General features: G+C 52.4%; 2 protein-coding genes across 2 annotated transcripts; one reads left to right on the forward strand and one right to left on the reverse strand.

Moving 5' to 3' along the window:
* Window positions 1-6,491: 6,491 nt before the first annotated feature.
* Window positions 6,492-32,403, reverse strand: LEXM (lymphocyte expansion molecule). Its single transcript, XM_039238849.1, has 10 exons — window positions 32,208-32,403; window positions 31,116-31,203; window positions 30,544-30,708; window positions 30,302-30,424; window positions 25,670-25,801; window positions 25,371-25,514; window positions 23,789-23,950; window positions 22,624-22,749; window positions 20,821-20,954; window positions 6,492-6,951 (listed from the first exon to the last, which is right to left on the reverse strand). The coding sequence occupies exons 1-10, from the start codon at window positions 32,255-32,257 to the stop codon at window positions 6,879-6,881; spliced, it is 1,197 nt and encodes a 398-aa protein (XP_039094780.1). The 5' UTR covers window positions 32,258-32,403; the 3' UTR covers window positions 6,492-6,878.
* A 4,918-nt stretch (window positions 32,404-37,321) lies between these two features.
* On the forward strand, window positions 37,322-54,262 carry TTC22 (tetratricopeptide repeat domain 22). Its single transcript, XM_039239197.1, has 7 exons — window positions 37,322-37,888; window positions 49,173-49,228; window positions 49,431-49,546; window positions 49,889-50,007; window positions 51,308-51,469; window positions 52,809-52,961; window positions 53,726-54,262. Exons 1-7 carry the CDS (start codon window positions 37,322-37,324, stop codon window positions 54,260-54,262), a joined length of 1,710 nt encoding a protein of 569 aa, XP_039095128.1.
* The last annotated feature ends 5,984 nt before the right edge of the window (window positions 54,263-60,246 follow it).

Raw genomic sequence — 60,246 nt, forward strand, 5'->3', positions numbered from 1 at the left:
TGAGTAACTACGTGGACCTGCCCACCCCATTACGGGGGCAAGAAATGAGAACTTTGTGGCGGAGTCACTACATACGTGGGACTGCTTGCTAGAGCTCTTTAGTTGCCCTAGTTGGTGAGCAGAGATGTAAGAGCTGTGTTTAGGACAGTAATGTTTTATGCAAACACATGGCTATACACGATGGACCTTTTCCTAAAATGTGTGTGGTATGAAGGTCCCATCCTGAGGTTTTTTTGGAAGAACGCTTTGGAAATTTCAGTTGTTCAGTCTCGCAAAGCTGGCTTTAGTGAATTCTCTTTAAGGGAGGAGAAGTCTTTAAGGCTCCTTAAAATAGAATTTGCATTTCACGCCTTAAATACCGCCCTACATTTGAACAGCACATGACACACAGTATTGTATTTAATCGTCTTGTGCCCAGAGCAGGCCTGTACACCTCCATTTTACAAGCCAGGAACGGGAAGCTCAAGACAGGTCAAGTGATTCGCCTGCAGGCCACAGGGAAGCTATTAACAAATTAAACAAGGATGCAGACCCTCATCTAATCTTACAGCCTGAAGTACAAGGGAAGAGTCTTAGCACCAGCTGAGGCAGCTCTCGAAGCAGTGAAATGAGCCCCCGTGGCTGGGCCGCACACGTATACGGGGCGGGAGGTCAGGGTTCACTGCTGGATCTGCTGAGAAGGGAGACGGGGGGCTCTCTGCCGCTTTCCAGGGCTAGTTCTTTCCACCAGGAGCCCCTCTTGCCTCCACAGACCCTCAGTCCACACCTGCAGCGTCCGTGCACTAACATTCATGCAATTGGTTTTCCAAACTTGGCTCCTATAAGAGATATCAGACTACGCAAATTAGACATAGACGTATTTTTAAATTTTTTATTTTTCTTGGGGCGCCTGGGTGGCTCACTGGGTTAAGCGTCTGACTTCGGCTCAGGTCATGAGCTCGCAGTTCACGGGTTTGAGCCCTGCGATGGGCTCCGTGCCGACAGCTCAGAGCCTGGAACCTGCTTTGGATTCTGTATCTCCCTCTCTCTCTATCCTCCCCTACTTGGTCGCGCTCTCGCTCTCTCACGCGCGCGCGCGTGCTCTCTCTCTCTCTGTCTCAAAAACTAACACTTAAAAAATCTTAAATATGTTTTCTAGTTCTATCTTGGTTATTAAATAGCCTACAGCTTTCAGCTGGCCTGGCTACTCTAATTACTGCCGGTGACTGATCTGGAAAGCTGTGCTGAGAAACACAGGTTTTGCTGAGGTCTAGGAAGAGGTATTTGATAGTGCTTGGGAGATTGAATGTGTCCCCCGCTCCCAATTTGCATGTTGAAGCCCTAATATAATGGTATTGGGAGGTGGAGCCTTCGAGAAGGATTGGGAGGGTGGAATCCCCCGTGATGGGGTTAGTGTCCTCTAGCCTCTGGGGTTAGTGATCTAGCCCTCTTTCTGACCGCTGCCCTCTGAGGATACAAGATGTCCATCTGCAAACCAGGAGGTGGGCTCTTAGCAGATATCGGATCTGCCAGCACCTTGATCTTTGACTTGTCAGCCTCCAGAACTGTGAGAAATAAATGTTGGCTGCTTAAGCCACCCATGCTGTGGTAAGTTGTTAGAGCAGCTTGAACAGCTGAAGACAGATGGTGCGAAGCCTGTTGACCCCAGGGTCCCGGAAATAGCTGAATCCTGCTCTGTCCATCACCTCTCCTCCCCACACGGTTCCCGAGGGAGCAGACCCAGGGGATGATTTTTGTAATGGGGCGCTGTGAGATAACAGGAAAAATACATACTGGTCTCTGTCCCTATTTCTTGGCACAGGGCTCCTAAAAATCCTTGTCATTTCCTAAGGGATAAAAGCACCAGGAACATCGTTTATTTTAGTATCTGCCCTTTGCTCCCAATTCCTGACCCTGAGCTCCCAAATCCCTTGGAATTTCCTGGGTGATTGGAGTGTCTTTTGCCCTCATGAGGCAACTCTGGGTGCGCTCCTGGTGGGCTCCCGGAGGGGGCTCTGAGGGTCAAGTTAGAGAAGGTGAAACTCCCTTTATTTAGGGCCAAGGGGCCGTGGCAGGGCGCCCCGCAGGAGCCAGGCTTGCTCAGGCTCCAGGTAGGCAGCGAGGAGCCCAAGATTACAAGGATTCAGGGTGTGAGTTGTGAACAGAAGGGGCTTCCCAGAGCCCCCTCTCACCTGGCCTGGCTGCTATGCCTGGGGTCATTGTGGACTCCCATAGTACTAGGCACTGTTTAGGCTCATGATGGTCAAAACCATCACTCTCTGGTATTGATGAGAAACTAACACAGCCAAGAGAAGTCTCATCCCATTAGCTATGTTAGCTAAAGCAAAAGTGCTGCGCAGCCTAGGTAAACTCGTTCCTTCTCTGAGCCTCAGTGTCCTCTTATAAAAAGCCAGCTGAGGGGCACCTGGGTGGCTCAGTCAATTGGGTGTCCAACTTCAGCTCAGGTCATGATCTCGCAGTCTGTGAGTTTGAACCCCGCGTCGGGCTCTGTGCTGACAGCTAGCTCAGAGCCTGGAGCCTGCTTCAGAGTCCGTGTCTCCCTCTCTCTCTGCCCCTCCCCCGCTTGTGCTCTCACTCTCAAAAATAAATAAACATAAATTTTTTTTAATTAAAAAAACAAAGCAGCTGTACTTGATCGGGCTGAGGTATTAGATAACCAGCTACCTAGTTGCAACAGGACTGCCTTTGGGAGATGCCATCGCTACATTATCAGTGGTCCAGGTTTTGCAAGGTAGTGCCTGAGGCATAGGTCTGGTGACCTGGCCAATGAAAGTCGGCTTTGGGGCGCCTGGGTGGCTCAGTCAGTTAAGCATCTGACTTGGGCTCAGGTCAAGATCTCAAGGTTTGTGAGTTTAAGCCCCGCGTCAGGCTCTATGCTGGCAGCTCAGAGCCTGGAGCCTGCTTCAGATTCTGTGTCTCCCTCTCTCTCTGACCCTCCCCTGCTCATACACTCTCTATCTCTCTCTCTCAAAAATAAATAAACATTTAAAAAAAATTTTTTTTTAAAGAAGAGAAAGACAGCTTTTGCCCTGCTCAGGGTTTCTCACAACTTGGCAGGACCTCATATTGGACTGGAAGAAACTGCTAGTCTCCAAAGCAACCCTGATGTGACATTTTTAATGTTTATGAGCCAGAGGACTCACCCCAGCCTCCCATGGCCTACTGCAAGGGATTGAACGAGGCAAACATCTTCCCTGAGGTGGAACTCTTTCCTCCAAAGCTTTTAGCCCAACATAAACAGAGTTTGTACTTTGGTTCAAACGGGGCAGGGCTAAGAGCCCAACCCCCACAGAGCCCTCCAGCCTTCCTTCCCCAGAGGTCGTTGGAGGCTTCAGCAAAACCTAGGTAACCAACCTCAGCTCTCCCAGTCTCTTACAGCTCCGCAGAGGCAAAAAGTCAAAGGTCACGGGAGCCAGATTTCAGCTCAACATCCAGAGGACACTTTTACAGCCCTGCCTGCCTGCCCTGGAAGGACTTGTCTCCGGGGTGTGTAAGAAGCTGGGTGGAGAGTTACTGTTGTGAAATGAAGCAGTAATGTCAAAGCGAGATGCCCAGCCCAGCGCTGTGGCAAGGTGACACAATGCAATGCTAGAAAAACATATTGGTGCTTGGGTTGGTCTGGGTCAGAAGCAGGTCTTGAGACCGGGATTTGAGTGTAAGCAGTTCATTTGGGAGGTGAAGAAAACACCAGTAGGTGGACAAAGAAGAGGTGCCAGCCAGTGAAAGGTGCATCGCCAACAGGTTACCGCTGTGGGCAACTGGAGATGAATCATGCTGGGAAAACTCTCACAGCCAGAATAAACCCTGCACCTCAGAGTTAGTTAGATCCCACAAGGGGGGTGAGGGAGCTGGGTGCTTGCCTTCCAATCCCATCAGTCAAATCTGAGGGGCAGCTCCCGAGGGGCATTAATTCCTGTGGCGCTTCCAGCCTTCCGTGGAAGGAAGCTTGTGATGGCGGCCAGAGAACCCATCACGCCATTATGGCTGGATGTCCCTTCTTAGCACATGCGACTTTTGTTAACACATAGAAGTTCATTGGTATTTCAAGGGAAAGTACTTCAAAGAACTGCCTGATTTAAAGTTGTTATGTCGGTTTCTCTTACAAAAAGGCAAGCATTCCAAAGTCGCTGAACTACTCTATGCTGACAGTGATTATCCGTAATATCACAGCTGACAAATAAACTTGAAAACAATGCACTTATTCTATAAGGTTAACCCATCTTTAAAAGAAAAGTGTAACTGCATATATTTTTAACTTTTTATTTTGAATTAATTGTAGACTTATGGAACAGTTGCAATGGTGGTTCAGAGTTCCCTTGTCCTCCTCCCCCAACTTCCTCTAGAAGTTACCATCTTCTACATCACCACAGAATGATCCAAACCAAGAAATTAACATCTACATCCTATTATTAACTAAGCCGCAGATGTTATTTGTATTTCACCCACTTTTACACTAATCTTCCTATCCTTTCCAGAATCCCTTCTAGGATTCTACATTGCATTGAGTTGTTACTTCTTATTTTCTTCCAAACTGTAATAATTTATTGAGGAGTAATTACATAGGATAAGCTGCACATACCTAAAGTGTACAATTTGGTTAGGCTTGATATTGTCTGGAGATACCACCATTGTTTGTTCATTCATCTGTTGATGAATGGACATGTAGGCTCTTTCCAGTTTGAGGCTCCCACAAATAAAGGTGGCTAGGAGCATTACAGTCTTTGTGTGGACTTAGGGTCTCATTTCTCTTGGGTAAACACCCAGGAAAGGAAAGACTGGACTATATAGTAGGTGAGGTGTATCGTTAGCTTCTTGCCAAATTGTCTTCCAAAATGGTTGTACCTCTTTACATTTACCACCAGCAGTATGAGAGTTCCAATTGCTCCACATCCTCACCAATACTGGGTATGGTCAGTCTTTCTTAATTTTACCTTGTTTCATAGGTGGGTAGTAGTATCTCATTGTGGCTTTAATTTGCATTTCCTTAATGACTAATATACATATTCCAAATATAAGTCCTTTATCAGAGCTATGATTTGCAAATATTTTCTCCCAGCCTATGATTTGTCTTTCCATTCTCTTAATAGTGTCTTTGAAAAACAATTTATTTTAATTAAGTCCCATTTCACAATTTAACAATTTGTTCATACCATACCAAAGTATGATCTATAGAATAACAAACAGTTAAATTTGCATCTAAGATATTTCTGCCTAACCCAAAGTCCAGATTTTCTTCCTGTACTTTCTTCTAGAAGTTTCATTAGTTTAGGCTTTACGTGTAGGGTTTTGATTCATTTTGAGTTAATTTTTGTATGTGATTTGAGTCATTGATCACAGTTCATTTTTTGCATATTGATAGTCAACAGTTCCAGCACCATCTGTTGAAATTCTTCTTTTTCCACTGAGTTGTCTTTGCACCTTTGTTGAAAATCAGTCATCCGTTGGTGTGTGGGTATGTTTCTACATTCTCTATTCTGTTCCTTTCATCTGTCTATCTTGATACCAACTTCACACAATGGAATAAGGTGTTTTTATTCTTCCAGATTTGTTCCACTTTTTCAAAGTTGTTTTGACTATTTTATGTCTTTTGCATTTCCATATGTCTTAGGATCAGTTTGTCAATTTAAAAACAATTACTGAGATTTTGATTGTTGCCTTGAATCGACAGATCAATCTGGGAGGAACTGATAGCCATTTTGAGCCTTTTACTCCATGAACATGGTATATCTCTTCTTTATTGAGGTCTTCTTTCATTTATCTTGGCAGTATTTTGTAGTTTTCAGTGTAAATATCTTCTATATCTTTTGTCAAATTTATACCTAGATATTTCATAGTTTTGAGACCATTATAAATGGCATTTTAGATTTTCAATTTTTGATGATCACTAATATATAGAAATACTTAGTTTTGATATATTGATCTTATTTCTGGAAAACTTGCAAAGCTAATGTATTAGATCTGGTCTGCACCTATTTTGGCTCATCAGCTTTTTTGAGGACCCATAGAAATTTTTTTCACATAGGCAACATGTCTGTGAATAAACACAGTTTTACTTCTAAAACAGTCATTTTGACATGAGTGAGAAAGTAACTGCTTTTTATAACGTACTCACACTCTGAAGAGTGAAATATTTTTTATCATTATTAGAGTTTTGTGGCTGAGGCTGTGGTGTCCCAGCCTCCTTTTTATCTAGGGACAACACGCTCCTGCCACCTTACACAATCCTCTACTGACAGAAAACACTGATGGAAGCAGATGAGGACATTGTGAACAGCCCCACAGACCCATTTTTGGGCTAGACTGGTGTGCCCACAGGGCTGAACTCTAGGGGTGAAACTGATTGTTCCCAATGGCTACACATTTCCTGGAGGCCAGCGGCCTCCTCATATATAGCATTAGGCCCTGCAGAGCTTCTAGAAGCATCCAGGGATGGAGATGGAGAGCACAAGAAGGGGGCCTACAGCTGTCTTATGACAAATGTGACACTTGCCCACCTCTTTTTGGATTTTAATAATCAGAGAGTCAAGCAATTTGAGTTTAGAAGAGGTTCCAAGAGTGTCAACCACATTCCACCCATTAGTCCATCTGCTACCTGGCTCCCATGTTCATGTCACTGGCTAGTTTGAATTCTCAGGATAACTGATCTTTCATAGCAACAGATATTTGGCCCCAGCTGTCCAGGGGACCACGTGACCTCCAGGTAGATGTCTCCAGCAAAAGCGTTCCCACCATATCCTTCCCCTCCAGGCATTCCCAGGTGTCCTTTCTCCAAGAACCACCCCCCCAACCCAGATTCCCACTCCTACACTCCCATCCCCAAATTTGTCTTCAGGTTTTTGGGTCCTCTGGTCATCACAGGCTGTCCTTCATATCCACCTTTAAGGAGTAGGATCTGAATTGTAATCCACCGTTGGAAGGCACCTCCCCTTAGTAAAAGGTGTGATCCTTTCCCTTTAAAAAGACAGAAAGAGAAAATGAAACTTGTTCTTTGGAAGGAAGTGAGCCCCCATCCTTGGGAGGGGCACCCGTGGGGATGAAAAGGTACCCGCTGGTTGTGCTTCCCAAGGGTTCCTGTATTGAGTAGGAGAGCAAAATTGATGACCCCCAGAAACAAAACAGCCTGGTTTTGTGAACCAGTTTGGATCATCAGAGCCCCCAAGTTGGTTTTTTAAGAACTCCAAATATGAAATCCTAGCGTTTGAAAGATCATCTAACCCACCCCTGAGAGGGAGAGAGAGACTGAGGGCCAGAGGGAGGAGAGAACTTGCCTGAGGTTACCCTGGTGGCCAGAGTCAGGGCCAGAATTCCAGCGCAGAGCCCCTGACTTCAGTCTAGTGACCCTTGCATTGTTCTGATTCTTTCCTCTGAAGGGAACCCCTGAAGACTCTCATTCATGGAACTCTAGTTCCACTCCCAGAGCCATTTGGAAGATGGCATTTCAATAAAAACACTTTGCTTTGTGTTTCAAACAGCATCTATCAGCCATTATGTTACACTTATGTGTTTATTCTCTGTCTTCCATACCAACATGTAAACTTCACAAGGGTGGGACTTTTATTTTTCTTTTTAAGTTTATTTATTTATTTTGAGGGAGAGCACACAAGCAGCAGAGTGAGGGAGAGAGAGAGAGAGAGAGAGAGAGAGAGAGAGAATCCCAAACAGGCTTCAGGCTATCAGCACAGAGCTCAATTTCATGAACCATGAGATCATGACCTGTGCTGAAATTAAGAGTTAGATGCTTAAATGACTGAGCCACTCAGGTGCCCCAGGACTTTGATTTCTTTATGGATATTTCCCCTATGCTTTGACTGTTACCTGGTGCTTGGTAGGTGCTGCACAAATATCTGTCAAAGGAAGGTGGGAGGGAGGGCTCAGCAGGGTAAAAGAGGTCTTTACTCTTCACTCCTCCCCATCCCACTGTCCCTGGCCTGGCTCAGAGCCTCAACTCTTCCCTGACCATTAAGATGGACTTATCTCCATCTCCTTCCCACTGCCCCACCCCACAATGCCACAGAACACATCTTTAAAACACAAAGCTACTTGGGCTCTCTCTCTCTCTCTCTCTCAAAAATAAATAAACAAACATTTAAAAAATCTTTTAAACACAAGAGTTACTTCCCATTAAAACCCTTCTGAGTGTCTGGGAGAAAATATCTGCAAAACACATATCTGAAAAAAGATGGAGGCTTAGAATACATAAAGAACTCTCGAAACTTAATAGAAGAAAACCGGCAACCCATTTTTTAAGGCGCCAAAGAAGAGATATGGAGGAGGCAGAAGCCAAGGAGGAGGCAAAGCCAAGTCCCACCCCAATATTACATCTTCCAAGAGGCCCTTTCCAAAGACCTCTGAGGAAAACTTACCGATTACCTGAATTACAGGTATTTGTCTGCAAAAAGGCCAGATGCCTACATTAAGACACCGCAATCCCATTGCACCAGTTGGTCTTGCTTCATCACCTGTCAGATCCTCTCCTGTGTCCTGCCCTCCAGCTACCCAGCCACCCCCAAACAGGCCAGGCTTGTCCACCCCTCCGTGCCCAGGCTGGCAACTGCTGGCAGCCTGGGACGCAATGCATCTCTGCACCACCTTCCCAGGGAAGACTCTGGCTCCTCCCTCTGCATACCATGGTCCCATAGCATCTTACTGAGCCCTCTGTCATGTACCTGATTCCAGGTCAACCCCTCTCCCTTGCCCCATTTGCCTGTGACTCTTCTGAGAAAAAAAACTGGCCCCTAGCAAAAAATGTGATTGGCTCTTCAATCTCTAGGTCTTCCCCACCTCCTGCCCTCATCCAAGGTCAATCTCTTTCTATGCTAGGGTGACCCCCCCCACCAGCCTGTACAAGGAGTGGGTTCCACCACCTCACAACTGAATCACCTGCTTCTACCTTGCCTGTCAGCTCAGAAATATGCTCCAGCCTCTATCCCTCCCCATCCCTACCTAGAATAAAGGCAGATCGAGGAAAAAGGAGGAAGAAAGGAAAATTTAAAATATGGCCTCCTCTCCCCACTGCCTGCCTTTGGAGCTGAAGGCCCTATCTTTCCCTGGTGCCATGTTGTCTCTATGGCAGTCACCAGACCTCCATGGTGCACAGTAAATGTGCAGTGGGGATGCGGAAAGAGGGGACTTCACACTGAGCCTCCTGAGTCCCCTCTTCCAGGCCAAACTCCCAAATCTCCCACCAAAGTGGCATATACAAAGGCCAAGGAGGTCAAAGAAAATGGATCAGGGGAGGGCAGGTGGAGTGAGGCCAGGGAGACAAGTCACAGTGAAGACTTCCTCTTCCTTAGCCTTCCCTCCTGGTCTCATCCACCAGGAGGTCATGGGGAAGGAGGGAGGAAAGCATTCTGGAAAGTCCTGAGGCCCTCTTGTCCTGATTCTCCTTCTCTGCTGCCCTGTGTCTGTAGAAAGAGGGAGTGCCTTCTGCGTGAAGCTGGGAGCCGTCTTGGGGCAGAACTGCTGCCGGGCTCTCTTCTGCAGTGTTCCAGCGGCCAAGATGTGCCTGGCACTTAGCAACTGCCCAGTGAATCTTTGAAGCCTGAATGCACGTACACCATTGACTGGCAGCGACTTTTCAGGAAACTGCTCTCTCTCCAGATTCCAGTTGTCTTAACTGGAAAACATCGAGAATAATATCTACCTTTTAAAGTCATTGTACAGGGGCCCCTGGGTGGCTCAGTCGGTTAAGCGTCCGACTTCGGGTCAGGGCATGATCTCTTGGTTTGTAAGTTCGAGCCCTGCGTTGGGCTCTGTGCTGACAGCTCAGAGCCTGGAGCCTTTTTTGGATTCTGTGTCTCCCTCTCTCTCTGCACCTCCCCTGCTCATGCTCTGTGTGTGTCTCTCTCTCAAATAAATAAGTAAATAAGCATTTAGAAGTTTTTAATTAAAAATAAATTTTAAAAAAGAATAAAATGCTATAAAAGGTAGTATGCATGCAGAAGTATTCAGGAGGAAGTGTACTGAGGTCTGCCATTTACCTGAAATGTATTCAATTATAAGATGATCAATAGATGGATAGAGGGGCAGATAGATAGAAAGAGGTGTTGTAAAGCAAGAAGAGTAAAGCATGAATGATACAGTCTAAGTGGTGGATACATGGGTGTACATGGTAAAAATCCTTTCAATTTTCTGTATATTTGAAATTTTTTATAATAAACAAATATCAGGCAAGCTTAAAAGGAAAAGTAAACCTCTACCAAATCAAACTGGAAGTTTCCATGTGTTCCTTCCATGGAGTCCTCCAGACCCACCTGCTTCACCGGGTACTGTACCACTGAGCACATATTCATCGAGCTCCTTCCATGCATGCCAGGGAGACACCAGAGCTCCAGAAACAAGAAGTGTGTCTACAGGGACCACAGCATGCGAATAAGTAATTAGCACAAGGAGGAAAGGGCCTCAACCCTGGGGGTCACAAGAGATTGAGAATAAAGAGACACTATCTGGAAAAATCGGGAAAGGCTTCCCATTTAAGCAGAGTTGTGGAGGGTAAATAGGAGTTTTCCAGACAGGAACTAGTGGAAGGCTGTTCCAGGAGCTGGTCACAGTGTGGCCACAGCATGGAGGGTGGGGCAAAGTATGGCCTGGCTGGAGCACAGCTCATGGCCACACAGCCAGAGGGTGGGCTAGATGTAACTAGACCTGGCTGCGGGGGGCCCGGCTGGCTCCGTCGGTACAGTGTGCGACTCTGAATCTCAGGGTGGTGAGCTGAAGCCCCACATTGGGTGTGGAGCCTAGGAAGGAAAGGAGGAAGGAAAGGAAGGGAAGGCAGGGAGGAAGGAAGGAAGGAAGGAAGGAAGGAAGGAAGGAAGGAAGGAAGGAAGGAAGGAAGGAAGGAAGGAAGGAAGGAAGGAAGGAAGGAAGGAAGAGGGGCACCTGGGTGGCTTGGTCAGTTGAGCGTCTGACTTTGATTTCAGCTCAGGTCATGATTCAAGGGTTGTGGGACTGAGCCCCCAGTTGGGGTCTGCACTGAGCATGCAGTGTGCTTAAGATTCTCTGTCTCTCTCCCCTGCTTTGTGCATTTGCTTTCTTTCTCTCTCTAAGAAGGAAGGAAGGGAGGGAGGGAAGGAACGAAGGAGAGAAGGAAGAAAGAAGGAAGGAAGGGAAGAAGGAAGGAGGGAAGGAAGAAAGGAACGTCAAAATCTGACATCTGTTTAAAAAAAAAAAAGACCTGATTGTAAGCACCAGAAAGGTGGCCAGAGGCAAGATATGATCCATTGGTCAGGTCAGTCAGGCGTACTTATGAAACACCTACTGCCTACGCAGATCTAAAGAATCAAAACCAAGTCTACCTTTCCCACAAGGGAGTTAAATCCCAGGCTGCCAGGCTGAAAGCCCAGAACCCTGTGGTTTGGTGGGAGGAAGCAGGTGAGCCTAGGGAGTGAAGGGTGAACTGAATTAGTTGTCATCCTAGAAACAGACTTCACAACTCTCCCACACTCCCCCTTCCTCACCTGGCCGGCCCGTGCTTTGAGGACCCACTGTGTTCTGCTCTCAACACCTGACCCAGGAGGAGAGGCTGAAGCAAATGGCCAGAGTCAGAGGGGAGCTTTCAGCCCTGCATTTACTTGGCGGTCACTTCCATGCCTCCAAGCCTCACGTACTCCTGTATAAGATGGGAAGATGGGAAGATGGCACCGGCCTTGATCTTTGCCTTCTATAGCAGGCACCGTCTGTGGACTTGTGGGCGTTTCCACCCCCAGGATCACAACCAGTGCTCTCCAGCCGCAGGCAAGGATTAAGAAGAGGCCATCAGCCCTGGGGCGGGGGCGGGGGTGAGGGGGGCGGGGGTGGGGGGGGAGCCAGTGAGAGTGTCCCCAGACGCCCAGTTTCCATCGTCTTCATTCATTCCTGACTTCTGCTTTATTTTTATGTGTCTTGATTTTTTTAAAAAAACCTCTAGGGTCAAATGATTGCTTCTTTGGGTTTCAATCTTTCTTGGTGAATATTAAAAACTGAAGTTATAAGTTTTACGCCCACTGATGTTTTTTAATTTTTGTTTATTTTGAGAGAGAGTAAGAGTGAGCAGGGGAGGCCCGGGGGGTGGGGGGAGGAGAGAGAGAGAGAGAGAGAGAGAGAGAGAGAATCCCAAGCAAGCTCTGCACTGTCAGCACGGGAGCCTGATGCAGGGCTTGAACCTATGAACCATGAGATCATGACCTGAGCTGAAATCAAGAGTCCGATGCTTCACCAACTGAGCCACCCAGGTGCCCCACTCCAACTGATGTTTTGACAACATCACATAGATTTTGATATAGAGTTTCTATTGTAAATAATTTGTAAAGAGTGTGTAATTTTCAACGTGACTTCCTCTTAAACCCAGGAGCTATTTAGAAGTGTGCTGCTTAAGTCCAAGTACTTGGTTTTGGGGACTATTATTGTTAATGTTTTGTTTCATCGCACTATGTTTAGAAAAAGTGACCTCAAATTTTCTATGTAGGATGTTTTAAATTTAGACTTTTTTAAAATTGTTTTTGGGTTTTTTTTGGGGGGGTTTGTTTTTTTTGAGAGAGAGACAGACAGAGAGAGAGACAGAGAGAGACAGCGTGAGCAGGGGAGGGTCAGAGAGAGAGGGAGACACAGAATCTGAAACAGGCTCCAGGCTCTGAGCTGGCTGTCAGCACAGAGCCCGATGCGGGGCTGGAACCCTCGAATTGCGAGTTCATGACCTGAGCCGACGTTGGACGCTTAACCGACTGAGCCACGCAGGTGGCCCTACATTTAGATATTTTTAATGAGGCTTTCTTAGAGGATCAATTTTTTTGTTGTTGTTTACTTTGATTTTGAGAGAGAGAGAGAAGTGCATGCAAGCAGGGGTGGAGCACAGAGAGAGAGAGAGAGAGAGAGAGAGAGAGAGAGAATCCTAAGCAGGGTTTAGAGTCTGAACCATGAGATCATGACCCAAGCTGAAATCAAGAGTCGGATGGTTAAGCACCCCAAGGATCAACTCTTACAAGTCTTCCATGAGTATCTCAAAATAATGTGGAGTAAAATATTCCTACTCAAATCCCCCAAATAATTATTTACATAGACTTCTCTGTCAAATTCTTAAATAAGTCTCTTTAGAATTCCCATTATGATTGCGGGAACTCATCATTGTTGCTTTGGGTGTAAAGGTTCAAAGTTATTATAGCTTCTTTATGGATTTTATTGTTTACCATGGTCACTCAGCTTTGTCCCATTTCCTATGCTGGCCTTGAATTCTACTTTGCTTCATATTTGTATTACCACTTTTTCTTTTGGTTCTTGGTTACATTTATCTGGTATGTCATAGCCAGATATATCAGATACAGTCTCACATATGTCTTCCCCTTTCTTGAGCTCTCTATGCTAACTCATTTTTCACTTGATTACAGTGTTTTCCCCAGTAATATTTTCAGAAAGGGTGCATTTGGTATACATCCTGAATCCTTATGCACCTCTATTTGCCTTGCACATGAATGACAGTTTGGCTAGATAGAGAATTCACTAAACACTGTTTTCTATCCCTGTTTCAGAAGAGAAGCTTCAAACCTGTCTGATTGTCTTTTATTTAAGTTGTAGGTGGTCTTTTCCAATATGAAACTTATAAGATTTTTATTTTTACCTTTGAAACTCAGAAATTTCCCCATGCTTAAAGGGGAACTGAATACATACATTAATTTTTCTCCCTTCGGAAATCCCACTAAAACAAGAGTAAAGGAATAAAAATTTAAAAGCATATTCCTCGCAGTGACAAAAAAGAATAGAAGTGGCAGCAGTAAAGAAACAGATGTTTTGGAAGTTAAGAAGCAGATGGAAAAACAGTCACTACCTTAGCAGACCCGAGAAGCCTGAACCCTAAGCCAGTAGGAGATAAATTCAGGAATTCTCTCACTCCAGAGGCAGGAGAATTAGCAGCACTACGTCCCTCTGGAATGGGAATGAAGGTGAGACCAAAAATAAGGCTATTGATTGACAGTCTATGTAGTATGTTTCCCTCCCCACTCTCTGCAGCCAGATGAGTGTCCTTCATGAATGAAGACTGGGGAATTTATTCTCTGGAAACAGAGAGGTTCTCTGTACAAGGTGACACAGGCACACGTGATGTCATGAGTACCACATTTAAAACAGAATCAAGTAGGGGCACCTGGGTGGCTTAGTCGGTTAAGCGTCCGACTTTCACTTAGGTCATGATCTCGCGGTTCGTGGGTTCGAGCCCCGCATCGGGCTCTGTGCTGACTGCCAGCTCAGAGCCTGGAGCCTGTTTCAGAGTCTGTCACTCCCTCTCTCTCTGACCCTCCCCTGCTCATGCTGTCTCTCTCTCTCTCTCCTAGAAATAAATAAAAAACATTAAAAAATTTTTAAAAATAAAAAAATAAAAATAAAATAAAACAGAATCAAGTGGAAGTTCAACCACTAAGTATCGAGACCTCAAAGCTCTTCTCTTCCACTTAGAGCTCTAGCAGCCAGACTTAGGTCCTCCAGAAGAGTATTTTTTCCCCCAGCCAAGGTAAAAGACAAAAGACCTCACAACCCTAACCTTGAAGTTCCCCCCCGTGAAAATACCCAGCTTGGCCAGCCTATGGAGAAGTCCATAATTCACAAGTGCCCCAGAGCCTTCAGTAGGATTTTTAGTTAGATACGAATGCACAGCCAAGAAATACCAGAAAATTTTCAGAAAAATCTCTGATATGGAATATGAGGCCAAAACAAACTCACAGAAAAATAAAAGGATTTGAACAAAGGAGACGATGTCAGGCAAACTTGTCTTAATCAATAATACCTTCAAAGTAGGAGCAAACATTGTGTCCATGAAATAAGAAAATGGTGTTGCTAAAAGGAACATTTTAGAAATCAAAAAAGAATGCTTATATGTTAAAATAGGAAATCAGAAAGTGAAAAACTCAGTGAGTGGATGAGAGACTATTTCTAATCACCTGAAAACAATCAGCAGCTCAGACATGCCCAGGATAGAGCCAAGCACAGAGCAGGCTTTTCAAATGAATCAGTGAAAGAACTGATAGGGGCTCCTGGGTGGTTCAGTGGGTTAAGCATCCGACTTTGGCTCGGGTCATGACCTCCTGTTCTATGAGTTCGAGCCCCACATTGGGCTCTGTGCTGACAGCTCACAGCCTGGAACCTGCTTCAGATCCCGTGTCTCCCCCTCTCTCAGGCACTCCCCCCCCACTCTCTCTCTCTCTCAAAAATAAACATTAAAAAAAAAAAAGTGGAGCACCTGGGTGGCTCAGTTGATTGAATGTCTGACTTCAGCTCAGCTCGAGTCATGATCTCACAGTTCGTGAGTTCAAGCCCTGAGCCCCATGTAGGGCTCTCCCCTCTCAGTGCAGAACTCACTTCAAATTCTCTGTCCCCTTCTCTCTCTGTCCCTCCCCCAATTTCCCTCCCCCAATTTGTGCACATGCGCACTCTCTGTGTCAAAAGGAGAAAAAGAAAGAGGTTATAAGGGAATCCTTTATCTCACCTTATGACCTCCCTACTGTGCCTTACGACACAGTCTTCCTGACCCAACAAAGAGCCCAGCGGCAGGTTTACATGGGCAATGCCAAACCAGAGCCCTAGGGAGAATCATGCACCAGCCTCACAATTAGACACCCACAGCGACCTGCTGGTTGGCTTCCATTCAGCAGCATTCATTGGCCTTAATTAAACCTGACTATGTTCCTGTAGGGTATATATCATTACCCTTTTACAGATGAGAAAACTGAGGTCCGAAAAGCAAAGAGTGACTCTTGGCTGGAGGTGGGTCTACGTGGAGAACCTATCTTCTGTGTAGTCTGTTTCAAGAGCACTTGTCCCCTAGGTGCCTTTTTTCCCCCTGATTATAAAAATGTTACATGTATTTTCACAAATCTAAACATCTCAGAAATAAAACAAGGTAATGCAAAACGATGGTAGCCCTACACAGGTAACCATGAGCAACAGTATGGCGCCTAGTTCTCCAGAGTGTGTTGTCTACGCATACAGAAATATACTTTTAATAGTATGATTATTCTCCTGTTTTTAATATTCATATATATTTACTCTTCCAGATGAAGTTTATAATAAATGTAGCCAGTTCTCCCAACCAGCCCCCTGAAATTTGGTAAAATGGCATTAAGTGTGTACATCAATGGGGAGGAATTGCTGTTTTTCCAATATTGAGTTCCTCCATCAATGAACATGGTATTCTCTCCAGTTTTTCAAGCCTTTTTTGACATCTTTTAGTAAAGGTTTGTATTTTTCTTCATGTATGCCTTAACTATACCTTATTAAGTTTATCCGAGGCATTTTATCATTGGTATTGCTACTAAGAATGAGATCCTTTTCTTTCTCTCATGTTTTCTATTAATTGTGGCTGCAGTACCAGAGGAAACTCTTCATCTTTACAGTTTTTTTTTTTTAATTTTTTAATGTTTGAGAGAGACAGAGACAGAGACAGAGCACAAACAGGGGAGGGGCAGAGAGAGAGGGAGACACAGAATCCAAAGCAGGCTCCAGGCTCTAAGCTGTCAGCACAGAGCATGACGCAGGGCTCCAACTCATGAACCATGAGATCATGACCTGAGCTGAAGTCGGACGCTTGACTGACTGAGCCACCCAGGTGCCCTGCATCTTTACAGTTTTAAAATGAACTCTGTTGGGAGTGCCTGAGTGGCTCAGTTGGTTGAGTGCCCAACTCTTGATTTCAGCTCAGGTCATGATCTCACAGTTAGTGAGACTGAGCCTGGTGTCAATCTCCATACTGACAGCTCACAGCTTGCTTGGGATTCTCTCTCTCCTCTCTCTCTCTGCCCCTCCCCTGCTCATGCTTGCTCTCTCTCAAAATAAATAAAATAAACTTTAAAAAAATAAAAATAAGTAAAATGAACTCCCTTGGACTTAGGTAAATGCATTATAAATTGTGATAATTTGCCCTTCCTTACCAATATTTATATGTATTATTTGTTTTTCTTCTCTTATTGCATTTGCTGCAACCTCTACGACAGTGCTAAATAGGGCCAGTGACACAAACATCCTTGTCCTGTCCTTGATTTCATGAGAAGTCTTGGAAATTTTACTGTCACATTCAATATCTTGGCCTCTTCTTTAAAAGCCCCCACCCTCCCTCAGGACTCAAATGCCCTCCTATTTCTCCCCCATCCTTGTCAAATTGCCCTATTCATAGAGGCTTTTCCTTAGGCTTTTGATAGCAGAGGGTCGGTTAAACTACCATAGTTCCTTTTCCTGGATGACGTGCATTCCCAGGCTCTGCAAAGAACGTGCCCCTTCTAGAACTAAAACGCAGAATTCTGCCAAGGCACAGCAGCTGCTAAGAGACGAGGAACTTGCCGCCTACCCACCAAGCAACACCTGCAGACACACATCCTCTTCTCTAGTCCTGAGTGTGCACTCTACAAGGTGGATTCTTTTTTTTTTTTTTAATTTTTTTAATGTTTTCTTTATTTTTGAGAGAGAGAGAGACAGCATGAGTAGGGGAGGGTCAGAGAGAGAGGGAGACACAGAATCCAAAGACAGGCTCCAGACTTGGTAGCTAGCTGTCAGCACAGAGACCGACATGGGGCTCAAACCCACGAACCATGAGATCATGACCTGAGCCGAAGCGGGACGCTCAACCGACTGAGCCACCCAGGCGCCCCAAGGTGGATTCTTTAGCTCACTCTCACTGTTCAAAGGAAGGTCTCCCTCCAAGTAACTTGTCCCAGGTCACACAGCTAAGGAGCAGACAATTCGAAGGGAAATCCTACAACCTCACAAACCTGAGTGATGGATGTGATTACAGTGGTCAAGGGGAAGTCTGGACGCAAGGGGACGGCAGATGTTCCAGGGAGAGAGTCTAATGGGGATGGGACATCCTTCCCTTCCCTGTAGGCCTTTGCTGAGCAAGCAGTTTATAGAATGGGGCTTTGCTGACAGGGTGGCCAGAGAGGAGTGGCAGGAACCATGAGAACCCTCAAATCCTCATGTGGGCATCGCTTTAAGGGAGGGGCCCTGCCTTGGGAACAAAGACTGGAGATGAGTCCCAGCTCTATCACTCACCCGCTGTGTGACCCTGGACAAGTTGCTCCCCTCTCTGGTCCTGGTTGAACACCTATAAAATACCCAACCACCTGGACTAGAAAGAGCAAGAAAATGCTTTTGCACACTCAAAGTGTTCCATTTGATTTTCTAATTAATTTTTACTTTATTTATTTATTTTATTTATTTATTTATTTATTTATTTTATTTATTTATTTTGAGAGAGAGACTCAGCATGAGCTGGGGAGGGGTAGAAAGGGAGGGAGAGAGTGAGAGAGAGAGAGAGAGAGAGAGAGAATCCCAAGCTCCATGCTCTCAGCACAGAGCATGATGCGGGGCTCAAACCCACAAATCATGAGATCATGACCTGAGCCGGAATTGAGAGTCAGACGCTCAACCGACTGAGCCACCCAGGTGCCCCTGAAGTGTTGCACTTGATTTTCAATTAAACAAAGCGATGAATCCATGCATTTCTCTCTACTCTCTTCTGCAATCTGCTAAAAGGACTATACAGAATGTTTCTTAAAGATAGACAAACAAGAAAGGGAGAGGCTGGTATCAGGGGACAAGAGGTGTAACGTGGTTTTATTTTGGGGAAATGGAGCAAGCCACTTGCAATAGGGGGAGCCAACGAGACACCTGTCGGCTCCTACCACAGATCCCAGAGAGACCCAGGAATTGGCAACGCCAGTATCTCATCGGAGGCGCAGGTCTGATGGTTGAAAACAGAGGGAAAATTACATACACACACAGACATACACCTCACTCCTCGCCCACCCGGCACAGTGCAAGATGCACAGACAGGCACCCAAGTCAGAGTAGAGGGAGTAGAAATCCATAACTGCTTGAGATCCCGCTGCCTCCTCCCCCTAAACACAAGCAACCACTCCCCCAGCCCAGGATGCAGGATCCTTTTCTAGAGAAGCCAAATGGTCCCACAGCATCTAGAAACACTGACACTGAGGGCCCTCCAAAAGATGACTAGACCTCCATCTAATCCCTCCCGTGAAGCCGCCAACTGACAGGCTCCACCCACACTCCCAGCAGTGTTCAGTGCTTTCCTCTTAAATGCCAGCAATACAAGTAAAAGAAATAAGGAACTTGGAAGAAGCACAGGGCACGCTGTGAGCAAAAGGACACCAAAGGGACACTGTCCTCGTTACCTTTAGATTAAAGAACACACTGCATACAGACACTGAACTGGGTGCAAGGAGGAGGGAAGGGAAGGGAGGGGAAGGGAGGGGAAGGGAAGAAGCACTCTACACAATACTCAGGGACTCATTTTTTTTTTTTTTTTTTTTTTTTTTTAGAGAGAGAGAGAGAGGATGCAAGTGAGCAAGGCTCAAAGAGAGAGAATTCCAGGAGGGGCAGAAAGAGACAGAGAGAGAGAGAAGTAGAGCTCACCCCAAGTGGAGCTGGAGCTCACGAACCATGTGATCATGACCTGAGCTGAAGTCAGATGCTTCACAAGTGAGCCCCCCAGGTGCCCAACATTTAGGAACTCTTGCAAACTAAAGAAGGTGGAGCCAAAATTTCAAAAGGTAGTAGTAGGGATCAAAAATAAGGACAGGGAAAATTTACCAAAGAGCAGGATGGAAAAGGCAGAGATGGGAAATTTAAAAACAAAAAAACAAAAAAACAAAAAAAAAAAACAAGCCAAACCAGAGTGCCAAACCAGGATGTCCAACCTTCATCTAAGAGAGGGGAGGAAATTACCAAACACACAAATGCAAGTAATGTTCACCACGTAATTGTCCCAGATGGAAAGACCCTGGTAAGTACCCCAAACCATGGGTGAAAATAGACTCACATAAGGACAATTTAAGACAAAAATTTCACCATGAAATGTCAGCACGCAAAGGACAAAGGAAAGACCCTGGAAGCTTCTAGACTTTGCATGCAAAAGACAAAACCAGACGGCACAGGAATCCTCAATCACGCCTGAAGCTCAAAGGCAACAGAGCAAAGCCTTCAAAATTCCGAGGGCAAAATGTTTCCAACCTCAAATCTTACCTCCAACCAAACTATCTGATGGGTTATGCAGGTAGGAAGAAAGGTTTTTTTCAGGCATGCAGTCTATCAGAAATGTTACCTCTCATTCCCTTCTCTTAAAAAGCGCCCCCACCCCAAAACAAGGGCACAAGTCAAGGAGGAAGACACAACAGGACTATGTTGATAAAAATGAGCATTTAAAAGCTCATTTTCCCCAAGCCGTCGGGTCCCTCGTGCCCTCACCCACAACAAAATCATCTAGAGCGTGTGTTTATTCACATTCTGACATTTCTGAGCATCGTGGCAACCAATGGCCTCTCCGGTTAATAAAATATGGCAGCAGCTAGCATTTGCAAACTGCTTACAGTCAGCCACGACACTTGCAGCACCTTTTTATCTTCAGCTTCACAAGCTTCCTAAGACCAGTTTTACCAAGCCCATCGTGGACATCAAGAAACTGAGATTCCGTGTGGCGAAGCCACCCAAGGCAGTGCCTAGATGGTGCAGGTCGTGAGTGGAGGAGTTAGTGCTGCGTCCCTTTTCCTGACCAGGAGCATTAGAGAGTACCTCAGGTGGGGCTCCACTGTCCTCCGCTCCTCGGACCATTGAAGGAACCAAGGCTCAGCGCAGTTAAGGCCCGGGCCCCGCCGCACACAGCCGGGCAGCCGGGCAGGGCCAGGGTCTGAACGTGCTCCGCTGCCTCCCTGTTTGAACGGCTCTAGGGGCAGCAGCTGTGTTCCCAAGGGAAGCAAGCACAAGGTGGTGGGCGGGGAGGGTGGGGGAGGAGGGAACCCCAGCCCACCCCAGAGGAAGCCCTTGGCCCTCTGCGGGAGCTGCAGGGGCACTCACTGCATGAGCCTGTCCCGGGCCAGATCTGAGGGGTAGCGCTTGGATCCACCCAGGTACAGGGACCGGTACCGCTGTCGTCGGTCCTTCGTCTCCATCAGCCAGGTGTTGAGGTAGCGGCCCACACCTACGGGGTTCTGCAGGGGGAGAGGGTGGCGTGAACTCAGGCCTCCTGGCTCTCCCCACGCCGCTCCCCACTCCATCTGCTAGGGGCTGAACTGCATCTTCCAAAGAGACAGGCAGAAGTCCAGCCCCTAAGACCTCAGCGTGCGACCTTATCTGGAAACGGCTGCTGCTGTCATTGGTAAGGATGAGGCACCATGTGATGGGCCCTGAACCCAATGACACCAGTGTCCTTCCAGAAGAGACACACAGGGAAAGACAGCCCTATGACAATGACGTCCGTGACACCTTAGCCGGGGTCCCCAAGTGAAGACCTCTCTCCTGTGGGAAGTGCAGGCATGGGGCGAGGAAAAGAGGCTTGCGGAGGGCAGACCTGCCGGTCCTCCCCAGAAGGAATTGGGCAGGGTGACAAGGTGTGGGCACAGTGGAGGCCACGCTGTCGTGCTGGGAGTGAGCAGGTGGGGTGGAGGAGGGAGAGCCCAGGTGTGGGGGTGCGGGAGGAGGTGATGGGGGCATCGTGGGAAGGCAGGTAAGTTACAAGCTAAATGTTCTCCCCGGATAACCCAGGACATACTTAAAACAGTGGTTCAAAACCAGGCACAACTACCCCTTGCTACTGGAAGTGAATATGGGGTCACCTGGTGGGGAGGGAGGTGTGGGTCAAGGGGGCTTGGGGGCACTGGAAATGTGCTCTTCAACACTCTGGGGGCTGGTTACGTGGATGCGTCCATTTGGTGACAATCCTTGGGGCTGTCCACTTAGGATTAATGAACTTTTCTGTCTGATTATTAGAACCCGAAAAAAAGTACACTTGGAAACTGAAGGGCAGGAGGAGTAAGAAACAGAGCGAGGTCCATATCCAATGGATATGCCTTAAGAAGGCATGTGCACAGGGGCGCCTGGGTGGCTTAGTCGGTTAAGCGTCCGACTTTCCCTTAGGTCATGATCTCGCGGTTCGTGGGTTCGGGCCCCGCGTCGGGCTCTGTGCTGACTGCCAGCTCGGAGCCTGGAGCCTATTTCAGAGTCTGTGTCTCCCTCTCTCTCTGACCCTCCCCTGCTCACGCTATCTCTCTCTCCTAGAAATAAATTTAAAAAAAAAAAAAAAAAAAAAGAAGGCATGTGCACAAAACCCAAGAACTTAGTGGCTATTTTACAAGAACACTACAAGTTCTATCACACACGTCGGGGACGGCCACCACGGGGGGAAGGGGCTGGTGACAGAAGGGGTCTTTGCTCAACCAAGTCCACAAGCCGCCCCTGAGGCCCCGGGAGGATGGAGGGAGCATTCCCCTGGGAAAATAAGCGCGTGAGCTGGCTCTGGGGTGATGTGGTTCTCAAAGTGTGGTCCGCAGAGCAGCAGCAGCACCTGGGAACTTGCTAGAAATGCGAATACCCAGGCCCCCCTACAGGTTACCAGGTCTGACACGGAGTCCAGCAGTCTGGCTTTGACAAGCCCTCCAAGGGGTTGCTCATGCCCACTCAAGTTTGGAAGCCATTGCCTTAGAGAAATAAGACTGTAGGAACGGGTGTTTGCCCCTGGGGAGAAGGATGCGGGCTCAGGCTCCCGAAGAGCATGGCTTCCTGGAAGCAAGGAGGCCTGGGCGTGCCCCATAGAGGCAGGAGAAGGTTCCATGGCCATCACCATCTAAACCACCCCCCCTCCCCAGCCCCCTGCCTACTCACCCAGCTTCCCAGAATCATCTGGTAGGCCTTTATTCCCAGACGCTTGGAAGACAGCAGGAATGGTGGCTGGTTGACCTGCCTGCATTCCTTCTCTGGAGGAAGCCACGAACCAGGACCAGACGTGGCCTAGGGGTTAGAAATGAAGGCTGAAAGCTGGAGGGGGTCTGGCAGTGGTCAGCCTGGGGCCAGGACAGGTGAGGGCTCCCGACGACCGACCCCATCCTCCCACACAGCCCTGGACTTTGAGCCAAAAATAGCGAGGGGGTTACCCAGCCCCCTTCCAACTCACCAGGAGCCCATCCTCGGGAGGTGGAGGGGCCCTCAAAACACATGTCACCCACTCTAAGCCCACGCATCAGCCTGACACCTCTTTCCAGGTTCCCAAGGGGACACACGGTCTGACAGGTCCATAGAGGCTCTTCCCGCCTGGAAAGCTGAAGCCACCCAGACTTTGGAGCCAGACGGGATGGCTTCCTTCTCACACTTGCCGGGGGCCTGGGCAAATCCCTTCCCATCTCTGGGCCTCAGTTTCCTCTTGTGAAATGCAAATGATAACTCCTACTTTGGGGTGCTGGAAGATGCCTGGCCCAGAGCAGGCATGCAGGAAACGGTAGCAGCCTGTTTCATTCATCCATACCCCCACTCCGTCCCAAGCCCCTAGCCGTTCTCTGGGATGGTGGGGACGGGGGGGGGGGGCGCGGACAGGGCAGGCCCTGCATGTGGGAGGTGGAGGCTTCTCCAGGTCACTGGCTGCCACACCCCCAGAGAGGAGCCCACCATTCCCTCAGGGGGAGCAGGTATGCAGTCTCTGTTGGAGCAGACCCCTTATTCGGGCTCCGCCCTGCCCCACGTCCCCTTGGCCTCTCTCCCGGGGAGAGAGTGCACTTCTCAGGTTCTAGGCTTCACGCTGCCAGCTCTGATCCTTAATCTCTGACTCTCAAGTTATGCCCAGAGGTCAAGCAAGTAAACTGAGCCTCGGAGAGTGGGAGGGACTTAACTCAGCATGACAGGTACATGCAAGACCGGGACTGGGGACTGGCAACCGGGTGGGTCCGACACCCCCAGGCTGAGCTCTGCCCTCAAAGAGCCAGCCCCACCCCATGCCTGCCCCATGGAGAGTCGCCTCCCCAGAGAAGAAGGCAGGCAGCCCAGGGGGAACACTGACCAGTTTTCGGGGGCACTGGCTAAGGGTGGCCCAGTAAATCCTCTCCGTAGGGGTTTCGGGGTTGCGAGCAATTTTCGAAAAAAACCCACGCTTCTTGTTGTGACGTGAGTTAAGTTCTTCCACGAAGCTCGTGAAGTTCATCAGCTCCCTGGGCTTTTTTTTCTGAGAAACAGAAAAGAAAACAAACAAACAAACAAATGGTGTCTGTTATGCCAGGAAAACCCTCAGCAGCAGAGAATAGCAGGTGGCCACACCAGGAGGCAGTACTCTCTCCCCCCTGCCTCCCGGGGACTGGGACTCTGAGGGTCCCCGCACCCTCGCCTCCAAGCCACGCCCACCCCTTAGCTTGCGCTGTTTGCCATTCCTTCATCTCCTCATTTCAAGGGCATACACTGCAGCAGGCGCACTGTTCTCCGCAGGAGAGATCGTCCAAATTTTTAAAAACCACTGTGACCGGGGACCACAGAGGACGGTTAGGGCTGCAAAACTACTCTGTGTGATACCAGAATGGTGGGTACGTTTGCCCAAACCTGTAGAATACACAATGCCAAGAGTGACCCCTAACTGTGGACTTTGGCTGATAATGACGTCAGTCGGGGTTCATCGATTGCCACTCCAGGGGTGGGGTGTTGCCGGTGGGGGAGGCTGTGCGTGGAGGGGGAACAGAGGGGGAACAGAGGGTGTGTAGGAACTCTGTACTTCCCGCTCAGTTTTGCTGTAAGCCTAAAAATGCTCTTAAAGATAAAGTCTATTACTTGTAGATAATAGAAAATATTAGTATGTGGCCTGGGCACTGGGCCAATCAGGAATTGGCCATAGGACCTGTGGAGGGTCCCAAGGCCCCTGCTGTGCTGGACAGGCCCGCTTCAGTGCCTGGTCATGGGGACATTGGGAAGGCTGGAGGGCTCATTCCCCAGCTATAAGCCTGGTCCAAAGTATGTTACCATTTTCCCTCCACCGTCCCATCCTAGCGCCTGAGTGTTACCCACCTGCTGGCACGTTCTGTTGATTTTACCCATGATTGTGTGTCCTTTTCCACTGGAGAATAAGTGCCACAGGGGGCAGTCACCCCCATGACTACCACCTGGCCCAAAAGTACACACCAGGTGAATGCACAGGGGTGACGAAACGAACAGGTAATTGGACAAATAGTTAATTCCAATTGCTATGAAACTGGAAGAAAGCAAAGCCCGGTGTGCTATGGATCACACGACAGGAGCATGATGGGAAAGGAAGCGGGCGTCAGGTTAAAATTCTACCTCAGTTTCCCCATCCTCCCAGCCTCTGGCTTGTTAGCTGCCGCTAGCAAAGCCAACTGCAATGGGCCCGTGATGCGTGGGAAGTGCTTCCAAAATAACAGGGCGCCCAGACCTGTGCGGTCAAGGTCCCTGCAGGCCTTGTGGCCAGTCTCCCACGCAGTCCTGGCATCGTGACTCCTCACGTCCCCATCTAACACAGGCTGTGGGGGTGAAGTGAGCAGTGTGGGGGCAGGGCACGCAGGGTGGCGGTGCTCCCAGGGCCGATAGTGACGCCTGCCACCTTGCGGGCGAGCGCATGCTCCGTGCCTCGCCCGGGTGCATACCTGCACAGAGTAATGTCCATAAGGCTGGGGCTTGCTTCGGTCACCGGAAAAAATGTCGTAGGGGCCGCGGGTGCCCGTGGATTGTGCCAGGTAGGTCTCAATGCCACTTTTTAAGGAGTAGGTGCCTGGCGCCAGGCCACTCCCCTAGAACAGAACCCAGGTGGCAGTCCCTGAAGTGCTGAAGGAGGCCCATCGCCTCCCAGGGTCTCAGTTCCCCATCTGCCCTGGGAGTCTCCCCTCCCCACTAGGACTGTGCAGGAAGCTGGGCAAGGCCTGGCCAGGTTGGGTGGGGAGAGTACCTGATGAACCAAGGGGGGTGGCTTGCTGGTCATCCTGCACATGAGGCCCTGGGAACGGCTCTGGGCCTTCTCCTCCAGCGTGGTGTATGGGTTACCCTTCACCCCGTAATTTCCAGGGCCTGGATAGTAGTTCTGTGGGGGCAGGGAGGGAGGGAAATAAAGGTCATCGATCCCACTCCTTATGCTGAGTTTGAAGAAGAGAAGCCCTGGGAGGGGAACAGGATGTTCAGGGCCCCTGTGTGTTAACTGCCCCCCAACACACAACATGGTGGATCTCGACACAACTTCATGGCTCAGACCTTCAGTTTCAAGCTCACACTCTTCCCCAGAGTGCCATCAGCCTGTCCCACTTACTTCATACTACTCCCCTCCTACGTCCCATACTCCAGCTGAACCGGGCTCCTTGCTGTTCACCAAACACAAGCCATTCTGCCATCCTCCTTGCCTTTCTTGCACGTATTGTTACCACCACCCAAAAGGCTCTTCCTGCCCTCTTTGCCTTGGAAAATTCTAACTCTGCAATGCCAGCTCAAATGTCATCTCTCCCAGGAATGAAGCCTTCCTTCCCCATCACCCCAGACAGTTGCTGGCTTTGGTGATCTCGGAAATGCCATCTGTGGCGCCTGCTTTATAGCCCTGCATTTGCATTAATGGGGTTCTCACTGTGCTATGAACAGTGCTGTAACCTGGAAGGATCTGGAGTCCCGGGTTCGAGTCCTGGCTCTGCTGCCTCACAGCAGAGTGACCTGGGGCATACCACTCAGTCCTTCTGAGTCTCACAGTCCACATTTGTAACTTGGAGATAGCAATACATTTCTTCCAGGGTAATTAGGATGAAAGTAAAAGTCTATAAAACCTCTAGCACAGTGCTCAGCCCATAGTGGGCACCGACATGTGAGTCAGGGTGGGGTGCCTATCTTGGGGGTCTGGAGGAGGAGGTAGGAGAGGTTGAGAATTGGGGATAGAATGAGAATCTGGGGGCCCCACTGACAGGGTTGAAAGTATGGTTTCTGTGGGTGGAGTGAGCAGAGCCACCCTGCAATGTAGGTGGATGGGTGGGTTGGTGAGGGGAGCTGGTCCTTGGATAGAGACCTGGAACGTTTGCTGCCGCAATGCGTCTTGTGGCCACACGAGGCCGCTGCAGTCCCACAGATGGCTCCGCCCTGCCCATCTCCGCCAGGAAGCAGCCCCAGAGAAGCAGCCCTACCTGGTAGGCTGGAGGTGGGCAGGGAGCTCCACCCGAGAGGAAGCAGCCCACTGCGGCATCAGATCTGTTTGCCCTCAGAGGACGGGACTGCATGTTTCCTCCTTCCAGGGCCCAGGGTTTCCAGGTGTATTCAGAAGGCCCCCAAGGTAGGGAGCCAGGGCCCTGCACAGTGCGTTAGGTGCTTCAGAAGCCTCAGCATTTGGTTCTGGAGGTGACCCAGTGAGATCCGGTCAGCACCATCTGCAGCTAACCGATGGGGAAACAGAGTTTTGGAGAGTCACATCTCAAGTCCAAGGTCCTACCTCTGGAAAGGAACAGCCTCCAGGGCTCCAACTGCAAAATCCATGCTCTTTTCTGAGCTATTTCCCCGGCCCTGCATAGGCACCAGGGGCGGGAGGGCCATGAGCCTGGGTACACCTCAGAAGGGAACCTAGAAGTGCCAGTTCCGACAGAGAGCAGCCTCTGTGAAGAGGGTGAGGAGGAGCTTGAAGATGTTCAGACCTGATTCTGACGCATGATGGCCCCTAAGGAGACCATTCTGGCAATAGTAGGAGACCAGGAAATTGGCAAGAGGCCACCCCTGGGTGGGGAAGGGGCAGTGGCCTGGGCCAGGGCAGAGGCAGTGGGGGACAGGAGGCAGACAGGAGGCAAAAGCACAGACCCCAGGGACTGTGGGGAAAAGGAGTCGCTGGGTTTCTGACTCTGGCAGCTGATGGGGCCATTACTGGAGAAGAGTGGGGCTGGGGGAGATGCTGATGTGGGGGGGGGGGCAGCGAGGGGAGAAGAGCCAGGAGGGAGGCTGGCAGAAGAACTCCAGAACTGCAGACCTAGCGTCCCCAGAGCCAAGGGAGGGGACAGTGCACTGAGGGAGGGGGCGGTGGCATCACCCAGTGCCAGAGGTGGATGGGATTCAGAAACCAGAGGAGGCCTTGCCCTTGCAGGGTTGGGGTTTGACAGCTCCATCCTCTCTGGGGAAAGATTCACGGGGCCCCAAAGAAGGCACCCACAGCTTTGGCAATGCCACTGGAGGGGTCAGCACCCTGCACAAGTGGGGGGGGGGGGCGGATAGCTAGAGGGACCAGAGGACAGAGGAGGCCATCAGGATCCCAGCCCAGGTCTCACAGCAAGAAGGTGGCTGAAGAAGCAAGTCTGGAACAGAAGCTGCCCGGACTGCCTTCTGCAGCCCCTGGAGCAGTGTCGCCCCTTGTGCTCACTGTCTAGCCCTGAGCCCAGGACAGTGTCTCAGAGAAATCCTGCAGGGCCCGCTGGAGCAGCTACGGGGCCAAAGTGCACGAAGATCCAGCTGGAAGCAAGGCCCAGGCTGTGGGACCATTCCCCTGCTCAGCCAGCACTCACAGATGCCCCAGTGGAGGGGGGCACAGGAAGGAAGCATCAGACTTATTCCTCTGCTGCCATCTGGGCTGGGTTCTAACATTAGACTCCATCCTCCAGGGACAGCCAAGGAAGAAAGACCAAGGGAGCCGACCTATGTGTAAACTGCAGGGACTATGTGTGGACACCTTAGATTCAAATCCTGCTTGTGCCACTCCGCAGCTCTGTGACCTTGGGCAGTTACGTAACCTCTCTGTTGTCCAGTTTTCTCATCTGTAAAGTGAGATAATGAATAGTGCCTACTTTGGGGAGGGGGGGATGGTTGTGAGGATTAAATTAATTAGTACACGCAAGTGCTTAGGACGGCACCCAGCACGTGGCAAGTACTGTGTTAAGCGTCAGCTATTATGACCTTAGGTAATGACTCAGTGTTCAACGCCTCCAGGCATCCCCTCACCCTATACTGCAGTTATAGCTTCTGCACCTAAAGAGGCAAAGAGTCAGCTTTGCAGCCGTAAGGGGTAGGAAAAAGGGTTGGACATTGCCTGCTTGCCAGTCGTGAGGCTTGAGGCAAAATATTTATCCTCTCTGAGCCTCCGGGGCCTCATCTGGAGTGGCTGTAAATACTTAGACTGTTTGGGAACACCAAGTACTTAGTAAGCATGTGTGCACTTATTGAGTCCACAGATGCTGGCTGTGTGCCCACTACGTGCCAGGCCCTGCTAAGAACCGGGAATCCTGCGGTGAGCCAGCCCCGCAGATGTGGTCCGCCCTCAGGGGCTGACGTCCAGTGGGGAAGAAACATGAAACACAACGCACCATCAGGACTCCTGTGAAAGGGAGATGTCTGTCACCTGGTGGGGGTCAGGTAGGCTTCCCGGAGGAAGTGACCTTGGAGCTGACAGCTGAGGGCTGAGTGGGCATTCCCTAGACCCAGGGGCAGCTGGGGGAGGGGAGGGGGGGAAGGGCATTTCTGGCAGAGGGAATGGCGGGAGGAAAGCCCCAGTTGAGGAGCTGGAAGAAGGACAAGAACATCCAGGGCAGAGAGCGCCAGGCCAGGGAGGAGGGGTGCTCCAACCACAGTGCGCACTCCGGGCAGACCGGATGACTTCTGCCTTCTCCCTCATGCCCTTGCTGAGCTTGAACCCCGCTCAGTGTTCTCCCCACATGGGACGATCATCCAGACCCACGCAGACGCCACTCTACCCCTCAGCGCCATCGCCTCCCATCCGGATGCCTCCACCCCTCCCCCCTACAAGCAGGGTGCTCCTCTGAAAATGTAATCGAGGCCCTCCCCTTGTCCAAACCCTCCACAGTCCTCCCGGTGGGATCAACCCTGAGGCCCCCACCTTGCCGCCAGGTCCTGCCCTGGGCCCTCACTCCTCTGCCATCTCTCCGCCGGTCCCCTTTCGCCATCCCCCCACCCCACCCCCCCGGCCCCACCCCCAGTGGCCCAGCTCAGGGCCTAAGCCTGCTGCCCCCTGGCACGCTCTCCTGCAGCTGTGAGCCTCAGTCGCTCACTTCCTGCAGGTATTGCTCAAACGTCACCTCCACCCAGAGGTCTTCCCGGACCACCCTACAAATTATACCTCCATCACTCTGTCTGTATCCCTTCCTTGTCTCATTTCCCCCCACGGCCCTGATCATGTATGAGTTGCTTCTCTGTACTGTCGTTTCTTCCACTAGGGCACCAGCTCCAGGAGGGCCGGGGCTTCCGGCTGCTGGATCCCGAGGCCTGAGAACAGGGCAGGGTGCTTAGCGGGGGCTCAGTCATCGTTTGCTGGCTAGACGGATGGATATATAGATGGATGAGTTTGCTGAGCACCTAATGTATGCTGGGCTCTGTTCTGGGGACTCAGAGATGAACCAGACCCATCGCCACCAGCAGGTAGCTCCTGGTCCTAGCAGGGGAGACAGACCCGGAATATAGGACAGCCCTGGGCTCGCCGCTGCGGTACCAGAAAGCAGAGGGGCTGGGGGGCCCCCAAGGAGAGGCTGGCCAAGGCTGGCGAGGGGGCGTGCAGGAGGGGCGCATCCAGCACCAACAAGGCGACATGCTTTGCAGCCAGGGCGCAGGGCGGGAGGACACCTACCCCAATGAGCCCTCGGAAGCGAGTCTCCCCCGAGCTGAGCAGCCCCCGGGTGCTGCACGGTCTCTTCTGCAGCTCCTCTAAGAAGTCTTTGAGGTTGTAGGAGCCGGGCCCCAGCTTCTCCTTCTGCCCCGAGAGAAGAAAGCAGACGGTGACAGCTTGAACCCAGGGGACGTCCACGTGGGAGGGAGTCTGGAGGAGGGGCGGCACCCCGTCCAGGAGGAACACTGCCTGGGGGGACTCACCTGAGACTGCTTCTCTCGCATGATGGCCTCGTACTGGAAGTGGGGCAGCCGGGTCAGCCGGGTGGCTTCCTGGGCCCGGGCCCAGCCTGTGCCCACCTCCTGCTTGAGCTTCTTCTTGCTGAAGCAGGTCTCCTGGTAGCCGTAGGTTCCTGGGCCTATGTGGGACTGAGTCAGAGGACAGGCACACCAGTCCACCTGCACAGTGAGTCCTCTCTCCCACCGGGGGCTGGGCAGGCTGGGGCCCCCCACCCGCGGTCCCGAACCTGGCACCGAGGGGCGTGGTGCTCAAGGTACAATCACAACATCCTCTGTCAGTGCTCTCCCCCTACACTTAGGGGCAGCCCCTCCTCCAGAGCCCACGGCTAGTTGAGAAGAGATGGCACCCAGGTCTCCATCGCCCCGACCCACACTGTTCTCACCACAGTCCGGCGTTTATCAACACAGCTGAGGCCCCAGCTCTGAACCAAGCTCTGTGCTCCAGACTGAGGGCCTGGAGAGGTGTCAGCAGGGCCCTGACACAGCTCAGCTCCTCCTCCGTGGCGAGGGACCTGGAGGGGCAGAGGGAGACTCACCGTTTCCACAGAATGAAGCTTGGAGTAGGGGGCCTCCGTGAAGGTGCTGAGTTTCTTCTTATTGGGGTAAACGGCAGAGACGTCAAACCTTGGTGGGGGGGGGCGTGGGAAGGGACTCAGTCGGTTAAGCCTCCGATTCTTGATTTCAGCTCAGGTTATGATCTCACAGTTTGTGGGATGGAGCCCTGTGTGGGGTTCTGTGCTGACAGCGTGGGGCCTGTTTGGAGTTCTCTCTCTGCCCCTCCCTCTCCCTGTCTCAAAATAAATAAAATAAACTTAAAAAAAAAAAAAAAACCTAGGGAGGGACAGAGGCCCAGAGAGAGAGAGCTCAAGGCCTGGCACTGGGTCCTGGTGTGGGTAGTTCTGGGGGGCAGGGGGGCGGGGCGTGGGATGTTGGGTTCCCAGAGGGGCTGGTGGGTGGAGCCTGAGCGGTGCTGCTGCCACCTCAGGGTCTCTGTGCTTCCTGCTTCTCCCTCCACTCTTGCCTGGTCCCCTCCCTTCTGATGGAAGCCTTTACTCAAAAGTCACCTGATCGTCTCAGTCCCCCTCTCTCCCCTCTGTCCCCCCTCTGTCCCCCCTCTGTCCCTTGCCGGGCCCTCCTCGCATCTTGCTACTTCTGCATAGCCCTTCCCACTCTCCAACATTTTCTATAGTTTTCTTTTTGGTTTATGACCCGCTCCAACCACCCCTCCCCACAAGAATGCGCACTCCTGAGTCCAGAGTTTGCTGTTTGCTCACTGTTGTGTGCCCAGATGCTAGACCTGTGCCCCGCACGTGTGAAGTCACGTAAAGGTGTGAATGAAGGACAGCTGGGCTGAGACCCTGCCCACCACCTGACGCTGAGCGGCCTCCTACCCTCCGCCTGGCCTCTCTGAGCCCGGCCCACAGGAGCTGTTCTTGAAACGCCTTCAAATCACTTAAAGATGCTGAAAGAGCTTTGGGCAGAGAAGTGCGGCAGGTGTGACGGCAGGTGTGACGGGCAGTGAAGGTCGCCATCCCCTCCTCTCCCCGCCCGCCCCCTCCCCGCGCAGCCAGGCTCCCTCCCGTCGCTCCCTCCTCTCCCAGGCTCCAGCCACGCCTCCGTGGCCCCACCTGTGGCTCTGCACCCCGAAGGGCGCCCCGCTGAACCACTTGGTGCCCATGGCTCGGGCGCCCCCAGGCGAGGTGCTTGGCGGGCCCGCCGAGGGACTCCTTCCGCTGACGCCTGCGGCCACCGCTGCCACGGCAACCCCGCCTTGTGACCTGTGAGTCCCCGGAGACCTGTGGCGTGCCCGCGCCCCAGTGGCGCCCCCTGCCTGTCTCCTTCCGCTCCGCACGTTTCCTCCACCACCTGCGGGATATCCTTCAATGAGCCCTGCAGAGCTGAAGGCCCTCCACGGTGCTTAATATGGATGCCTTTTTGAAAAAAAATTTTAAATGTTTTTTATTTATTTCTGAGAGAGAGAGAGAGAGAGAGAGAAAGACACAGCGTGAGCAGGGGAGGGTCAGAGAGAGAGGGAGGTACAGAATCTGAAGGAGGCTCCAGGCTCTGAGCTGTCAGCACAGAGCCCGACACGGGGCTCAAACCCACCAACCGTGAGATCGTGACCTGAGCTGAAGTCGGACGCTTAACCAACTGAGCCACCCAGGCGCCCCTAATGTGGATGTCTTTTGATGGGGACTTCGAGTCATTTATTGAGGAACCGTTTCGGATTCCTTGCTTTATCGCAGCGCCTGCGGCACAGAGCCTGGTAGAAAGAGGCTCTGAAATGCAACATCACCGAGGCCCACAGGGAGGGCTCAGCTTGGGCAAAGAGTGCATCCGGGTTCCTTCTCCACTTTGGGGAGGGAAGGAGTCAGTGGGAACCGGCAAGGAGAGCCAGCGGGTGGAGGGAAGGCTTGCAGGGATGGAGGCCGGGCTCATCTGTCCCCCACATACCCCAGACACCCGCTCTGGGCAGACACTCTGTAGGATGCCTAGTCCTGGCCGTGGGAGTCCAGCGGGAGGAAACAATGACCACACAGTGTGGCCAGGCCTGTGAGAGAAGGAGGCCTCTGACTGACCCAGCCATAGGTGCATAGGTCAGGGAAGGCTTCCTGGAGGAGGAGAATTCCAAACTCATTATTGAAGTGTGTGTATGAAGTGCTAGGTGAGGAAAGGAGTCGAGAGTATTTTTCCTCATCAGGGCACGGTCAGCTCTTCCCCCCCCCCTTCCTTTATGCCCCACCAGTGCCCCTTGATCATGCTATATCTAATATCATCTCTCACGATTCCCTTTGATCCCCCCAGTGGTCTTTGGCTGAGGCACAGCAGAAAGCCACCTCCAGGTTGATAATGACGGGACAGAAGCCAGAGAGAAACAGGACTTGCCTGGGGTCCTGCATCCAGTCTGGCGTGGCGCTGGGGTACCGGGACCCTGTGTCTCCATTCAGTGTCCACCTAGTACCCTACTGACATTCCAAGAAAAAATTTAAATAGGAAGTTCAGACCCCTAGCATAGCTCTGAGCTGGGTGCTCAGGCCCCAGGCCAGGCAGGCACATGGCCATGGCCGGCGGAACGTCCACCCTGCACCCCTGATGGCCAGAGGTGTCAGGTCCGGGGAGCACACGCAGAACAGCCCCCCCTCTCCACCCAGGTCATCTAAGCACAGGCGCTACCCTTTCCCAGCTGTGCAGCCCTGGGCAATCCATTTCCTTTTCTGATTCCTGACTTCCTTCCCTGGAAAATGAAGCTGGTAACCTCTGTCTCTCCAGACTGCTCTGAGGATGAAATGAGCTAATTTAGGTGTGCCCTGGCACAGAGCAGAATCAATAAGGGGCCGTTCCTGGCCCTTGGAAAGGTCAGAGGTGGAGACTGGGTCTCACCCACTCCTGGCGCAGTACCTGGCACATAGCAAACGCTCAGTAAATATTTGTTGAATGACGAGTGAACAAAGAAAGGAATTAATCTAGAACAGCTGCCCAGTCACGCATATATCCTCAAAGAGAGTCGTTTGAATCCTGGCCCTGCCGCCGTCTGGCCTTGCACACGTTACCCTGCCCAAAGTTCAATTTCCTCCTCTGTGACAGGGACACCGACGGCCGCCTTGTGGAGGAGCTCTTTGGGGGTGTCAGTGCAATGTGGTTGTGTCCACCCCCGAGTCCTGGGCGCTGGGCAGGCCCAGTGACCAGTCCTGGGTCTGCCCAGGTGTTCTCAGCACGGCCCACACCTGCCTGAGGCTGCTTCACTCCTTCTTTCCCAACCTGAGCCCTGGGCTCCACGGCTCCTGGAAGAATGATCACAGGACATAGGCCAAGGTCTGTTGGGCTGGGAACCCCAGCAGCCAGACAGGCCAGAGCAGGCCCAGAGCAGGGGAGTCAGCTGTGTACAAGGCCGCCGCCCAAGTCAGCCCAAAGCCTCCCGTCGTAGCAACCCGCTAATCCTAGCAACCAACTCATTCTCTCTTAACCCCCCCTCCCATCCCGTTACATGGAAGACAAAACCAAGGCTCAGAGAGGGAGAGTAACTTGCCCTGGTCACATCTAGTGAGGTGTGGGGGTCATGCAGTGAATATGGGACCCATAATTAGGCTTGGGAGCTCCCGGCTGGGAGAGGTTCTAACCATCCAGACTCTGGGGACATCTGTTTTGTCAGCAGAGTAAAGATCCTCAGTCAGGATTCAGGTCTCTGAGATGGTGCTGTGGCCGCTGCCTTCACTCCTCACCCCCTGCCCTCGCTCTAAGTTTCAGTCATATGGACCTCTCTGTCCCTAGGCACCCCCTGCCCCACAAACCCCTGGCCCTTTTGTATGGCTTTCCTGCTGCTGAAATGCACTGCAACCTCTCTTCCTTCCCACCCAATTCCTACTCATCTTCTCAGAGTCAGATCGAATCCAAATCCACCCGTTAGGATGGCCGTTATCAAAAACAGCGGTGCCTGGCTGGTTCAGTCGGTTAAGTGTCCAACTCTTAGTTTCGGCTCAGGTCGTGATCTCCCAGTTCGTGACTTTGAACCCCGAGTCGGGCTCTGCGCTGACAGCGCGGAGCCTGCTTGTCATTCTCTCCCTCTCTCTCTGCCCCTCCCCTACTCACGCGTGCGTGCTCTATCAAAATAAAGAAAGAACAAACACAAAACAGAAAATACCAAGTGCTGCAAAGATGTAGAGAAATTGGAACCTTTGTGCATTGTCGGTGGGAATACGAAATGATGTCGCTCTGATGGAAAACAGTATAACAGTTCTTCAAAACAAATTAAACATTGGTATGGCCAAGCCGTTTCACTTCTGGGTATATAGGCAAAAGAACTGAAAGCAGGGATGGAAACAGGTAACTTGTAGATTCTTGTACAGAGCAACATTGTTCTCTACAGCCAAGGGGGAAACGACCCACCTTGGATGGGTCCACCGATGGATGAATGGCTAAACAAAATGAGGTATATGCATACATACATACAATGAAATATTAGTCACACCTAAAAAGGAAGAAAATTCTGACACATGGAACAACATGGATGAACCTTGAAGACATTAGGCTAAGTGAAATGAGCCAGTCGCAAAAAGACAAATATTATATTATTCTATTTCTATGAGGTAATGAAAGTATTCAAATTCAGAGAGACAGAAAGTGGATGGTGCTTACCCGTGGCTTGGGGAAGGAAGGTTCTGGGGGTTATTGCTTCATGGATACAGTTTCACTTTGGGAAGATGAAAAGGTTTTGGGGGAGGATGGCGGGGATGGCTGTGCAACAGGGATGTACTTAGGGCTCCTGACTGTACACCTAAGCATGGTTAAAATGGTCAGCTTCAGGTTAAGTTCATGTCACCACAATAAAAGGGGGTTGGGGGGAGGCCAAGCACTCTGGGAACCCTCCCTGATGCCTCCAAGTGCCCTCTCATGAACGCCAGCAATTTACAGCAATGCCTGTTTACGAAAACTCATTAAATTTTATATTCTAAAATCACGGGTGAGAAGTCGCACCCAAATGAGGTTTTCATTTACCTTTTTATCGCACAAGTCATACTTTCCCCCAAGTTTTTCCAAGTGTACTAATCGGGTCTAGTTCCTCTTTTGGAAATGCTGGTGTCTTTTTCCAAGAGGCTGAAGGGACAGGGTGTCAGGAGCCCCACCCCGGTGGAAGGAGGGGCGGAGGGTCTCAGCAGCTCAGCTCTGCTACAAAGCCCAAGGCCAGCCGCCTTGCAGGAGGGAGTGGAGCCCAGCCTTCTAGAGGGCAGGGAGCCAGTGCGCATCCTGGGGGAAGACTGGCAAGGAAAAGAACACTGGGCTGCAGGGGGCAGACAGGATGCCATGGGAACCAAGTGGGGTAGTGGGAGCTGCTAGCTATCGAGACTGGCATTCACCAGGTTTACCCTTGATAGCCACCCTACCTCTAGGGGACAGAATGCCACCCTCATGTCACAGATGCGGAACGTGTGAAGTGTGAAATTATGACGCGACTCATAATGACAAAGGTCACAGATTCTTAGAGATGGAGAACCAGGATTAGAAGCAGCACATGGAACCCCAGAGCCTTTCCTCAGCGGCCAACGGCGGGGCAGAGAGGAGCCAGGGAGATCCTAAGTGGGGAGGCCGTTATTTATTAGTGGTCTAAGGAGGAGCAGGGAGGAGTGGCAGCCCCCCTTCGGAGAAAGGAGAACACGGGCACTTTGGAGAGGATAGGGCAGCCGGAGGCGGGGGGGGGGGGGGGGGGGGGGGGGGGGGGGGGGGGGGGGGAAGGGCTCCCAGAGGCAGCTGGAAGGGCCAGTCCTGGCCCTCCGAGTCGGTGAGCTCGGGCAGAGAGAGTGGGGCAGTGCCCACAGAGAAAGGGCCTGGCTGGGGTTCCGCAACTGGGTTCCAGGATGCTTGCGCACAGCTCCCTTCTGTGACCCGGGAAAGGCCTTTCCTCCTGAGCCTGTTTACCGTCTGCTGAGCAGAGAGTAAAACCAGGCCCTTTGCCGCGCACCGGGATTTGCGCGCCCCGCATTTGGCAATGCACCTGTTTTTCTGGCACACCTGGTTGTGCAATGCGGGCGTCGAAGAGGCGCTGAGCAGCGAAAGCCGACACACCCACAGGGCGCGCCCAGAGCCCAAGCTCAGACCCTCCCACAAGCGGGAGGCGGCCAGGCACCGGGACCCGGCAGTGCCCTGGGCCTTCCCGTGCGGCCCCTCGCCTCCCGCGCCGGGCTCGCGGAAGCCACGGCCCCCGCAGCCTCCGGGGCAGCGGCGAGGCCCAGGAAGCATCGGGGCTGCCATGGCGGAGCCGGAGGCCACGGCCGAGGACCTGGACGCCCTCATCGACAACCTGGACTACCTGCCCGGCCACTTCCACCTGGAGATGCAGCTGAACTTCGAGCCGCGCTCGCCGGCCTCGTTCCGCTCCCGGGACCTGAAGCTGCGGCGCGACGGCCTTCGGCAGGAGCTCGAACTGGCGGCCGCCCCGCAGCGCCCCGCCGTGCGCCACCTCCTGGGCGCCTTCGCCTTCTACCTGGAGGAGCTGGACGAGGCCCGCGAGCGCTTCCTCGAGGTGGCCCGCGAGGACCCGGGCAACCTCAACGCCTGGGCCAACCTGGTGCACGTGTACGCGCGGCTGGGCCAGGAGGAGGAGGAGGAGGCGTGCGCCGGGCGGCTGGCCGGCCTCATGGGCCTGGAGGCCGAGCGCCCGGCGGCCGGGGACCCCCAGCTCCGCGCCGCGCGCTGCCTGGCCGAGCAGGGCTACGCGCACGGCTTCGACGTGGGCTGCGCCAGCGCGCAGGAGCGAGCGCGGGTGCTGGCCGCCGGCATCGCGCTCTACGACAAGGCGCTGGGCTACGCGCAGCAGGTGGGTGACCCTCCCCAGGCCGGGAAGGCTGGGCTCGTGGCCCTCAGCGTCTGCAGGGACGCCCCCGCACCCCAGACTCTCCCCGAACCCTGGCCCGCTGGCGTCGCTGGCGTCGCTGGCGTCTGGGATACCCTTTCGGCGCACCTCTCCTCTCCACCATCTCTCAGGCCCTGGGGCCCAGACCCAGCTTGTGGCTTTTCTCTGCCGGGCTAGGGCGGGGACGGGCTTCCTGGCGGGAAGGTCTGCCTCAGTTTCTCTTTTGGCAACGCTGCAAAATCAGCCTGGCCAACCCATCCTTCGCATCTTGCTCCTCCCAGCAAGTACCTGTCCGTGCTCCTGTGCACACCCACCTAGGTAATGGCACAACCCATCTGCCAACCCGCCAGAGGCGTGGGCAGCATTCTTCCCTTCTCTCCCCCCTTCACGACGCCATCCCTATCCACTGGGACCCCAGCACCGTGCATTCTGCATAGCCACTCCCCTGCAGCCTCCCTCTGCTCGGGCCTCCACCATTTCCTGCCCGGCCACTACCTTTGCCATCACCCCGCCTGGGTTCCTGCCCTCCTGCGTGACCCTTTGCCTCATCCTTCACCCTGCTGCCACCATCGTGTTGCTCAGCCTCACTGGCCGTGTCCCTGAGCTGCTTACACCCCCAGGGACTCCCCACTACCTAGCAGAGAAGCCTGAGGCTCTCCAGTGGACATCTGGGACCATCCACGCTCTTCCTCTCTGCTGGCCCTCTGCCTGCTCTCCCTTGCAGTCAGACTTTTGCCACAGCCTGCTTGCCTCCCTGCGTCCCCCCTCACTGGGCCAGGTCTCCTTAAGCTCACCTTACCTCTCCCGCAAGCCCTTCCTAAGATGCCCTTCTGATCCACCTTTGACTGGAAGGTTCGCTCCCATCTTGGGTTTGTCTCAGGCACCCCCCTCCTCTAGGAAGCCTCCTCTGGCTTCTGCAGGCTGGGTCAGATGCCTGCCCTGGGCTGCCGCAGCACCGCTCACACTGTCCGTTCACAAATCTGTCTCCTCAGGTTTGCCTTGAGGTCTTAGAGGGGGGACAACATCTGACTGGGTCAGCACTGCAAGCCGTATAGCAGGGACAGTGCCTGGCTCACGGTGGCACTCAATAAATATATCTTGTATGGGCAGAACAGGGCCCGGCACCAAGTAGAAAAATTCTAGGTGTATTAATTACCTATTGCCGCATGACAGATACCCTCCAAGCCTCAGCAGCTTAAAGCACTAAGCATCCATTACCTTATAGTTTTGTGGGTCGGGAATCTAGGCATGACTTAGCTGGGTACCTCCGGGCTGTGGTCTCACGTGAAGGCTTGCCCGCTGGTGGGAGGCCCCGCTTCCCAGCTCACTCACGTGGTTGGAGGCAGGCTTCAGCTCCTCACTGGCTGTTGGCCAGAAGTCCCCCTCTGGTCCTTGCCACATGGACATCCCATCACTTTTGCTACATCCTATTTATGGGAAGCGAGTCACTAAGTCTAACTTACACTCGGAGGGGACTACGCAAAGGCACGAATACCAGGAGATGGGGATCGCCAGGAACCATCTCAAAAGCAGCCTGCACTGATGACAGTTGAATGATGTAAGGGCACTATCCTCCTGTTACAGAAAAGGAAACCACAGTTCAGAGAGGTACCATGGCTTTTCCACCAAGGCAAGGTTTAGCTGATAATGATGATGTTGTATGTGGCTTAGATTTGTGATGTTTACACAACAGTGAGCCTTCACACACCCGGGGCACTTTTCCCTCGGAGCCTTTTCCACCCAAAGCCTTGTCTAGCTTTAGAGAGAAAACGTGGGGTCCAGACCTCAGGGAATGCCGCTCAGAGGGCACAGACTTGGGTTAAAGAGAACAGCACAGGCTAGAGGTCAAGATGGTGGGCTCTGGGTCAGATAGTTCAGGTCCAAATCCCAAGCCCTGACACTGTTTCACCTCCAGTCCATCCTTAGCATCACCTAGCTTCTATTTCCCTCCCTGTAAAATGGGGCTAATAATGGTACTTACGTCCTAGGCTCCCTCAGCTGTGAGATGAGGGCACTCCCATTTGGTTGATGTCATCACGAAGACCTGATATTTGGCAAGCACTTAGAATAGAGCCGGCACAGAGATGTGAGATTGCTGATGACCTCTGCCTCTCCTGGGCTGAGAGACTCCTCAGGACGTCCCAGAAAAGCCTCTTCTGCCCCAGGTTGGGGGTAGCTGTGGCCATCGTGGGGGGGTCCACAGGGACCCAGGTTTTCCGTTTTAAAGCCTGAGCCCCAGGTCCTGAATACCAGCTGCCCCCAGCGGGAGGCATGGCTAGTGTAGTGTGTATTCAGTGTGGTCCAAGCAGCAGGACAGGGCCTAAATGGCCTTGAGCTAGGAGCCAGGGGGCCCGGTTGGGTCTTCCCTTCCGGGCTGTGGTTTCCCCCTCTGTGAAATGGGAGCAGAGAGGGGGGATTGGATGTTCTATAAGGTCCCTTCCTGAGAGCCTGGGAAGGCTTCCTCGAGGAGGTGAGCATGGAGGCAGAGGTTTGGGTCACCTCCCTCCCACTGATCAGCCTAGCCATGGTAGTACCCCCCACACACCGAGAGTGACTTCCCAGAGGATGGGGTGTCAGGCAGGGCACTGCCCAGTGCTTCAGGGAGGGAACTGCTTCAGGTGGGCAGTGGCCAGGCACCAGGCTCTGTGCTGTGTCATTGGGTCTGGACAGGATGGCTGTGGTCAGCCCCCCATCGCAGGAGAGGGTTGGGGATTTGGAGTTCCCATCTTGTCATCTGAGAATTCAAAAAGATGGTGTCTATAAGGTGCCTGGCTCAGAGTCGATGACAAAAATGGCCACAACAGGGTATCACTGCAGCTTTCATTATAGTTGAGAGCAGTTGAAGAAGCAATGATTTTAAGCCTAAACACCTCTAACTTTTTAAAAATACGGTAATTCAAACCTTTCTCTAAGAAATATCCCTGTTCCAAGCTAGCTCAGTTATTTGATGTTCTTCCCCTTTACCCAAATACCAGTGGCTTAATACACATACGCCCCACCCCCACACATGCAGGTCCTTCACCCCTGCTCGTGGCCCCAGGGTGACAATGAGGGCCGTCACCACAATGGGCACCAGGCACCCAGCACAGAGTTTAACATTCATTAGTACACTGGATTTATTTTTTATTTTGTATTATTTTTTAGAGAGCGAGTTTGCGCAAATGAGGGAGAGGGGCAGAGGCAAAAAGAGAATCTTTTTTAATATGGTTTATTTAACTATTTAGAGATGGAATGTGCAATCATGAGCAGGGGAGGGGCCCAACGTAGGGCTCAATCCCAAACCCTGGGATCATGACCTGAGCCACTCAAGCGTGGGACGCTCAACCAACGGAGCCACCCAGGCGCCCCCATTAGTGCATTTGATTTTTATTCAGACTTCACAGACACCCTGCCAGTTGAGTATTGTGACCCCCCCTTCACACCAAGGACATAGGAGGGTCAGGGAGGGAAGCGGCTCGCCAAGCGTGACCTGGTGCACCCGGCTGCCTGGACTGCACCTGCCGGCTGGGGCGGGAAGGGAGGGAGGCAGAGCTTAGAGGCCTGGCAGACAGCCTGGCAAACAAAGGTGTGGACATTCCAATCAGTCCGCACACCCAGAGGGGTGGGGACCTGGTAGGAAGGGCCAAGAGGGCACAGCTGGGAGGCCCAAGGGGTCAGTAGCTCCAGGGTCCCTTGCACACATGGGCGCTCGTGCACGCGCGCGCGCGCGCGCGCGCACACACACACACACACACACACACACCTCCCTACCTCTGCAGCCACCTAGGAGTAAAGCTGGCTCCAGGCCTAGGAGTAAAGAACTGCCCTCCTGACCATGGTTTTTGGCGTCCCATGCGGTCCCCCTCTCCCTCAACCTTCCTTTCTTACCCTCCCCTTCTCCTCGGGGGCCTTGCGTGGGTGCTCTGGTCAGGGCAGATGTGTGTGTGACTCTGGCCAGGGTGTCAGTATGAGAGTCCACGGGCGACAGGGGATCCCTGCTCTGCCTGCCATGTCCTGGGTGACCTGGGCCAGCCGTTTAACTGCTCCGAGTATCCGCATCTTTGACATGGGGGACAGTGGTGCCTGCCTGACCGTGTTTGGGAAGTGTAACTGTGCTCAGAGAGAGAGGGCCCAGCCCCAGCCCCAGCGACATCCTCCTCCCCTGACGGGGCTGCTAGGACCCAGGACACAAGGGAGCCCCCGAGTCTCTCCCTCCTGCCCTTCCTGCGGTCTCCCTCGCCCAGGCCCCAGCCGGTCTTGGGAAAAGAGCAATGGCAATGGGGAGAACCCCACTCCAGGTCAGGGGCTGCGGGTTAGTGGGCAAGTCACCTCCCCCGCCCGGGCCTCCATTTCCTCCTCCGTCAAGTGAGAGGATTGGACTAAGGTGGTGGCCGGAGTGATTCAGGGACAGGAAGGACTGAGGAGTGGAGAAGTGGGCGAAGGAATGAACTTCCTGCAGAAGAAGATGTATAAGCACATGTGGGAAACCACAACTTGGGGGTGCAGGGGACAGTATCTTGAGGACTTCAGTGTTGGAGATCAAGGCAGGGTTTCTCCTTCCATGGTACTTGCAAATATACATGTGCACATGCGCGCGCGTACACACACACACACACACACACACACACACTTCCACAAATCTCAGTGGTTTGATCAGGTTCGGCTAGAAAAAGAGATGAATAACTAACACTGGACAGTGAACTAGGTACTGTGCATTCGTTTACTTTTCATAGATTATCTCATTTGGTGCTTACAGAAATGCTGGGAAACCAGAATTGGTATTAGTCTGTTCTACAGATGAGCAAACTGAGGCTAGAGAGATGTAGTGCCTTGCCCAAGGGCACACAGCCATGAGTGTCTGGCAGAAACTGAACCCAGGTCTCTTGGACTTAAAGCCCAGGCTGAGGGACAGCTTTCTTGGTCTCTGGCTGCAGCCCTCTGCTGGCCTTGGCATCATTCAAATTTGCCTATCCAGAGCCTTCTGAGTTTGCTGCGGGCTTATCTCCCTTCATGCCTAGCAAGTTTGGGAACTGGCTTTCCCCTCCCCATTGATACAGGATCCCACAATCAACCTTGCCATGAGCATTGTCTGGCCCAGCTACCTCTCTTACAGGGGAGAAGGTTACACAGCACAGACCCATGGCAGGAGCTGAGAACATTTGGGCATCACTGTTATTATAAAGAAAGCAGGAGACTTCTTCAAACCCACCCAGCCTCTCTGGGTGCTAGAGCTGGGTGTGGACCCAGGACTAGACAGGGGCCCTTTTCTCTAAATAGTGGGACAGAGAAGTGGCTCCACATGGTCCTGCAAGTCTAGGGAACCAGTTCAAGGCAGGGGTGACCCACCTGGATGACATGACAGACCTAAGACCAGAAGAGGGGTGATGGTGGGAAACTGAGGTCGGTCTGCCCGAATCTTAAAATCCAGGAAGACCGTCCAGGGAAGCCAGCCCAGGGAGGCATAGGTGACTTACTCCCATGGCGTAGCCCCCCTCCCTCAAATCCCCTCCACCTGTCACATGGACCCCAACCAGCAGGCCTGTGACATGGTCAGGCCGAGTGGGATCATCCCATTTGTGGATGCAAAAGCTGAGGCCCAGGTGAGCCCAGGGCCTTTCCAGGACCCCTGCGGGAGGCAGAGGCAGGAATGGGACTCCAACCCCATCCCTCTGTCTATTCTCCACACCCCCCTGCAGCAGGAGCTAGGGGAGGGGAGGAAAACCCCCTGCCCTTGCCTTTCTAGAGCACGCGCCACAGGTGGGGGCAGGGCTCCGTGTGCAGAGCAGGGAGGCTGCTCCGTGCCCTCACAGAGGACATTCCAGTTGTGCAAGAAGAACACATCCCTGAAGCCTGCCACCTTGCGACTTTTATTTCTGCTGTGTCAGCCTTCACAGGGTTGGCGTGATGAGGTGGAAAGAACAGGGGCGTTGGAGGGAAGCAGATCTGAACTTGAATCTTGGCACTTCCGCCCCAGGCTGTGGGGCTGGGCAGTGGCTTTTTTTTATTAGCCTCTGTCTCCTCACTCAGAAAAGGTGGAGGCTTCATTCCACCTTCTTGGGTTGCTGTGAGGGTCCAGTGCATGGGTCCCCTGAATTGCTCAGTGGAGAGCTGATGCTCAGAAATGCTCCTTCCTTTTGGTCCTTCACACTCCCCCTCTCCTGATGGAGAACTAGTCTGAAAGGAATCAGAAATGTGGAGTACAATGTCATGCAAAGTTCAAATTGCAAGGCAATTATTTTCCTGAGCCAACAAGTCTCTGGAGAGCCTGTTCAGATACATATAGATTTATAGGTCTTTTGTATAATAAAAGATCTTCTACTGAAATCCTTTAAAACAGCAAAGCCCCCCCCCCAACATTTCCTTCTTCAGGGGTAAATGGAATGGCCAGGCTCCATCCTTGTACCAGCTGAGTTAACACATACCTGCTCTGTAACTGCTTGTCCCAACCCTATTCTTTGCCGGTTCTGCCAAATCACCTACCTTAGTCACTGATCCACGCTGTCCGTGACAGTGTCACTGTCAGAACTTGGATCCTCAGGCATCCCTGAGAATCACAATTCTGATTCTTGGGCTCAAGGATCCACCAACCACCCAGTTCCCTGTGGTGCAGTACAGGGAGGACCTTGTGCATCAGAGGGCCGACTAAAACCCAGGTTGTTCCCCAGCCCACCCGACCCCGACCCCCTGGTCCCAGGGTTCCTGATTCAGTGAGTCAAGAACTCCCAGTTCTATCCAATTGCCAGGTGCTGCTGCCACTGCTGGCGGGGGAGGGGGGGACCCACCTTGAGAACCACTAGTCTGGAGTCATTAGGTGCAGGGGTGGTGGGGCCGGGCTGCTGGGTTCCCAGCTCTGCTGCCTTCTAGCTGTGCCACTCTGGGCCACAGTTGGCCTCTCCCATAAAATCGGGATAATCATTGTCACCACCTCGTAGGTAACCCTGGGGGTTGAACGAGTTAAACACACGTAAACTATGTGCCCCGTGCATACCAAGTCCTCCATAAATTTGCTATTATCAGTATAGAGACAAAGCACTCTTTCCAGGTTTCAGTCTGGGCTTTTACACAGCCAGTGTGTGACCTCGAGGACATGGTCCCGTCTCAGTTTTCCCATCTGTGCTAAGAGATTAATGGTGACACACTTTACATTCCACACAGGAGGGTCTGAGGATCAGATGGAGTCCATGTGAGTCCACTCTGTAAGTGGTAAGCGCCACGCAAACACTCGCAGGTAGATGTTGTGGGAAGAACATGAACTTGAAGTCGGAGAAACCTGGCCTGAACTGACAGGTGAAGTAGGCAAGCCTCTGCCTCTTTGAACCTTTGCTTCTCTCCTCTAAAATAAGGGAAATAACAGTGCGGGTCTCTTGGGAGCAGGGAAATGTCCTGAGGACCCCTTGACTGAGAGCTGTGCCTCACTGAGTCCTAGGATCTAAGGATTTCATGTTAGGGTCAGCGCTGGTGCCTGGCCTTACCCAATACCCTCCCACAGATCTGCCATGAGGGGCAGCCTAATGTGAGACCCCTCTAGTGTGCAGCCTGGGCTACAGACCCAGGAGCCCCCAGCTCCCAGCGATTGATGAGGACCAAACAAGAGAAAGGGTGCTGTGTTGCCCAGAGCCCATGCCGGGCAGACCCCCAATGAACATCCCTCCTCTGGCAGAAGCCCTTTTGGGGACTCCCAGGCTGCCTCCAAACACCTTGCCCCTGGGAGCCATCAACTCTGGAAGTGAATGCCTTGCAGCCCTCAGAGGTTTTACAGCAATTTTATTCTCCAGGAGAGAGGTGGAAGAGCCCCTCCCTTCTCCAGGAGTGGAGGGAGGCAGCCAGAGGCCTGTTTAATTTAATTTAACGCACTGTGGCTTGCCAGGTTGCCCCTGGTAACGGCCTCAGCTGCTGCTTCAGTTACAACCAGAAGGATTTTTAAAGAGACAGCCCATTTTCGGACCAGGATTGCATAGCAGGGTGAACGGAGTCAGCTAGCTTCCATCACGGGGATAGAAGATGAAAGCTCAGGACAGAGGAGACCTCAAACTAGATCTGTTTATGCCATTAACTCCATTCCGAATCTGCAACCCCATAGGCTCTCCTGAAAATGTCACTCTTCGATGGAATTTGAGGAGGGACCACATTTAGGATTTGTCATAGAGTGTCACTCGACTAGTTACTTGTCTGAAAATCTGTTTTAACCTTCAAGTGGAAGGGAATGGGGAGTTAGCCCTGCAATTCAATACCAGGTGGTGGTATTGCCTGCATAGTGCAAACCATGACCAGGCCCTTGAATAACTCAAGGATATCAAGAGTGGTGGTGAAACCAATGGGTTTTAAGCCTGGACGCTAACTAGTGTGTGACCGTGGTTATGTTGCTTCACCTCTGTGGTTTCGGTATCCTCAGAGAGAAAAGAGTAATCAAGATAACAGTGCTGTGAACAATGCTTCGGGCTAGGATTATGAAGGCATGAATTAGGTGCCTTCTGTCAGGTACGAACTGTGGTTTGGGCACATATCTTACTTTCTTGTGGCCTTGAATGCCAAACGAGGAACCAGAGAGAGCCCTGAGGATACCACATCATTCTGCAATGCTGGGGAGAAAGGTGCTTGGGACCCCACAGGGGATCTGAGGCCCCAGCAGCACAGTGATGGGCTGGGGCAGGGTGGCAGACAGCAGGGTGAGCCAGGACCCCCTGGCCTCCAGAGCCTGAGACCTCGTTGCCACACAGGGAACTGAAATAGATCCCATGAACAGAGCAACCTCCTAGATGCCCCTAACCTGCTCAGCTCTAACCCACGCCAAAAGAAAAGGGGTCAAACATTTATGGAGCACGTATTCTGGGCTGGACACTGGCCTCGCAATGCCTGTGGGACCTATAGTATTATCCTCTTCTGCACACAAGGACACAGCATCTGAGAGGCAACTCATTTGTCCAGGGTCACCCACCTATGCGGCCAGGCCCGTTGGCCACCTGAGCCTCTGCTCTCGCTTGTGGCCAGACCTCCTTGTCAGAAGCCTGAACAAGGGAACAGATTCTGTTTCTTCCCACCATGATTCAGTTTGGCCAACCTCAAATTGGGCCTGGGGCCAGCTGTCATGAGACCATACTTTAGACAGCCAGGAAGCCCAGAGCACTTACACCTTCAGTCCTAGGCCAAAGGCTTAAGGCCTTTTGCTTTGGCAAATGTTTCCCCACTAAGCCCTCGAGGATCCCCTTTAACCCTTGGTGATTGCCGCTGTCCCCTCTGGACGGCCCTGTTCCTGGCCAAAGCCCCGTACACGCATTCCCACCTACGTGGCAGGATTACTCTCCTAGGTGATGTGGCTGTAAAGCATATTGGATCTTGGCCCTCCCCTTTCTCTGGCTCCCCACTGCTCTGCACATGAACTCCAGGTCCTGAGCCGGGCATTCGGGGTGCCTCCTGATGTGCCCCTGCTGGCTCGTCCTCCCGCCCCTTACAACACACCCCCCCCCTCACCTTCGAGCTTTCGCACACCACAGCCCCTCCATCTGATGGTGTCCGATTGGGTGGGTCCTACCTGTCCTGGGGAACCGTGCCCCGGCAAGCCCTCTGCGGGCTATGTGGGCACTCCTGCATCATGTAGGATTCTTCTGCTCGTAACCCCTGGTGTTCCTGCCACTCTGTGAGGTTGTCTGGCTTTCAGGCCACACCGGGAGCTCCTAACGGTGGGACCTGCCTTTCCTCTCCCGTCGGCATCACCCAGCCTGGGCCAAACAGAGAAGATACGTGGTGAATAGCGGCCAAGCAATGTGGTTAGTGGGGCCTCCTCTGGGTCATCTGGCTCGGGCCCTGGGTCAAGAGCCTTCCTCAATGGGCAGTCACACCACTCGGTGGAATCTGACTCACAGGACCCCCGTCTCCCTTCTCCCGCTAAGTTCATCCACAGCCTCCCCAGAGCAGCCGCAACATGGCTTGCCAAACTTTGCTCCCTCTGCCCCCCATTCACACACACCGTGCTCACCAGTCATGCCACATGTCTCCATGCTGAGCCCTCCATCTGAAATGCCCACTGCTACTCAGTACTCAGAGTACGGTCCGTCCTTCTGCAAGACCTTTTCAGAGACTTTCAGCTGAAAGTGGCCTCCTCATCCTGGTGCATTTGTCCACATCATTTTCATGGCCTTGCTCAAACTCTGCCTCATGCTAGGGTCATTGGCAACCTGGTATGTAAGGGGAGCATGGGCATTGGAGCCTAACAAAGGGAGTTCAAGGTCCAGCTCTGACACTCCTATGCTGTGTGACCTCGGGCAAGTCACTTGACTTCTGTGGGCCTCAATACATTCCTCTGTAAAAGGCAGATGCTACCTAGATGATGAGTTGTTGTGAGATTGAGAGGTTGGGGGTCAGAATCCTGGCACATTGCAGGCGCTCAGTCCAGCCCTATTATTTATGCCCAGGTCTGTTTTCCTAGCTCATTGTGAACTGGTTTCAGCCAGGGTGCAGGTCAATGCAGATGCTCAGAAATGTTTGCTGGACTGAATGCATTCCCTGCTGCTGGGAGTCCGGGGGTGGAGGGGTGCCGGGCTCCTGAGCCGAGGAGGCCATGGTGGATGGGGGGAGGCGAGTCCAGAATCCAGCCCGAGATCCACACTAGGAGACTAGTGTGGAGGGAGGGACCCAAGCCCGCAGCAGAGCTGCTGATATGCACTAGGGGTTTTATTGGTTTTCATTAAAATTCCTTCCCGAGGCAGCAGCAGCTACTCCCATAAATAACAGCATAAATATTTTATCTGGTGCCCAAGTCAGTCTAAATGCGTGGCAAGGTTGGCGAGAATAACAATGGGAAAACAGTTCAGGGCGGAGGTCCTGGGCGTCAGCTGAACTCCATCTACGAGCCCAAAGGGGGAAGCTGAGGGAAGGCACGAAAGGGGAGAAGCGAGTGGACGAGGTGGGGGATGGGGATGGAGTAAGAAGGTGACTGCCCTGGAATGGGGGGCTCCAGAGCACCAGTGGGGGAGTCCGGGAGAGGGAAGCTTAGCTTGGAAAGCAAGACGGAGGGGGAGAAATGTATCCCACTCCTGCTCTGGGATGGATACTGTGCTCAGGACATTCACACGGGTTGTCTTGTCAGACCCTCTGTAGTCAGAGGAGGGAAGTGATTGGCCCGAGGTCACTCAGCCACCAGTGGCAGACCCAGGACCACGATCAAAGGTGTCATCTCCTGTTTTCAGGGTTCAGGGCAAGTGTGGGACCCTATGAACGATAGTGGCCTGAGTACCTCAATAACAGCACCCCGGGCCATTCTCTGCTTTCCTAGATCCCAGCGGAGGAGAAAAGGGGCTGGTACTTCACCATGGCCACGCTCTTCATCAGGTCAGGCTGGGGAGCAGGGGACTGGATGGTGGGGGTGGGGGGGCATGGCCTGGAACCTGGGGAAGAGGGGGCTGCGCCCATTTCTGTGGCAGTGGTTCCCCAGTTCCCCTTCCTGCCACTGGCCTGGGGAGTGCTCGCAGCACCCCAGGGACAGCTGGCGGGGGGCGGGGGGGCAGCCACCCACATCCCTTCTTCGCCATAGGCTAGATGGCGTCTTCCTGGAGCTGGGCAGCGAGGAACAGAAGAGGCTGCCTGCCTTCAACCGCACGCTGGCCCTGCTCCGGCAAGTGCTCAAGTCCTCGGACCCCCACCATCAAGGTAGGGCCCACAGGGACAGGTGTGAGAGCAGCCTCTGCCTGGCTCTCCCTTTACTTGTCACTAGCCCTGCCTGTTGCCATCACTGTCCCCACTTCTAGCATCATCTGCTTTTGGGATCCTGTTTCCCTTTCTCTCTCCCCTCCATCCCATATACTTGATCATTCATCTCACAGAACTCATGTACCTTGCACCTTGCTCGAGGATTTCATGCCCCAGACGCTCCCTTCATCTTCCTCGGGGCTGACACCTTGTGTGGAGCTGAACCCCTCCCTCATCCTGGGCCCCCTCCCTGTCCCCACCCTGCTGCTTCCTAGACACCCCTCTCCCACACTTCACCCCCAGCTCTGGCCTGGTGCTACCTTGGGATGTTGCTGGAGAGGAAGGACACCTTCTCCACCACCCCCATGGGCGTCCACGACTGCGGGTACTCGGGAACCGACCCCCTGGACTGCTTTGGCAAGGTACGGCCCCCTGGCCACACCCACTCTCCAAACTGGAATGGACCCTGACCCCCCCCGCCCCGACGGACTCCTCTCCTGGAATCCACTGCTTCTCTGGGGGTGCTGTCCCATCTCCATTCCCCACTTTGTGGCCCACCCAGGAAGTGCCTCTCCTCGTGCAAAACAAAAGTGATCTTTATCATCCTTCCTCTTTGCTTAAGCATCAGACCCTCCTCACACCCAGTCCCCAAGTCCACTTCTCCGGCCTTATCTTCTAAGCTATTCCCCACAGTCTCAGACATCCCCTCAGACTTCTCCCCGTCAGGCTGTGGTTCTCACTGTCCTTCCCCACACCCAGCGACATAGTGGAAAGAAGCTGGGGTCTTGTGCCAGCTCGGCCCATGGCCCATGTGACCCTAAGGCAAGTCACTTCCATCTCAGAGCCTCATGATGTGTTAATTATGTCATCTTTCTACCTTCTCAGTTATTGAGAGACTCAAAGGCGGTAGCAGGTAAAGCTGTTCACTGTTCACCATAAAGTGCTGCTCAAGCCTTGTTCCTGGGCACCTTGTTTACATGGGCGTGTCCACACTTAGTTCAGTTTTGAAGTCTTTCCTGGTGGCCCGAGACCCTGAGATAGTACTCATTGACCTGTGCACTAGCACAGTGCCCTGCCTGGGGCACATCCCTAATGTTTGCTGGTAGGCGGGTTAATGAGCAAGTCCTTGACTGATCTTAGAACAGCACATAAATGCTGGTTCATGAGGATTCTGCGACTTGTATCAGACTTAACACACTGCCTTCACCCCTCCATGAGGACCTACTCTGTGCCCGGGCACAGTGATGAAGTCCCTGCAGGGTCCGCTATCTTAGAGATAGCAACCCACACGGGACAGGCAGTGGTCAGTAACAATGGGGGGGTTGGAGGAGGTAGGTGCTGTGGCCCAGAAGGAACGCTGCACTGTGTCCGTATGGGGGAGGTAGAGGCTGATTCTGGCACCTCCTCCCATTTGCCCTGGTAAATTGGAGAGCTTGGGCTGGATGTGTCTGAGGAAGAGAGGTTCACTGAGGGTATGGAGGGATTCACCAGGCAGGACACAGGAACGTGGTGGGGGGGCATGAGAGTCTGACTCTTGGGAGTTGGGTGCCAGGAGGTCAATCATACCCTAAAGTGTTAGGTTCCATATGACCAAATTTACTGGCAGGTGGATTTAGGGAATAAGAGCATTGAAGTGATGTGGCTCTGCGCAGAGATGGGGTTCCAGTGTGTCAGGCAAATAACCAGACAAGTAGTTTGCTCTTACCCTTCTCCCCTTCCTAGGCCATTGAGCTAGCCAAGGACCAGCCCCCGATCCTGAACCGCCTGGCCAAAATCTTCCACTTCCTAGGCAAGCAGGATATGGCCATTGGAACGTGCAACATGGCTCTCGATGTCCTACGGGATCCCGAGCTCAACTGGCAGGCATACTGCACAAGGGCCAAGGTGAGTCAGCCTGCAAGCTTCACCTCAGCCTCTGCCATCAGGAATCAGAGGCAGGGCCAGGGGTTAAGACTGTGTGGACAGAGCCCTAGGGTCACAGAGCCCTCATGGTAGAGAGAAGCTGAAGAATCCTCAAGACACAGGTTTGGGTCTGTAAGGTCGTTGAGTGACAGAATGAAGGAGGACTCCTATCCACTGCAGGCATCCCTCTACAATGACCTTGTCAATGACCTCCAGCCTCTTCTTGATTAGCACTCAGTATAGTCTGACTGAGCTGGGTTGAAATTTGGCCTGTCCACCCATCATGCTGGAACTGGGGACCAGCCACTTCTCTAAAACTCCATTCCCCAAACTGGAAGGTGTGGATAATGCCCTCTGCCTAGAACGCTTTTCTCCCTGATTGGCTTCCTTCCTCACCTCCTGGAGGTCTTGACAAAAAGGAAGCTTCTAGCACCATCTTACTGAAATTGTCAACCTCTTACCAACATTTGATGTCCTCTCTTCTTAGTTTACTGTTTCTTCTTAGCACTTACTACTCCCAGACATACTATTTACTTATCATGTATATTGTTTCTCCCTCGCACTAAAATACATGCCCTGTAGGGGGCAGGGAATTTTGTTATGTTGCTCTCTACTATCCTGGGTGCCTCGAACAGTACTTGGCACATAACAGGCTCTTGCTGGATATTTGTTGAATGAATGAATGAGAAATGAATGAATGAATGAACTGACCGCCTACCATATGCCAGATCTTGGCTAGAATATGTTCTCTCAACCATCCTGGGAAATCTCCAAGGGAAGATATTAGTGTACTAATTTTTCAGATGTGGGAAATAAGGCTCACAGAAGTTGAACAACTTTCTCCCCAGCTCACATGCTAATAAGGGGGAGGAGGGGCTGGAATTCAGCTCAGTCTAACCTGCTGCAAAGCCAGAGCTCCCTCCTCCCCCCCCTTATGGTGCTTTCTAGAACCAGAACACTAATACCTTCAGCAATGATGACCTCTTTTCCCCACTTCCTCCTCCTCATGCCTCCCCTTCAGAACCTCCAGATTTTTTTTAATGCTCCAAGGGGGGCGGGGAGGAAGTGGGGATGAAAGTAAGGGTCTGGACTCTTAACTTCATCCAACCCCCTTGTTGTACAGACAGGGAAACTAAGGCCCAGAAAGGGTGTGATTAGCACCCCTGGCACAGAACTAGGACGTAGGACTCTGGGCTCCCAGTCTCAGGGACCTTCTACCGAACCACTGAGCTCCCCTGAGTTGTTGCTGAGAAAAAGGGCAGAAAGGAGGGCAGAGGTCCTTGCTTAGAGCATCATTGCTGAGCCGACTCTCTGTGGGTAGATCCACCTCAGGGCCTACCTGCACGACCTGGAACGAGCCAAGTTGGGGCTCGGGGGCATGCCTGACCGGAACCACCTGGCCTGCGCCAAGGCCGACCTGGAGGAAGTGGTCAGGGTGTGCCCAGGCCTCAAGACCTACCTGGACATTGGCCAGGTAAGGCAGCCTCTTGACTCGAGTAGCCAATTGCTTACTAAAAACCTATGGGGACACCTGGGTGGCTCAGTCGGGTAGGTGTTGGACTTCAGCTCAGGTCATGATCTCATGGTCTGTGGGTTCGGCCCCGCGTGGGGCTCTGTGCTGACAGCTCGGAGCCTGGAGCCTGTTTCAGATTTCTGTGTCTCCCCCTCTCTCTCTCTGCCCCTCCCCTGCTCGCACTCTCTCTCTCAAAAATGAAAGATAAACATAATTTTAAAAAAAACACCACCACCACCACCTATTTGCTCTCTGCGAGGGCAGCCCTGAGCACTGAGGCCATGGGGAGAAACACAACTAACCCCCAGCCTGATAACCTACCCACCTCCTATAGTCATGGTGAGGATTATATGAGAAAATGCACACCCGGCATTTAGAACAAGACCAATCTCTTTCTAAAGCACTCAGGAAGTGCCGGCCATTGCTCTATCCGGAAATGCCTTCTGGGCACAACGAATGATTTCTAAGAGGTGACAGTATCATAATTTTACCTATGAGACAACTGAGGCCCAGAGATTGCCTTGCTCAAGATTATAGGACCAAGAGTTGTGGGCTGCATACAATACGAGTGTTTCCTCTCCTTTCCCAGGGGCGGGGCCTAAATTTGCCAAAGAATCATCGGAGTGAGGGTGGGAATGAACGGATGGAATTGTTTTTTAGGAAAGCAAGCAGGGGCACGGGATGAGCAGAGAGAAAGGCTCATCCTGGCCCCGGCCCCCACCCAGGTCTACTACTACATGGGCGTGGACGCCATGCAGGAGCTGCTGGCGGTGGACGAGGCGTCGCTGAACCAGGCGCTGGTCTTCCTGGCCTTGGCCGGCGAGTCGGAGCTGGGCGCCACGCTGCCCGAGCTGCAGCTGCTGCGCGGCAAGTGCCTGCGCATCAAGGGCGAGGACGCCAACGCGGCGGCCTGCTTCAAGCGCGCCGTGGAGCTGGACGACGCGGGCTCCAGCCACACCGAGGGCTTCCGCTGCCTGCTCGAGGCGCTGCTGTCGCAGTGGAGCCAGGCGCAGCTGAGCGACGCCGAGCTGGGCCGCGAGGTGGACGCGTGGCTGCGCCGCGCGCAGGACAAGTACCCCGCGGCGCGCCTGCGCCTGGAGCTGCAGCGCGTGTGGCGCGGCCACACGGGCGAGGTGCTGGGGCTGGCCCGGGCCTTGGTGGCGCAGGGCCGGCCGGCACTGGTGCGACTGCTCTTCGAGACCATGGAGCAGGACGGCGACGGCGCGGGCGTGCTGCGGGGCCGCGGCGCCTTCTCCCTCTAGGCGGCGTCGAGGCCCCGCCCCGCCGAGGGCCCACCTCCAGCTGATTGGGCCGGATCTGGGCGCTCAAAACGAGCCCGCCCTGCCATAGGCTGGCTGCTGAGCAGAGCCAACTAGATTCTCTTCCGGGAATTGGGGGCGTTGAGCAACCAGGGTGGTCCCCCCTACCTAGCCCCGCACAGAGGGCCGGTTATGGACCGCAGGGGAGGCAGGGGCAGACGCGAGAGGCCACCCGGAACTGCCTAATGAGGCACTGAATGGTGCAAATATGCAGAAAAAGCAAGATGCATGCAAGATACAGAAGGTAATGCCCTCCATTTTGGCGGCTATTAAGTCCCCGTGCACAATCCTTGAGGCCTGAGTTCCTATCTCTGGATTGCCGTGAGCCACGCTCTACCCTTGTAATAATGCCCCTTCACATACATTGACTGGGGTGGGTCTCAGGTCCTGCAGCCAGAAAAAACCGTGTTAGAGCAGAGGGCAGAGCTGCGCGGTGAGCAGACGAGGGGCAGATAAGAGCAAGTCTACACCTCTGACTGCCCGGGACTTTTTCCTACCTGCCTCGCAGTCTTCCAGCAGGCCTCATCCTTGGTGAGCTTGGTCCGAAAGGCCCCCAAACCCCTGAAATAGAGCCCAGCAAATGCAATCTTTGCTCGGCTTCCCTGTTCTTAGAACCTAGCGTCCCCGCCCGTCAGGAAGCGCCACCCTGCACCGAGTCTTGAACCTTCCACAAGAGAGTGAAAAAAGTCTTGGGATTTTACACTATTGGACTTGCAGTCATAGAATCTTAGATGCAGAATTGTATTGTCAAAGACGTAGGCTCTAATTGCCAGTAAATCTTAGAATGGCCATGCTGGATTCTTGTGGCCCCAAGTACAAGAGCCAGTTTCACCTGAAGTTCCAGACTCCACAAAGGCTCGTTATTCACAAAGGCAATGGCAAGACCCCATTATGGGGCCCCATAATGGTTTGTGATTTATTTTGCATTTTTTCTCCTTTCTTTAGAGTGAGCGATACTCATTGCTTTGTTCATATCCCTGATCCTCAAACTTTACCAGGGATAGGCCAGCCACCCCTGCACTGCTTCTCATGTTTTCAGTGACCGATGGAGGACTGACTGGGAAGTTCTGTCCTTAGAGATCACACATTCCAGTCCCGTGTGTAGACGGCAATACTGACAGCCCTGGGAGGGAGGTGGCTTGCCCAAAGTCACACCTCCTAGCCTCCCCCCCTGTACTTTAAACTTACTGGCAGCATGTTTCAGGTATGGGAAAATACCAATAAACTGATTCACACCAAAAGCATTATGTGTTTCTGTGTTAAGGGTTTATGTGTCACCTGTCACATGGGGCACTCTGATATCCATTAGGATAATGTTCTTTTTTTAAAGTTTATTTATTTTGCGAGAGAGACTATGTGCAAGTGAGGGAGGGGCAGAGAAAGAGGGAGAGAGAATCTCAGGCAGACGCCGAACCAGACACAGGGCTTGAACTTGCAAAGCATGAGATCATGACCTGAGCTGAAATCAAAAGTTGGATGCTTAACTGACTGAGCCACCTAGGCACCTTCCTCCATCGCCTTCTACTCCTGTCAAGACTTTTCCATAAACTTCCTTTCTGCTGATCTCATTCATAGCTAACTCTGTAAATGACTGACATACACACACTAGAGCTTCCTGCAGGGGTATCCGCCTACTGGCCAGAAGCCAAAAAGAGAAAGGACACCCCATTTCTGGGGTTTGCCTCCTAGGTGCAAGTTCATACATGCAACCCCATCGACTTCCTCGCGAGCCCTGAGGAGTAGGCACTATAATCCTCATTTTACAGATGAGGACACTCAGCCACTGAACAAGGTCACAGATAAAAATGGGAAGAGCCAGGATTGGGACCAGACCTGCCCTGTTGTGTGCCGCCTCCTGGGACAAAGCCCTCCCTGGAAGATGTGTCCTCGGTGGTCTAGAGCTGGCCCCTGTAATCATCAGCACATACTATCATTTTAGCCCTGCCTCCTCCCTGCCGGGTACTGGTCTCCCTGCCCAAACTGCCTTACCTCTGCGCCCTTGTATGTACTATTCCACTGCTGGCTTTTTTTCCCTGTGATTTCTATCCCAAGTCCTTGGCTCAAAGGTGCCTCCTCCAGGGAGTCTTGTCAAAGCCTCCCAGTTCTCATCAATCACTCTCTTTTATGCACAGATTGCTTTCAGGGTGTTGCGTCCCCCACTGCATTACCTTTATTCCTCTCTCCTTGGGTCCTAAGTATCTCAACATGTCTGTTGCTCCGTACTCAACTCTGGAAACTTTACATTAGTAACCACCTTGGATTCCACCCCATGGCCCTGCACGGAGCTTAGCACACATGATAGGCTCAGGTTAGTCGCCTACCTGAGGAAAGTCACAGCAGTGACATGGCTACCTCAGTCCCAAACAGGTGACTCTGTCACCAGGTCCATGAGGGCTGAGGTTAGGGCCAGGTTTGCAGCCCAAAGAACGTTGAGGCCTAGAGCTCAAGTAGAAAGCATGGGCTTTCTTGCCACCTCCTCGCCACCTTCTGTCAATTCCCCAATTCTGCGACTGGGAAACTGAGGCAAGAGAGCAGGACTTGACCATGGTCAAGCAACAAATTGATGACAGATACACACCCAAGCCCCACCTCCAGACTCACTGGCCAGCTCTCTCTGCCCTTTCAGAGCTAGCTGCCTCTTCTGCCAAGTTTATTTCTGGTAAGCCCAGGAAGACGATAGGCTCTCCATTCATTCACTCAACAAATACTTACCAAGCACTGGCCAAATGCCAAGCATAGTGCCAAGCTCTGGGGCTACAATGGAGACTAAAATAGACCCTGCCTTTGCCTTCAGGAAGCTCCCAGCCTAGGCCAGGCAGAGCAGGCTATGGAGCACCTTGTGGGCCACTGGGGACTTTGGAGGATCAATGGAAAGTTCTCGATGGTTTTAGCTGGCACTGCTGGCCCACCCCTCCCCCTCCACAGCAGTCATACTCATCCTGCATTAGTGGCCTTTCCCCGAGATGGCAGTCCCTGGGGCTTGGAGCCTGGCCCTTGGCTACGCCTGTTTGGTAAGTCACTGCTAAGGCCAGGTAAGGAAGTCCCCCAGGAGGAGTCTAGGGGGTGGGTGATCTTTATTTAATTACACCTTTGAGCCCTGCAGAATACCTCTGTCCACTCCGTGGCTGGGAGGACCACAGTCATAGAGCTGAAGCAGCAGGAGTTCCTTGAGGGAGCATTGCAGAGTAAAAGCCTTAACGACCCCATAATCGGAATAATGAAGATGAATCACACACCGTGCTGCCTGCCCACTCCTTCCTCTGGGTCTAGCAGCCAACATCAGGCAGCCAGAAACTCCCGTTCAGCCCATGTGAGCAAGGCATATTAAAGATTGTGACAACGGGTGAGACTTTTCAGCTATGGGTTCCTAGAATCTCGCTGTTGGAAAGAACATCAGCCGTCACCTCTTCCAGCCTCTCCTTCGAGATCAGAACTCCTCTCAACAGAGTGTTCTGAAAGCGGTGTCTGAACCACGTGCATGCCTCTGGTGGACAGGCGGCTGACTACCTTGAAGGAATCATTCCATTTTTCAGCAGAGTCCATCCTGCTGTTGAGTTGAAATCTTCTTTTCTGTATTACTATCAAGTTCACCATCAGAGGCCACACAGGTGAACTTGAACAAGCCACTTTCCCCTGGCCCCCATTCTCCCTATTGTGGCACCCATGACCGTGTTTGAGATGCTCAGAGGGTGAATGGCGACCCCGCCAGTGGACAGGCCGAGCCCTGACCCAGCCTCTGGCTGCTGGCACCCAGCCTCAAGCCTGCACCGAGTGGGTGCTCGCAGCTGAAAGCAGAACAGAACAAGACTCCTCCTCAGCCCTAATCAGGCCCCAAAGGAGCACCCTGTGCCGTGGATGGTGGCTGGATGCCAAATGAAGTGAAATATCTCTTTTTCTCAGGCGGTTAACTTTTTTTCCTGTTTAAGGAAGGGGAGGATAATGACATTAGCACTTTACAACTCAGCAGTAAAGTGAGCAGATGGAAACAGATCCCTGGCACTGCAGGCATGCTTCCAGGGAGAAACCCTCCCCACTCCAGCTCCAGCTGTGCTCCGTGGGGCCAAGTCACTGGCAAGCCTTGCTGGCCGAGTTAGTTAGCAGGCACCCTAATGGCCAGCTCCTTCCTGCCCCAGCACCTCCCCCACAGGCAGCCACCCCAGGCTGCACAGGGGCGAGTCTGCTGCCACCCCCCCATGTCCACTTCCCCGGAGCACCTTTCCTACCTCCCTAGGGTTGTGATGAGGAGGAGGATGTCCTCTGTGAGACAAAACTCCTGCGGAGATAGGGAAAGTCTCCACCTAAGTGGCCACAGAGGAACAATTTGATGGGAGGCTGGGGGTGGGCAGGGAAGTTCCCCCAGGAAGTCAAAGAAGGTCATTGTCAGCCTCATCACCATTGAAACTACTTATTGAGAACCTGCCATGGCCCAGTCGCTCTGGAGGACATCTCACACGCCTCCTCCCCATTTAATCCACGCAAACCCATCAGCAGGGTCGCCATTTTACAGATGAGGAAACTGAGGCTCCGAGAGGTTCGATAACTTTCCTGAGATCCTTCCGCATTACCTGGAATGACAGGTGAATGGCTTTTTAACTATTTGGGCCTCAGAGGACTTTCTCCTCTTTCACATATGTTGTTCTATAAACAGACCACTTACGGAATCTGAAGACATTTTTTCCGGTTTACGTTTCCAAAACAGTCAATAGCTCTGTGATGGGGCTGGTTCTCTTTTGGCGTGTAAATTGTTTCATTAAAGGGCAGCTCCTCTGTGGGTTTTATTTGTCAACCATGAAGGAAAAGAAACAGGAGCATCCCTACTGTGGTGGAGATAGAGCTATTGTTTCCTCTGCCCAGCACCCTGCCCTGCTGGGGACATCACACCTCTTCTTCCCGGGCTCCTTTCCCACTCTGAGCTGAGGCAGAGGGCTGCCAGTCATCATATCCTGCCCCCTGGACCACAAACGCTGACTTGACCCAAGTTGGGCTAATCAGAGTCCTTCCCACAGAGTTTTTCATTTCCGTGCAAGGGACAGAAGACATTCTCTGTCTGCTGGAACAGCTTTTAGCAAGGGTCCCCGTGAGGCTTAGCCGTGGGCATCAAAGACCTGAAACCATGTCCTAAACAAGATGGCACATATTTACCTTGCCAGGCCCGCGCATGCTCCCTTCTCCCCTCACCCACCAGGCACCTGCTAAGGTTTTCCCATTGTATGCACCCGCCACTCCCCACCTGACTGGAAGCACTGGGGACTCGGTGCCTCTGGGAACAGCCTTCAACCAGTGGGCACTGGAAACTGGAGGGTAAATACCCAGCCTCATGAGCAGGAGTGGGATGGGGGGGACAGGATAATTCTGAAGCATGTTCCACAGTCTCCCTGTGGCCTTGTTGGGATCGATGCCCCATAGCCCACAGCAGGAAACTGCTAGTCCATTACCCTATCCCGTGTTCACTTCCGGCCCTTCCTGCTCTCACCGCCCCACCTCCCTTCCAGTGTTTCCTGGGATCACTTGCTCTAGCATCCTTGACTCAAGGTCAAGGGAGCCCAGCTTTAGATACTTTCGAAGTCCTCCCTCATCCTGAGAGGAAGATTCTGCCACCTCATTGCTCTCAGGGCACTATTTTGTACCTCTAATATAATATATCATAGGTCATCTTGTATTTATTAAATATAAAATAGGGAGTACCATCTGTGTATCAGCCACTGGACCAGGTGTCTTGTGCTCCTCCATTCATTCATTTATTCACTAATTAGTTCATTCAACAAATATTTATTAAGCATCTGCAGTGTGCTAACCAATGATCTAGGCCCGAGCTTGGCAAAATATGGTCCACAGGCCAGATTCAGGCTACTGCCTGTTTTTGTAAATAAAGTTTTATTGCAACACAGCCACGTTCATTTGTTCACAAGTATATAAGGCTGCTTTCG

This window comes from Hyaena hyaena, unplaced genomic scaffold, assembly GCF_003009895.1.
Source record: "Hyaena hyaena isolate Hyena2069 unplaced genomic scaffold, ASM300989v1 scaffold_5, whole genome shotgun sequence".
NCBI classification, from domain to species: Eukaryota; Metazoa; Chordata; class Mammalia; order Carnivora; family Hyaenidae; genus Hyaena; species Hyaena hyaena.

What these genes read in the sequence shown, in the direction of transcription:
- TTC22 (XM_039239197.1), top strand. Translation starts at nt 37,322, where the DNA reads ATGGCGGAGCCGGAGGCCACGGCCGAGGACCTGGACGCCCTCATCGAC. An exon ending in ATGGCCACGCTCTTCATCAG is followed by an intron (nt 49,229 to 49,430) that starts GTCAGGCTGGGG and finishes TCTTCGCCATAG; the next exon opens with GCTAGATGGCGTCTTCCTGG. An exon ending in CTCGGACCCCCACCATCAAG is followed by an intron (nt 49,547 to 49,888) that starts GTAGGGCCCACA and finishes CTTCACCCCCAG; the next exon opens with CTCTGGCCTGGTGCTACCTT.
- LEXM (XM_039238849.1), bottom strand. Translation starts at nt 32,257, where the DNA reads ATGGGCACCAAGTGGTTCAGCGGGGCGCCCTTCGGGGTGCAGAGCCAC. An exon ending in AGCTTCATTCTGTGGAAACG is followed by an intron (nt 30,709 to 31,115) that starts GTGAGTCTCCCT and finishes CCTCTGACTCAG; the next exon opens with TCCCACATAGGCCCAGGAAC. An exon ending in CACCCCCCTTGGTTCATCAG is followed by an intron (nt 25,515 to 25,669) that starts GTACTCTCCCCA and finishes GTTCTGTTCTAG; the next exon opens with GGGAGTGGCCTGGCGCCAGG.